General features: G+C 46.2%; 1 pseudogene; it reads left to right on the top strand.

The window, feature by feature from the left end:
• Nucleotides 1-11,735: 11,735 nt before the first annotated feature.
• Nucleotides 11,736-20,657, top strand: LOC140479536 (Ig kappa chain V region Mem5-like; annotated as a pseudogene).
• The last annotated feature ends 40,291 nt before the right edge of the window (nucleotides 20,658-60,948 follow it).

Here is a 60,948-nt window from a genome sequence, read left to right as displayed (position 1 = left end):
AAATGTGTCCTACTTGTCAAGTTATAGGTAAACCTCAACATAAAACCAGCATCCTTAATTCCTCTCCCAGCTTTTGAGGAACCATTCAGTCATGTACAGGTTTTCAAGTAGTGAGTATAATGAAGTAGGGGATCAGAAAAAGCTTGAGATCAAAAAAGAACTGGACAATTCCCAAAGTAAACTTCCTGTTATGAGATGAAGAAATTCAGAGGTATTAGAGAATTCAGACACTGTATTTTTCTATCTGGAAAAAGATCAACAGGTAGATTTAGTGAGGTTGCTCAGAAAATACAAAGATGTTTGTATGAGGAGTCATTGAGGACATTGGTTCTGTACTTGATGGAGTTTAGAAGGATGAGAGGGAATGCCATGGAAACTTACAGAATACAGAGAGGCCTGGATCGAGTGGACATGGAGAAGATGTTTCCAATAATAGGAGAGTTGAAGACCCAAGGGCACAGCCTCAGAGTGAAGAGACAATCGTTTGTTCTTGTCCATAATTGATTTATTAAAAGAATGTTGACAAGAACTCACTGATAACTTGAACTAAGCGAGTTTCTGTATTTATCACACCTAATGGATTTTCCCCAATGGCAAGTTTTGCGATTTGGATTTAGCAACTCTCCAGTCACATTTGAATGGTTATTGTGAAAGTGAACAAGGTCACACTCCCCCACATTACAGTCCAACTGCCCAATATTTTCCAAAGCCCAGCTGTATCTAATATTAAGCAGGATGGACCTTTACTGGGAAAGAGCCATCTCTGAGAATCACATTAATAACCTCTTTTATTGAAGCTTTCATAAGTTCTGTGTTGATTGACACAAAGCTCTGGTTTGGGCTTTGCTGTCTGTACAAACCATCTGTAATGTCTTTGCTGCAATGGTTCACATTTCCATCATCAAACTCACACTCCAAATATCCCATCATTATTATCCATGGGATTCACTGGAATTGGCTCAGATCAGACTCCCAGCAGCTCAAGTTGAGAGAGGGGTGGACTTCAGAGAGAGAGAGAGAGAGAGAGAGAGAGAGAGAGAGAGAGATGGAGTTAAAGGAGAGAGAGAGAAAGAGAGAGAGCCGGAGAACTGAGAGAGTGGGGGATAGAACTTGGAGAGAGAAAGAAGGGTGGAATTCAAAGTGAGATCTGTGCAGCTGAGGCGGAGGGGGGTTGGGTTGGGGCGGAGAGGGGAGAGAGAGTAAGACAGAGAGATGGAGGTCAAGGAGTTGTATATCAAAGATAAATTATACTCTGTTAAAAACTGTACTGGATGAATGCTGTATTACTCTCTGATTCTATTGACACTATCTACAATGCTGCCTAACTTTGTGTCATTAGAAAACTAGAGTATCTGACTTTCTATGTCATTATCTAATTCATTCATAAATATTTTAAATAACTGAGGCATAAACACGCATTCCTATTGGACACCACTGGTCACATCCTGCCAATTTCAGCACTTACCCATTATCCCTATTTTTGGTGACCTGTCACTCAACCAATTTCCAAGTGTGTCAGTATTTTAGCCTCAATTTTGTGGATTCCTACCTCAGTTGACAGTTTCTTACATGGGACATTATCAAATGCCTTCTGGAAGTCCCTGTAAACAACATCCATGGACATTACTGTGTCCAGGACTTTCGTATCCTCTTCAAAAAAGTTCAATGAGATTTTTTCAGCGTGACCAACTTGTCATGAATCCATGCTGACTCTCCCTGATTAACTGACCATTTTCAAGGTCTTCTGTTACCCCCAGACTTGATTATAGATCCCAACAATTTCCACACCACAAATATTGGCTTAGTGACCTGTAATTTCCTGGTTTTTCTCTCACATCCTTGTTAAATGTGAAGTGACATTTGTATTTTCCAATCCAGAGGTATGACTGCTATATCCAGGGAACTCTGAAAGATTATAGCTGAAAATGTGTTGCTGGAAAAGCGCAGTAGGTCGGGCAGCATCCAAGGAGCAGGAGTATCGACGTTTCGGGCATGAGCCCATCTTCAGGAATCATTGTGAAAGATTATAGTCAGGGTGTCTACACTGTGATCTGTTACTACCTTGATCACCCTCAGATGGAAACCCAGGTTCTGTGAATTTGTCACTCTTTAGTTCCATTAATTTCCTCATTACGGATATTTTACTGACAGGAAATTTTATTCAGTCCCTGTCCCTGATCCTCTGTTAATTCCTTTGGGACTTCAGGCAAATCCTTTTCCTTTTCTACTGCAAATCTTGAGGTAAAGTATTTATTTAACATGGCTGTCATTTCCCCATTGTCACTGACAAGATCCCTCACTTTCAGTCTTTAATGGCCAACATTGCTCCTGACCTCCCAGCTCCCCTTTTATGGAACTGTAACATTTCTCCTTATTGATCTTGATTTCCCTTACATGTTCCCTTTCAGAATCCCTTTTGGTGGATCTTAGAAGCTGCTTTGTGGCCCTTTGTATCTTTCCCATTCAGCAGAACCTGTTATTTTATTTGCTTTATTGTAATCCCTTGTTTTTAGTTTTATTCTTTTCCTTATCTCTTTAATTGTCCATTGTTGTTTGTTCTAAGAAGTGGAGCTTTTCCCTCTCAGGTATAAACTGGTTTTGTTTCTGGTTGAATATTTCTTTAAACATTCCCCACTGCTCTTCAGTTGTTTTACCCATGAGCAGATTTTCTGTCTCATCTCGTTAAAGTCGGCCCTTACCTTAATCTCAAACTCTAGCAGCTGATTCATGCTTTTCACTTTCAAATGTGACATTGAACTCGATCGTGTTATGATCACTATTTGATAAATGTTCATGCACAAATAGTTGCTAACTAAATCTGGTTCATTATTCATTACTAATTCCAATATTGCTTGTCCCCTTGTTGTATCCAGGACCTATTGCTGTTGGAAACTATTCTGGACAAACAGCAGCAATTCACTACCTTTCTGACAGAGTGCTTGTCTCTCTCCCAAGCTAAGTTAAAGTTAAAATTCCCCATTAATAATACACACTTTGCTACACACTTGTCTAATTTCTGTATATATACAATCCAGCACCTCAGAGCTGCTGCTGACGGTGGGTGTGTGTGTGGGGGGGGGGGGGGGGGGGGGGAAGGGGGGGGGGGTTGGCAGGGGGGTGGGGGGAGGGTGTATCCAATATCTATTATAGTTTTAGATCCTTTCCTGCTCCTGAGTTGCACTGAATGCTTTCCCCTCATTATAACCTCCCTCACCATTGAAGTCTTTGTGTTTCTAATCAATAAAGCTGCTCCACCTCTTCTGTCATTTCCCCATGTCCATCCTGTGAACCTTACAACTGGATATATTTAGTTCCCAATCCTAACGATTCTGCAAATATATCTCAGTAATTGATCCTATAGCAAAATCTTAAATTTGAATTTGTGCGTGCAGATTATACTTTCAAGCTGGTTCGAGATGCCCCTTATCTTGGCACCAGGCAGGCAACACACCATGCAGGACTCTCAATCCTGCTTATAAAAGATGCTATCAGTCCCCCTCATTATCAAATCCCCCTCTTTTCTTTGTGCTCCCCCAGCCTGAATGGCCTCCTGGCTCACAGTGCAGTGGTTTTCTTTCATTCATTCATCGGATATGGGCATCTCTGGCCAAGCCAGCATTTCCTGCCCATAGGGCAGTTAACAGACAACCACATGGAATCATAGAATCATAGGTTCCATACATTGTGTGAAACAGACCATTCAACCCCATGAGTCCACACCAACATTCTGAGGAGCATCCCACTCAGATCTATCCCCTAATCCCTGCATCTCCCATGGTTAATGCAGCTAATCTACACATCCCTGAACACTATAGGTAATGTAGCATGGCCAATCCATCTAGCTTGCACATCTTTGAATTGTGGGAGGAAACTCATGTAGACATCGAGTGAACGTGCAAACTCCACACAGACGGTCGCCCTCGAGTGAATCAAACTCGGGATCCTGGCACTTAGAGGCAGCAGTGCTAACCACTGAGTCACAATACCACCCATTGTTGTGTGTCTGGAGTCACATGTAAGGCCGGGTAAGGATGACAGATTTTCTCCTCTATTAGTGAACTGAATTCTTAGTGAACTGAATGAATTTTCTCCACAATCAACAATGGATTAACACTCACCATTAGACTCTTAATTTCAGAACCATTGTTGAATTCAAATTCCACTGTCTGCCATGACAGGATTTGACCCCACGTCCCCAGAACATTAGCTGAGTTTCTGGATTAATAGTCCAGCGATAATACCAATGACCATTGTCTCCCCCTGTGTTAGCCTAGCTAATGGTGTCAAAATTGGCCTTCCCCCTGTTTTGACACTTAATTTCTGCTCTATCATTATCTCTTTACTTAATATAAATAAAGGGTGGCACAGTGGCTCAGTGGTTAGCACTGCTTCCTCACAGTACCAGGGTCCCAGGTTCTATTCTGGCCTTGGGCAACTGTCTGTGTGGAGCTTCCATGTTCTCCCCGTGTCTGCGTGGGTTTCCTCTGGGTACTCTGGTCTCCTCCCACATTCCAAAGATGTGCAGGTCAGGTGAATAGTCCATGGTTGTTAGTGCATTAGTCAGACGAGGGTGGGTTACTCTTTGGAGCGTTGGTGTGGACTTGTTGGGCTGAAGGGCCTGTTTCCACACTGTAGGGAATCTAATCTAATCTTAATGACTTTGAACCTGATAGAGTTATGGTCACTATCGCCAAAAAGCTCCAAACCACGCTTGCCCATTCTGCAGTGTATCCGCAATAGTTTCCAAAAGCAATCCTTCTCCTCATTGACACAGGGAGCAAGTACCTCATTCCTGGTGGACAAGGAGCTGAGGCTCCTGCAATACTAAATCCAGGCTGCATCAACCTGCTCACTTATAGTTACACCCTCCTGTCCCAGACCACTGGCCATAATTTGAAGTATTTAACCTACAAGGTGTGACTGCCTCCTCAAACACAGTGTCCAGGTAACTCTCCCCCTATCTGATGTGTCACAGTGTTTGAAGCTCAGACTCCAGCTCATCAACTCTGAGCTGGAGTGCCTTGAGCAACCAACACTTGCTGCAGATGTGGTCACTCTGAGCTACAGTGGACTCCACCAGCTTCCCCAACGTGCAATTACTCCACATCACCTGGCCCTGTATGTGGAAATTGTTTGAGGCGGTTTTAATTTGTATTTTTAAATTTCCTGTTGGTCTTTATTTTTTAATCTTTAAAATATTTCCGTCAAGGAGACAGAGAAGGACCCAGCACAGGAGGAGGGTGTTGAGCCCATCGTGTCAGTGCGAGCTGTTTATTAACCTCATTCACAATGAACATCTCCATTGAATGTTTGTTGTCAAGAATTGATTGAATCTGTTTTTAGATACAGGATGACTAACAAATGACTAACTAACATGAACTATTCCGAGAGAGTCAGCATGGATTTACAAAGGTTCAGACATCTTTAACTAACCTGGTTACACTTTGTTAGGAGCTCACTAATGTGGGATATAAGGGAATGTCGATGGCTATTGTCCTTAGAGAATTCCACAAAACATTTAAAAAGAGACATGGAATCAGATGGAGTTTGAGAAATGCATTTACCTTGGGTCAGGAATGGGTCCGGAGCTAGGAGACAGAGAGGAGGGATAATGTGCATGTCTTTCAATCAGCAAGATGTGAATAGTGGTGTCCCCAGGGATCTGTGCTGGGACCTCAGCTTCACACAATATTTCTCAATGACTTGGATGAAGAAATAGAGAGCCATATATCCAAGATTGTTGATCACACTGAGTGAGGTGGTTTGGAGGGTGATATAGGGAGGGTGGAAGGACATGGAGAGGTCTGAGAACAAGGATGAGAACTTGCAAATCAAGATGTTGCGGGACTGGGAGCCAATGTAGGTCAGTGAGCACAGGGGGAGGGAATGGGGGAATGGGACTTGGTGTGAGTTTGGATACTGTCAGCAGAGTTTGCGATGAGCTGATGTTTACCGAAGATGGTGGCTGTGATGTGGGCCAGGACAACATTGGAATGGTCATGTTTAGAGTCCCCATCACATAGCTGAGATTTTCAGTGTCTGATCTTTGTGATGTGGAGGATGTGGGGCTCAGATCAACCTCAAAGATGAGTCTAAGGTCGTAAAGAGTCTGGTTCAGCAGCAGACAGTGCTCAGGGAGAGGGATGGAGTTTGTACTGGGAGCTGAAGAGGATGGCTTTGATCTTTTCAATGTGTTTCCCAGTGAGCCTGGCTCCTCAGTCCTGACTGCTCTTAGCTGCTGTGATTGTCACTGATTGGACACTTATTATTAGAGATTCTGACCACAGCAGAAAGCCCCAGTGTAAAAAATAACTGCAAAGGCTGTCAGAGCGCAAGGTTGAAACTTCAACAAAAGAGGAAGTGAAAGAAGGAGCTCGGAGCAGCTGGACCTTTGTTACTGAGACAGGAGAAATCTGTGAACCATCTGCACTCCCTGGAATCTGACAGCACAAGAGGCCATTCAGCCCATTGTGTCTGTGAGTGACCCAAGTAGTCCTACTGCTCCTCTCTCTCCCCATAATCCAGCAAATCTTTCCTTTTCAGCTCGATCTTAATTCTCTCTTGTAGACCTGGGTATACAGCACAAGACTGCCCCTAACCTGGGCTCCAAATTGGTATCTCATTCATTCATTAGGAGACAAACTGCCTGGGCTGGGAAATGGAGCTCAGGACCCTGAACATTCCCTCTCCCCTCCTGAGGGACACTTCATTCGGTTTTGCATATTCACTTGTGGGAAGTGGGCTTCACCGGCTGGCCCAGCATTTTTTACCCTGTCCCGAGTTACCCTGGAGAAGGTGGTGGGAAGCTGCCTTCTTGAATCGCTATAGTCCACAAGCTTTAAGTTGACCCACAATGCACTTCGGGAGGGAATGCCAGCATTTTAACCCAGCAAGGTTGAGGGAACAGCAATATTTTTCCAAGTCAGGATGCTAAGCTTTTCCGAGGGGAAATTGCAACTCATAGTGTTCCCATGTGTCTGCAGCTCTTGTTCTTCGAAATAGAAGTGGACGTGGGTTTGGAAGGAAACCAAAAGAAATGCAGATACTGTAAATCCGAGACAAAGGTTGAAATTGCTCGAAAAGCTCAGCAGGTCTGGCAGTATCTGTGAAGAGAGATTGGGTCAATTATGAAATGTTAACTCTGATTTCTCTCCCCAGATGCTGCCAGTCCTGCTGAGCTTTTCCTGCGATTTCTATTTTTGTCTATGGGTTTGGAAGGTGCTATCTGAGGACCTTTGGTGAGTTTCTACAGTGCATCTTATCGATAATACACACTGCTGCTACTGAGTATCGGGAACGGTGAGAGTGGATGCTTTGAGAATATGATGCCAATCAAGCAGGTTGCTTGGCTCTGGATGGTATCAAGTTTTTTGAGTGGATAAGAAAGACATAGACAGGAATGGATTAGAGGGATACGAGCCAAATGCAGGCAAATAAGACTCGTTCACTTCAGAAAACCTGGTCAGCATTTAGGAGTTTGGCTTCAGGGTTTGTTTCTATGCTGTATGACCCTGTGACACTATCAATCTATGAATGTTTTTGGAGCTGCACCCATCCAGGTAAGTGGGGAGTATTCGATCACACTCCTGACTTGGTTGACAGGCTTTGGGGGAATCAGGAGGTGAATTTCTCGATACAGTATTCCTAGTCTTTAACCTGCTCTTGTAACCACTGTGCTTCTGTGGTGAGTCCAGTTGTGTTTCTGGTCAATGGTACCTCAAGAATGTTGACAGTGGGCATTCAGTGATGGTAATAGTATTGACTGTCAAGGAGCAATGGTTAGATTGTCTCTTATTGGTGCCGGTCATTGGCTGGCATTTACATGACACCGATGGGAAATACTGCTTCTGAGATGAAACCTGGATATTGTCCAGATATTGTTGCATTTGAACATGGACTGCTTTAGTACCTGAGGAGTTGAGAATGGTGCTGAACATTGTGCAATCTTTGGCAATCATCCCCATTTATGAGCTTGCCTTTAGTTGCAAAATCTGTTCAAAGTCTGTCCTATTTAGCATGGTGATAGTACCACACAACACAATGGAGGGGATTCTCAATGTGAAGGTCAAACTTTGTTTCTACAACGACTACGTGATGCATCTTCAGCCACCAGATTGGTGAGGATGAGGTCAAGCATCTTTTTCCATCTTTTTGGTTCCTTCACCACCAGCTGCAGAGCCAGTCCCTCAGCTACGTCCATTAGGAACCAACCAGCTCGATCAGAAATGCTGCTGCCGAGCCACTCTCAGTGGTGGACATTGAAATCCCACACCCAGAGTACACACTCTCTGCTGTCACCACCCTCAGTGCTTCCTCCAAATGCTGTTCAACATGGAGGAAAGACTGATTCGTCAGCCGAGGGAGCAAGATATCTTGTAATCACCAGACGACTTCCTTGCCCATGTTTAACTTGGTGTCATGAGTCTTCACGGGGTCCAGAGCCAACTTCGAGATGTCCCAGGGTAACTCCCTCCTGGCTGTAGACCACTGTGTCATCAGCTCTGCTGGGTCTGCCTTTCTGGTGGGACAGGACACATGCGGGACAGTGATGATGGTGTCTGGGACATTGTCTGTATGATTCTGTGTGTATGACTGTGTCAGGCTGTTCCTTGACTAGTCTGTGAGACAGCTCTCCTGAATTTGGCACTAACCCCCTGATGTCAGTAAGGAGGATGGAGCAGGGTAGACAGGGCTATTTCTGTCATTTTCTTTTCAGTGTCGAGATCGATGCCTGTGGTCCATCCGGTCTCATTTCTTTGTTGAAACATTGTCATAATTGATACAACTGAGAGCCTTGCTTGGCCATTTCAGAGGGCAGTTAAGGGTCAACCACATTGCTGGGGGACTGTTCCATGGACCCTGCAGTACATTCTGTCCTCCCCAACTTCCCCATTCTGTATGTGGAAGGCTGGAGGTTGCCAGCAGGATATTCAACTGCAGGAGCTATCACAGCCCCCTGCATACTTCTGTCCCCACATTGAATCCACACAGATCTTGACTTCACATAGCACCTTCAATGTTCAAAACGGTCCAAGATGGTTCACAAAGTTGCAGTAAGAGGAATGGGGGAGGGGGTGGAGGAACATAAGAACTAGGAGCAGGAGCAGGCAATTCAGCCCCTCGAGCCCGCTCCACCATTTAATACAATCATGGCTGATCCCATCTCAGCCTCAACTCCACTTTCCTGCCCACTCTCCATCATCCTTTAACCCATGACCCATTAAAGGTCTGTCCATCTCCTCCTTGGTGTGAGACAGGGAAGGGACCACTCCATTTCAGAAAAGACTGACCGTGGAAGGGGAAGGAGAGGGGAAAAGATTGGAACATGTTGTGAATGGACAGGATGGGTCAGTGGGTCAGAACCTGTCCTGTCCCTCCAGCTCACACTGATGGCCTGAGGATCTCCTCTCTCTGCTGGGCCTTCATGGAATGAGGTTTGTGTCCAAACCAGTCCCCAGTGAGAATAGGCCAACAGCACAGAACTGTCCTTCATTTCACAAGAAATGGGTGGCACGGTGGCACAGTGGTTAGCACTGTTGCCTCACAGCGCCAGAGACCCGGGTTCAATTCCTGCCTCAGGCGATTCTCTGTGTGGAGTTTGCACATTCTCCCTGTGTCTGTGTGGGTTTCCTCCGGGTGCTCCGGTTTCCTCCCACATTCCAAAGATGTGCAGGTCAGGTGAATTGGCCATGCTAAATTGCCCGTAGTGTTAGGTAAGGGGTAAATGTAGGGGAATGGGTGGGTTGCGCTTCGGCGGGGCGGTGTGGACTTGTTGGGCTGAAGGGCCTGTTTCCACACTGTAAGTAATCTAATCTAATCTAATCAAAGAATCATCTGTCCTCCTGAGACAGACCAAACCCTGGTCAATGTGGGAAATGGGGCTTTACTCCAGGAGAAGACAGGGGTCAAGGGTTAACATCCATCAGTGGGGCAGAGCAGAGGGAGATTTATCCTGCGTTCAACTGTCACCACCTTGGACACTGTCAGAAAGAGAGAGAAGTGAGACAGAGAGAGATAGAACGAGAGTGTGTGTGTGTGTGTGTTTGTGTGTGTGAGACTCAGAGAAAGGGAGGAACATCTGAGAAAGTGTGATATATGTGAGGGAACCAAGAGAGAGGTAGAGGGAGGTAGAAATAGTGAAGTTGAGGGATAGAGAGAGAGAAACAAGATGTGAGACAGTTTGACTGAGAGGGATGGAGAGAGACATAGGGACAAGGAGAGAGAAAGGGACAGGATGGGTGTGAGACCAAGCATGAAGAGACAGAGAGGGTAGTGTTGAGTGTGAGACAGAGAGAGAGAGAGAGAGAGACATGAATATGGGTAGATACAGAATGACAGAGAGGGAGGGAGAGAGACTGTACTTTGGGATACAGAGAGGGAGGGAGGGAGGGAGACAGGGGGAGGAATATAGAGGGAAAGATAACAGTTGGAGGCTTTTCATTGAAGTGATAGAGGGAGCGAGTGACAGAGACAGAGAGATGGAGAAACAGAGATTATGAGATGGAGTGAGAAATCATCAGTGAGTTGGAGGGAGTGACTATGAAACAGAGTGTGAGAAAGAGAGAGAGAAAACATGAGAGATTAACAGTGGAGGAGAGAGAGGTAAAGAGAAAGATGTGGCAGATGTGAGACAGAAAGAGGGACAAGTCTTGTTCATCAAACTCTGGGAAGGATGTGACTGTACTTGAGAGGGTACAGGGGAGATTTCCCAGAATGCTGCCTGAATCTGAGCTTTGAGAAAAGATTGGAAAGGTTGGGGTTGTTTTCTTTGGAGCAGTGAAGGCTTAAAAGGGACCTGACAGAGAGGGATAAGATTATTTGGAGCAGTGATAGGGTCGGTAGGAAGGCACTTTTTACATGAGACAAGGACTCAATAACCTGGGACAGAGATTGAAGGTAACACAGACATGGCCACATAGAAACTGCTGCAGGAGTTGGCCATTCAGCCCTTTGAGCCTGCTCTGTCATTCAGTATGATCATGGCTGATCCTCTATCTCAAAGCCATATTCCTGCTTTCTCCCTATTCCCTTCATGCTGTTAAAATGCAAACAATTATCTCTCTCTTTTTCTTGAATATATTCAGTTCTTTATCCTCCACAGCCTTCAGTGAAGAGAATTCCACAGGTTGACCACCCTCTGAGTGAAGAAATGTTTCCTTATCTCAGTCCAAAATGGTCTACCCCGTATTCCTCTGAGAGTGTGTCCCCTGGTTCTAGACTCCCCAACCAGGCGAAACCTCCTCCCTGCCCAACCCTGTTAGAATTTTATACATCCATCTGAATTCGAGTGAGTCCAGGCCCAGTTGAGTTCGAGAGAGAGAGAGGAGAGCTGAGGAGAACTGTTTTCACTCAGAGGGTAGTGGGAGTCTGGAACTCACTGCCTGAAAGGCTGGTTGCATCACAAACTCTCATGACATTGGAGCAGTGTTTAGATATTCCCATGTGTTGCTGTAACCTCCAGGGTAATGGGCCAAGAGCTGTAGGATGGGATTAGTGTCATCAGATCTTTGTTTAACAGCACAGACACCATGGGCCAAATGGCCTCATTCACTGCCGTTCACATCAATGACTCTGAGACAGAGAGTGAGAGAAGAGGAAGTGAGAGGTACTGACGTGGCTCTCCCTGCCTGATGCCATTTACATACTGAGGAACACCCAGTCAGACTCTCACAGGCTGCAGCTTTATAAAGCAGAGCCCAGTGAAGGGAGAGTTTATCAGGAACCAGGCACAGGGACAGGAGCACACACCATGATTTCACACATCCAGCTGATCTGGCCCCTGGTATTCTGTGTCGCAGGTACAAATCTCTCTCCTTCCACCTTGAATCTTTCGCTGCTCTGCATTTCACTCCAATTCCACTGACTTGTGATTGAAGGGAAAATGCTGAAACCAGAGGAATGCTCAGTGTCTCCAACAATCTCTCATTTGACAGGCTCTTTCTGTGACAGTTCTGACTTCACTGTGTTTCTCTCTGACCCCTCAGGTATCAGTGGGGACATCATCATGACCCAGTCTCCCCCGGTGCTGTCAGTGGGACTGGGCCAGACCGCAACCATCACCTGTACGGCCAGTCAAAGCATTAGCAGCAACCTTGCTTGGTACCAGCAGAGAGAAGGACAGAAACCCTCTCTCCTGATCTATTATGCAACAGATCGATTCACAGGAGTCTCCGATCGATTCACCGGCAAGGGCTCAGGGACCAGTTTCACCCTGACAATCAGCAACGTTCAGAATGAGGATGTCACTGACTATTACTGTCAGCAGTATAACAGCTAGCCTTACGTTCGGTAAAGGAACCAAGCTCAGACCGAGTAAGTAAACCTCAATCCTCTGTTAATAACCCTTTCAATACTGAAATACACTTTCTAAAATACAGTTGCTGAATTGTTGAAGGTGTTAGTGGGGAGCTGCAGTGAATGAAATGGTTGATTGAGGAGCACTGTGTCTAACAGGGTGTCCAGCTGTATTTCTTCAGTTCCATTGCTCCCTTTAAGCAGCAAGATATAAGTCAGTCAGTTTTACTCACCGTGTGGAGGAGCTCTGTCCATTTGCAGCCTGTGGTCCCATTCCTGCAGCATGGAGTGAAATCACTGAGTAGCCTCCTGCCAGTCTCAGTGTGACAGACACGGGCAGAGTTTGATGTGAGCTCTGGCTCCCTGTCCCAGTCTCTGATCTCACTGACCTCAGCAGCAGCAGCAGCAGCAGCACAGTGAGACACCGAGCTCCCACCTCCCCCAGCTTTAACTCTGCTCAATCACACATTCACAGAATTGTTACAGTGTACATGGAGGCCATTCTGTCCATCCTGTCTGTAATGGCTCTCTGAATGAGCAATTGACTGAGTGTCATTCTCCTGCCTTCTCCCTGTCACCCTACACATTGTTCATTTTCAAATAACAGTCTCATTCCCTTCAGAATATTTCAATTGAATCTGCCTCCTCCACACTCTCAGGCAGTTCTTTCCGCACGTTAAACACTCACTGGCCGAAAATGTTCTTCCCCATCTCACTTTTGTTACTTTCCCCAATTACTTTCAACCTGCGGTCTCTCAGTCTCAATCCTTTCTCAATTGGGAACATTTTCTCCCTATTTACTCTGTCCAGGCCCCTCCTCGTTTTAATTCCTCGAACAAGTCTCCTCTCAGCCTTCTCCAAAGAAGACAGTCCCAAATTCTCCAGTAGATCTTCATAACTGATGTTCCTCATCCCTGGAATGATCTTTGGGAATTTTTTTTTCCATTTCTACAAAACGTCACCTTCTTCCTGAATTATTCACATTTTCTATGACTCTCATGATTTTATAAACCTCTACAAGGTCACTCCTCAGACTCTTACGCATCAGAGTAAAAAGTCTCAGCTTTTCCAGCCTCCCACAGTCATGGTGTCAGACAGCATGGAAACAGATCTTTCAGTTCAACTTGTCCATGCTAACCAGATATCCTAAACTGACCTCATCCCATTTTCCAGCATTTGGTTTACATCCCTCGAAAATCTTCCTATCCATGTACCCGTCCCAAATGCTGTAATTGTATCTGCCTCCAACACTTTCTCTGGCAACTCGATCCATCCACATTCCACCCTCTGTGTGACAAGTTACCCCTCAGGTTCCTTTTGAATCTTTTGCCTCTCACCTTAAACCTACGCCATCTTGTTTTGGACTCCCTTTCCCAAGGAAAAGACCTTGGATATGCATCCTGTCCATGCCCCTCATGGTTTTATACACATCTATAAGGCCATTCCTCAGCCTTGAATTGCTGCAGGAAAAATAGCCCCAGTCTCTTCAGCCTTTCCCTTTAGCTCAACCCCTCCAATTCCTGGCCATGTCCTTGTAAATCTTTTCTGCAGCTTTTTGAGTTTAACAACATCCTTCCTATCACAGAATGATCAGAATTGTTCACATTATTCCCAAAGTGGCCTCACCAATCTCCTATACAGCTGCTAAATAGGATGTTTCAACTTCTGTACTCAATGCAGTGACCAGTAAAGGCAAGTATACCCAACACCTTCTTCATCAACCTGTCTTTCAAGGAATAATGCACCTCCATCTTCACCCCTAGGTCTCTTTGTTCGGCAACACTCCACAGGGCCCTACCATTACATGTACAAGTCCTGCCCTAGTTTGCCTTACCAAAATGCAACATCTCACATATACCTAAATTTACTCCATTTGGTACACCTCTGCTCACTGCCCCATCTGATCAAGGTCCCGCTGTACCATGAGATGATTTTCTTCACTATCCACTGTCCTGCCAATTTTACTGAACTTACCAATTTTACAAACTTACTGAAACTCTTATATTCATATCCAAATCATTTCTTTAAATGACAAAAGCAGTGAACCCAACACCAATGCCTGTGGCACACAGCTATTCGCAGATCTCCAGTCTGAAAAGCAACCTTTTAAACATCACTCTCTGTCTCCTATCTTCAATCCAATTTTTTTAACCCCAATGGCTCACTCCCTCTCGATCCTATGTGGTCTAACCTTACTAACCAGTCTATCATGTGGAACCTTATCAAACACTTTACTGAAGTTTATATAGACAATGTTTACTGTTCTGCCGTCATCAATCTTCTTTGTCACCTCCTCAATCAAATTCAGGAGACATGAATTCCTATGCATAGAACCACATTGATTATCCAAAGAATGTAAATCCTATCCCACAGAATCCACTCCAATATGTTACCCAGCACTGACACCAGGCTCACTGGTCTATAGTTCCCTGGCTTTTCCTTACAGTCTTTCTTAAATAATGGCATAACATTAGCAAACCTCTCTGGTTCTCCAGCACCTTACCCATGGTTGTCAGTGATACACATATCTCAGCAAGGGGCCCAGCAATCTCTTCCCTAGTTTCCCACAATGTTCTGGGATACACATGATCAGGTCCTAGGGTTTATCTATCTTTATGTATTTTAAGATCTTTTGCGTCTCCTCATTTGTGTGTGATCTCTTTTCAAGTCATCACTATTTCTCTAAATTCCCCAGCATTCTCCACAATAAGTACTGACCTGAAATATTTGTTTGGATCTCACCCATATCTTGTGTCTTACCAAAATACAGCACTCACATTTATCTTAATTAAACTCCATCTGCCATTCCTCAGCCCACTGGCCCAGTTGGTAAAGATTCCATTGTATTCCTAGACAGCCTTCTTCACAGCCAATGATTAGATTAGATTCTCTACAGTATGGAAACAGGCCCTTCAGCCCAACAAGTCCACACCGATCCTCCGAAGAGTAACCCACCCAGACCCATTTCCCTCTCAGTAACGCATCTAACACTATGGACAATTTAGCATGGCCCATTCACTTGACCTGCACATCTTTGGACCATGGGAGGAAACCAGAGCACCCGGAGGAAACCCACGCAGACACAGGGAAAATGTGCAAACTCCACTCACCCAAGACTGGAATCGAACCTGTGACCCTGGTACTGTGAGGCTGCAGTGCTAACCATTAAGCCACCGTGCAGTCCCACCGGAGCCACCCTGAGCCACCGATGCTTCCTGAAAATTCACCTGAACACACTCTCGCAACTCTGGCCCCTCTCTGCCCATTACACTGCTGCTACTCCAAACTATATTCAGAAACTAAAGACCCCCGTTCTCATCATTCTCATCAGAATTCTAAACTGAATCCTGGTTGGAGAGTGGGATGCACTCAGGGGATTTCTGTACTAGCTGCCTAGTCCTTTTGGACTGTCCGCTGCTCCCCCATTCCCTCTCTCCCTGCATACTCCGAAGCTGCAGTGTGACCACATCTAGAAACGTGCTCTCCACGGAGCTCTCAGCCTCACGGACGCTCTGCACTGACACCAGCTGCTGCTTAAGCTCCGAAACCTGGAGCTTCAACTGCTGTACTCATGGTATTTTAGGAGCAGGGAAACATTCTGAAGTTCCCATATGGATGCACACTCTTTCTACTCTTGGATTATCTCTTTGCAGAGTTACGATGACAAAGAGCTACAGCAGGGCTCACAGTCCAGTGGGTTCAGTGTTCCAGGGTTTTGGGGAAACTCTCCAGAAGTCTTTAAGAAATAGGAGCAGAAATCAGCCATTCAGCCCATTGAATCTGCTCTTCCATTTGATCTTGGCAGATATGCTTCTCATCCCCATTCTCCTGCCTACTCCACAGGAACATTCGATCCCCTTAACAATCATGAACCTACCTATCCTTGTCTTAAATGCACTCAGTGACATGGCCTCCACTGCCCTCTGTAACAATGAGTTCCACAGATTCACCACCCTCTGGCTGAAGAAATTCCTCCTCATCTCAGCTCTAAAGAGTCGGCCCTTCATTCTGAGGCTGCGCCTTGGTTACCTAGTCTCTCTTGTATTTGGAAACATCTTTTCTGCACCCACTCTATCCAGGCCTATCAGTATTCTGTAAATTTCAATAAGATCCCTCCTCATCCTTCTAAACTCCATCAAGTACAGACCCAGAGTCCTCAACCACGCCTCATATGAAAAGCCCTTCATCCCCAGGATCATTCTTGTAAACCCCTTCAATACCAGCACATTGTTTCTTAGAACATGGGTCCCAAATCTGCTCATAATATTCCAAATTCAGTCTGACCAGAGCCTTACACAGCCCCAGCAATACATCTCTGCCCTTGTATTCTAGCCATATTGAAATGAATGCCAACATTTCATTTGCCTTCCCAAGCACAAACTGGACCTGCCTGTTAATCTGAAGAGAAACCTGAATGAGGTTTGTGCTTTAGATCTCTAAAGGCTTTCTTTATTTAGAAAATACCTCCACACCCTGACTCCATTGATTCCTGAAAGACGATCACCAATGTCCCCACAATCTCCTCAGTGATCTCCTTCAGAACACACTGGTGTAGTTCATCCAGTCTGGGTGAGTTATCCACATTCAGTCCTTTCAGCTTCCCCAGTGGCTCCTCCTTAGTGATGGCCACTACAATCACCTCTGCCCCCTGACAATCTTGAAGTACTAGGACATTGCTGGTGTTTTCCATTGTGCAGACTGATGTAATGTATGGATTCAATTCCTCGGCTTTTTCTTCATTTCCTATTATTCTTTTTCCAATGTCTATTTCTGCCTCCCTCTTCATTTTTATATATCTGATGAAACTCTTGTAATCTTCTTTTATATTACTGGTTCACTTTCCCCCACATTTCACCTTCTGTACCCTGAATGTTTTTCTTAGTTATCCTCTGCACGTTTTTAAAGACTTCCTAATCCTCTGGCTTCCCACTATTTTCCACCACATTGTATGCCTTTTCCTTTTGTTTTTATGCTGTCCTTGACCTCCCTCATCAACCATGGTTGCCTTGTCCTCCCCTTAGTCTGTTTCTTCTTTTTCAGGAGGAATTCCTACTCTGCTTCCTGAATTACCCCCAGAAACTCTGCTGTTTGCTGCCCCAGTATCTTTCCTGCTCGGCTCCCTTTCCAATCAACTCTGGTCAACTCCTTCGTCATGTCTTTGTACTTACCTTTACTCAATTGAAATACTGTTCCATCTGATTGCAGCTTCTCCCTCTCAAACTACAGTGGGATTTCTATCATATTATGGTCACTTATCCACAGGGTTCATTTCATCTTCAGCTCATTAATCAAATTGGCCTCATTACAAATCACTAAATCCAAAACTGCCTGTTGCAAATGACAAACCACAAGCTGTTTCAAAAACTATCTCGTAGACATTCCATGAAATCCTTTTGTTGAGATGCGCTACCCAGTCCACCTATACATTGATGTCTGCCATAACATTTTGTATATGGTTTTCTGTCTCCAGCTCCAAACTTCCAGCTCAGCACTGTCTCCATAACTTGTCCTACCTGCCTATCTTCTTTTCCACCTATCCACTCCATCCTCCCACCCCCTATTGTACTCACCTATTGAACTCTATGCTACTTTGTCCCCACCCCCACCCTCCTCTCACTTTTCTCTCCACCCTTCAGGCTTTCTGCCTTTATTCCTGATAAAGGGCTTTTGCCTGAAACGTTGATTTTACTGCTCGTCGGATGCTACCTGAACTGCTGTGCCAATCCAGCACCACTCTAATCTAGAATCTGGTTACTGCTTGGATACCTGAACATAACTTGCATCAGATTCTTTATTTCTTAGGATCTTCAACTCTAGCCCCACAGATTCTACACCTTCTGACTGTATCACTTCTTGCGATTGATTTAAAGTCATTTATTACGCACAAGGCAACTCTTGCCCCTCTCCTCATCTGCCTGTCCTTTTGATAGGACATGGATCCTTGGATATTTAGTTCCCAGCCCGGATCCCCTTACATCCATGTCTCTGTGATACCCACAACATCGTACCTGCCAGTTTCAATCTGCACTACAAGCTCATTGTGTACACTGTGTGCATTTAAGTCCAACACCCTCAGTCCTGCATTGACTGCCCTCCTTCCCATCATTGTCCCCTTACCTGCTGTGCTTTATGTTCGATACCTGATCCATTCCACACTCTCTGTCCTTTTACATCTTCTAGAATCTTGAATAATCTCTCCTGAGCCCTCCTCCACTTCAACTAGTTTAAATTCCTTGGAAACTCAATTTACCTTGATTTGTGACATCATTTTTCTACCTTACTCGGAATGCTTCGTACATTTACACACAAAGTCTTTAAGTTTGATCTATTATTGATTTTCCCTGCACTTTTATGGTTCCTTTGATATTCGAAAATTCTGTCCCTTCCGTTTATTTTCTGGTTACAATCAATCCCATCACTAACTAGTAATCCTATCTTCTCCTTTACTTTCCATCTTCTCATTTTCCATCCAACTGAACCAAATTACTTTCTCTTTGGGTTGAGTTCAGGACAATATTTATCCTTGAACCAAAATCATGAAGAATGCTTTTTGATCTCATTGCTTCCAGTGGGATCTTGCTGTGTAGAAATTGGCTGCCCCATTCCTGAAATTGCAAAATTAACTGGTTTTCAAACAAAATGTATATGTTTTGGGATAGCCTGAGGTGCTGAGGGCTTGATTGAAACACATGGAGATGTACAGCACAGAAACAGACTCTTCGATCTGACTCATCCACGCCAGCCACAGAAACATAGAGTCATGGAGTCAGAGAGATGTACAGCACAGAAACAGACCCTTCTGTCCAACTCATCCATGCCGAGCAGATAACCTAAATTAATCTAGTCCCATTTGTCAGCATTTGGCCCATATCCTTCCAAACCCTTTCCTATTTATATACCCATCCAAATACCTTTTAAATGTTATCATACCAGCCTCCACCACTTCCTCTGGCAGCTCATTCCAAAAATGTACCACCCGCGGCAGGAATACGTTATGCCTTAGTTCCCATTTAAATCATTCTCCTGATACTTTCCACCTATGCCCTCTAGTTCTGGGCTCCTTCACTCTGACCAAAATATCTTCTTGTTTCACTTGATCAATGCCCCTCATGATGTTAGAAACCTCGAGATGGTCATCCCTCAGCTTCCAGTGATCCAGGGAAAATGGCCTCAGCCGATTCAGCCTCTCCCGATCACCCCAACCCTCCAACTTGGCAACATCCTTTGAAATCTTTTCTGAATCATTTCAATGTTCCCAACATTTTTCCTACAGCAGGGAGGCCAGAATTCCACACAGTCTTCCAAAAGGGGCCAAACTAATGTCCTGTACAGGTGCAACAGCTCACAACTCCAATTCTCAATGCATTGCCCAATAAAGGAAAGCATGTCAAATGACTTCGTCACCCCCCACCCACCCCCCACCTACCTGCACCTCCACTTTCAAGGAACTAATCTTTTTTGGGATGAACTGGGAGTCTTTCAGTTGTCCTTTTTCTAAACACCCTGTTCAGAAACAAACTTCTTGCTTTCACTCTCAACTAAAAATAAGATAAAGGAGGTGATGATTTAATGGCACGATCGCTGAGCTGTTCATCCAGAGATCCAGATTAATGTTCTGGGGGCCAGGGTTAGAATTCTGCCACAGCAGATGGTGGAATGTGAATTCAATTTTAAAAATCTGCAATTAAGTGTCTGATGATGACCATGAAACAATTGTTGATTGTCAGGAAAAAGCCATCTGATTCCCTGATGTCCTTGAGGGAAGGAAACTGCCATCCTTACCATGTGACTCCAGACCCACAACAATGTGGTTGACTCTAAACTGCCCTCTGGGTGATTAGGGATGGGCAATAAATCCTGATCGTATCAGTGACACTCACATCCCAAGAAGCAATTTGAACAATGCCTGTTTATTTATGGGGTTTGTTATGTATTGGCTACAAATTTTCAAACGGATTGTTTTGCCAGTGAATGTTCAGAGAGTTAAAATCCCTTCGAAGAGGAGGGGTTAAAATTGTTTCTCTTGTCTTTCAGGCCGTGAGAACTCTCAGCCCAAGCTGACCCTGCTGCCCCCCTCCCCAGAGCAGGTCAATGCCAAGGGCACTGCCACCCTGGTGTGCCTTGCCAATCACTTCTATCCCGATGAGCTGGAGGTGCAGTGGAAGAAGGACGGTGCAGTCATTTCGGACGGGGTTCAGACCAGCAACTACCTGCGAGCTTCGGACAGCACCTACAGTGTCAGCAGCCTGCTGACCCTCTCTGGGTCTGACTGGGAGTCCAACGCTCGCTTCTCCTGTGCCCTCACCCACGTGACCCTCCCCTCTCCCCTCAGCAAGAGCATCAGGAGATCAGAACGTGTGTAGAGTGTTGGAGACAGTCCACAGAGGAGACACAACTTTAAATAGAACAGGGCGGAGCTGGTAGGACAAAGGTTATTGTCAGCACTGAATTTCAACTCTCTTCATTCTCAGGACTGCTCAAAGCCATGTCTGAATTTCAGGGGTTAAGGCAGTTCATTGGGACAGTGTAGAGACAGCTTTATGCTGTGTCAAACCCCATGCTGTCCCTGTTCTGGGAGTGTTTGATGGGGACAGAGTTGACTTGTGATGCCAATTAAAATCTCTTCAAGTTGCTGAAGACTGTCAGCTGTACCAAAACAGTGTGAACCTCAGAAGTCTCTGCTTCAGTAAACCTGATCTCCTTCCTGCTCAGCCGCCAGTTCCAATTTAAGGTTTTATCACTGTTTGAAGGGACAGGATTCTCATGTTATTGAGAAAACCTCCACAAGTGTTTTCCTCAAGCTCCAATGTGGCTGTGAATTTGTGCAGCTTCCTCTGTCTGGGCTGTTCATTGCAGTCTGCTTTCTATCAATGTCAATCTGGAAAAGGGAATAAAGATGAAGAAGATTCAGTCTCTGTGTCTGTGTGTTTTGGGGATTGACCATTCCATTCAGCTGATTGGCTGCATTTCAGAATGGCATTGTCACAATTGGCTAATTGGCATGTCAATCAATGACACATCCGTTGTAGAGGATACTGACAGCCAATCATCAATCACTTTCAAATGATCCCTTTGATCTAGAATCATTGGAAGTTACAAGATTCCAAACAGATATCCATTAATGACCACCTGGATCATCTCTGACACCTCCCTCCCCTTCCTGGACCACTCCATCTCCATTAATGATGACGACCGACTTGACACTGACATTTTTTTACAAACCCACCGACACCGAGGATTCCACCTCTTCCCAACTTACCTCTTGCAAAAATGCCATCCCATATTCCCAATTCCTCTGCCTCCACCATATTTGCTCCCAGGAGGACCTGTTCCACCACAGAACACAACAGATGGCCTCCTTCTTTAGAGACCGCAATTTCCCTTCCCACGTGGTCAAAAATGTGCTCCAACGCATCTCGTCCACATCCCACCCCTCTGCCCTCAATCCCCACCTCTCCAACCGTAACGAGGACAGAACCCCCCTGCTGCTCACCTTCCACCCTACCAACCTTTGCATAAACCACAACATCCGACGACATTTCAGCCACATCCAAATGGACCCCACCACCAGGGATATATTGCCCTCCCCACCCATTCCTGCTTTCCGCAAAGACCGTTCCCTCCGTGACAACCTAGTCAGGTCCACGCCCCACAATAACCCACCCTCACAACCTGGCACCCTCCCCTGCCACCGCAGGAATTGCAAAATCTTTGCCCACACCTCCTCCCTCACCTCCATCTAAGGCCCCAAAAGAGCCTTCCACATCCATCAATTTTTTACCAGCACATCAACCAATATCATTTATTGTATCAGTTGCTCCCGATGCGGTCTCCTCTCCATGCAGAGAGCTTTAGGGAACATCTCCGGGATACCCGCACCAATCCACCCCCCTGCCCTCTGGCCCAACATTTCAACTCCCCCTCCCACTCTGCCGAGGACATGGAGGTCCTGGGCCTCCTCCACCGCCGCACCCTCACCACCCGACGCCTGGAGGAAGAACGCCTCATCTTCCGCCTCAGAACACTTCAATCCCAGGGCATCAATGTGGATTTCACCAGCTTCCTCATTTCTCCTTCTCCCACCTCACCCCAGCTCCAACCTTCCAGCTCAGCACCATCCTCATGACCTGTCCTACCTGCTTATCTTCCTTTCCACCTATCCACTCCACCCTCCTCTCTGACCTATCACCTCCATCCCCACCTACATTCACCTATTGTACTCTTTGCTACTTTCCCCCACCCTCCTCTCTGACCTATCACCTCCATCCCTACCCCCATTCACCTATTGTACTCAGTGCTACTTTCTCCTCAACCCCCTCTCATTTATCTCTCCACTCTTCAGGCACCCTGCCTCTATTCCTGATGAAGAGCTTTTGCCCGAAACGTTGATTTTCCTGCTCCTCGGATGCTGCCTGACCTGCTGTTCTTTTCCAGTACCACTCTGATCTAGCCTCTGGTTTCCAGCATCTGCAGTCCTTGTTTTTACCTAGAAACAGAAAGCTGTTAGGGCTCAATAATTACAATCTTAGGCATTCCCTCTTCACTCTGTGGTCCAGGCTCAGGTGCTGGGATTGCACTCTGCACTCTTTGCTGCATGCTTTGTTGTACCTGAAGTGATCTTAGGCCAATCACTGACACTGCAGTCTGTGTGTCCCTCTGAGCACAGGTGTATTATATAATGCTGCCTGTAGGTGTCACTCTGAGTGTGGGTGTGTTATTCAGAGAGACACCAACAGGCAGCATGGAGTGTGAGCATGTTACTCAATGCTGCCTGACTGTCTGAGTGTGTGTGTTACTCAGTGTTGCCTGTAGGTGTCTGTGTGTGTGTGTGTGTGTGTTATTCTGCACTGACTGGAGGCAGTGCAATGATTTGGAGATGCCGGTGTTGGACTGGGGTGTACAAAGTTAAAAATCACACAACACCAGATTATAGTCCAACAGGTTTAATTGGCAGCATACTCGCTTTCAGAGCACCCCTCCTTCATCAAGGGAATGCCCTCCACAACCACATGATGATGGAGTGGCACTCCGAAAGCTAGTGTGCTTCCAATTAAACCTGTTGGATAACCAGGAGTTGTGTGATTTTTAACTTTGTATCTCAATGAGTGAGAGTGTGTTACTCTGTGCTGCCTGTTGGTGTCTCTGAGGTATTTGTCTCTGAGTGATGGGTAGAGAATTGGCTTTGTGATGGGGATTGAAGATTTGGCTTTAATGTTGTAAAATCTCGGAAGAAAAACACTTCAGTCTGAGATGGCAGCTCATTGAGGTGGCCAAAGTTAAAAATCGCATAACAGCAGGTTATAGTCCAACAGGTTTCTTTGGGAGTACAAGCTTTCAGACCACTGCTCCTTCATCAGGCAGCTCGTGGGGCAGGATCATAGTTCACAGAATTTACAGTAAAATTGAGATGGCATTTGAAGAAGGTGAATACTGAGAGTGTATTCTCAGTAAGGGAGGGATTTCAGAGGCAGTGGGCACTGTGGTCTCTAATGTGCTCCCCAATTACAAGGGGACTTTCTGGAGCTGGGATCATTGCAGTAGTGGCTGTCTGCTCAGCCAATGATGACTAGCCATAGTTGTTTTTCAATGGTCAATTAGTTCTAAACTAGATACAGCAATATTACCTTACAGGGAGGAGAGCAGTGAGTGAGGTTGAATTCTTGCAGCCCCAAGAGGGATAGCAGTGGATTAATGAAGGGTGATATCACCATGAAGGTGCCACCTTCACTCCCCCTGCCTCAGCTGTGGTGACCCTCGGGTTAAACACACCACCAGTCATCTCTGTCTGTAATGAGCGAGTGGGACTATGCTCCTCTGGGATGATATCCACTTTCCTGGGTGCTGGAGTGAAGGAGAAAGTGAAGACTGCAGATGGTGGAGATCAGAGTCAAGAGTGTGTTGCTGGGAAACCACAGCAGGTCAGGCAGCATCCGAGGAGCAGGATAATCAATGGTTTGGGAATAAGTTCTTCATCAGGAATAGAGGGAAGGTTAACCTCTCTAGAAGGCAGCACAGGCTGGATCGAAGTGGCATCAAGAGTAAGCATGGGGAGATTGAGGGTGACAGAAGGAGGAGGTTGGTTGGCAGGTTGTTATTCAGAGTCAGGTCCCAGAGTATCAGTCTTTCTGACACTCCCTTTTTTTTTATGGTGTGTGTGTGTGTGCAGATGTGAGACACAGTGAAAGACACAAAGTGCACAAATCTTTATTCAATTTCCACCACCAGGAAGATATGAAAAACACCTGAGTGGCCAGTGACAAGCACTGCCCTTCAAACCACAGGGCAATGCTGTGTGAGCAAAACAGTGAAGGGGAGGGTAGGGACTAAATCAAAATAGAGTTGGAGGGAGAAATGATGCACTCCACTCCCTGCGGCGCCCATCTCTCCCTGAACGACTCCAGGGTGTCGGTGGACACCGCGTGCTCCTTCTCCAAGGACACCCGGGCCCTAACGTAACCCCGGAAGAGGGGCAGGCAGTCGGCCCTAACGACCCCCTCCACGGCCCGCTGCCTGGACCTGTTGATGGCCAGTTTGGCCAGGCCCAGGAGCAGACTCACGAGGAGGTCCTCGGACCTGCCCTCCCTCCTCCGTACCGGGTGCCCGAAGATCAGGAGCGTGGGACTGAAGTGCAGCCAAAAGCAGAGGAGAAGGTTCTTAAGAAAATCAAAAAGGGAGTGCAAACGCCCACACCCAATATATACATGGTCCACGGACTCCACAGCGCCACAGAACAAGCACTTGGGCTGGGAGTCCGTGAACCACCGCAATCTGCGGTTGCAGGGGACTGCTGCGTGCAGCACCCTCCACCCCAGATCCCCGAGAGAAAGGGGGAGGACTCCCGCGTAGAGAGCCCTCCACTGGGGATCTCCACACTCCCTTTTTTATCTGTCAGCCAGGGCTCCCTGATTGGACAAGGTTAACAGCCCATCAAGGAACTCATATTTTATTAGGAAAAAAAAATCTTATTGAACAAGGAACACAAGAGCTAAACGAGACAAGACAAAATGAATAGTTTCATTACGAACATCACAAATGAGTTTTGGGAAATAAGATTTTCATTCTGGAAGATGGGAATCTGGAATGGACTGTCACAGAATCCACAGACTATCACAGTGTGGAAACAGGCCATTTGGCCCAACAAGCCAACACCAACCCTCTGAAGACAGACTCCCCGAGACCCATTCCCCTACCCTTTTACTCAACATCTCCCCTGACTGACAGCTTCTTAATCACGGTGGCAATTTTAGAATGGTCAATTCACCTAACCTGCACATCTTTGGACTGTGGGAGGAAACTGGAGCACACAGAGGAAACCCATACAGACACAGGGGGAGCGTGCAAACTCCACAAAGACAGTCACCTGGGCATGGAATCGAACCCAGGTCCCTGGTGCTGTGAGGCAGTAGTGCTAAACACTGAGCCACCATAGCGCACATTAAAGAAAAGGGCAAATAGTTGAGCTTTTGTTAAACTCCATGAGCCTGGCGTGATATGAATGATAAACACACAACCCTCTGTCAGGGAAGGTAATGGAGGCTGGAAACCTTACAACATTTAAATATCATAACATGCAAGGATTTGGGATAAGTGTAGGAAATTGGGATTACAGTGCCTTTAACGGTAGTTATGTCAGTGCAGACTCAATGGGCCAAAGGGCCTTTTCTGTGCTGTATCAATCTATGCTCCATGCTGAGAGGGCAGTGCAGGTTAATGGTGACCAGGTTAGACAGTTCCAAGATGGCAAACACATCATCAAGGGTCAGAGGAAATGGCTCAAGCTTCAGTGAAGGCCCAAGTAAGTGCTTGGGAGGAGGGTCAAGGCTAATGGAGGCAAGGTCAATGGAGACTGAGCGAGGGCACAGAGTGCTGACTGGCATCTCCAGGGGTTGTAGTGAGGCATGTAGGGACAAGAGGGGAGCGTGTAGGGAGGGAGTGCATTTCCAGTTGAAATGCAACCTTTACCAGCAGCAGCATGACCTTCAGCACCAGGGGGTGTCCCTGACTGTGTCAGGCTCACTGACTGCTCTCTGTGTGATTCCACACAGCCACCCATGTGGTCACCACAAGGTCTTGCTCATGTCTAAACGACCGTTTACAACACCATCTACTCCCACCATCTGGACCCTCGGTCTGCACCACCGTCTGTACCCACTGTCTGCACCCAGTATCCACAGCCACTGTCGAGTCCCTCTGTTTGCACCCACCATCTACACCCAATGTCTACACTGCTGTCTGCACCCTCCATCTACACCTCCCATCTTTCTGCTGTTGTAAGATTGTATCCAATGATTCCATTGAGATTACTGCACCCGAAGCCTGAATTTTAGAACCGGCAATGATTGTCTTCTAACTCTGACCTACAAAGTCTGTCTTCCATGTAATAAAAAATTAACAAAATTAACATTTACTCTGAGATCTGAAAGACAATGCTTTACTAAAGTTAAAACTTTCTGACACTTTGCTGAAGTCTGCTGTCAAGAGACAGCCTGTCTCTGAGGAACCTTGTAAACATTCAACAAGAGAAAAATATAAGGACAGTATGTCTATAACAAGGGAGTGAAAAGAATAACAACTCAAATCTTCACAGTCTTTGTCCTTGAGAGTGTGATAAGAAACAGTATAAGACAAATATCTGAATTATACTCAGGGCCCTTGCACAATACATTTTTGTCAAGTGCATGTGGTCCCTCTGCAATGCAGAGGTTAAAAAATTTAATAAAGCTCTTTTTGGTTGTTCATGCTAATAGTTGAGTCGAGTCAATTTAATTTCCACAATATTCCACAATGGGCTGATTAATATTAATTACTGAATGCCATTTGACTTCTGTGATGGCAGGACTGACGTATAAGGAGAGGTTGAGTTGGTGAGGATTGTGTTCACTGGAGTTTAAAACAGTTAAGGAAGGGAATCTTGGTGAAAGCTATAAAATTGGAACAGCATGAGACAAGTCAAATGGAGTAAGGATGTTCCCAATGGTGGGGAAGTCCAGAACCAGGGCTCATAGGTTAAGGTTAAGAGGTAAACTCTATAGGACAGAGATGAGGAAAACGTCTTCACCCAGAGAATGGTGAGCCTGTGGAATTCTCTGTCACAGAAAGCAGTTGAGGCCAAAATATTAGTTTTCAAGAAGGAGGTAGAGATAGTTCTTGTGGCTAAAGAATCAAGGCACATGGGTTAGGGAGGGATTAAAGTATAGTGCTCGATGATCAGCCACAATCATATTGAATGGCAGAGCAGGCTGGAGGGGCCGAATGGCCTACTCCTGCTTCTATCCTCTATGTTTCTACATTGCGTAAAATAGATTGCCAAGTGGAGGGCACTCTGTCAGATGGGTAAGTATCCATTCACAGATTCCCCCCACACCACTCCCCTTCCATTTTAATTGGGTCCACTCCCTCTTTTCCTATGTCATTGTTATCTGACCAGTGACCACACCTCCCCTCCACCACCCCAGCAGGGAGCTGTGCTTATCACCCATCGTTTGTTTTAAATTGCTAACTGAGTGACACGATGGTGGTGTTTTCAAAAAACAGGAGGAGCTGAATTCTTATCGCCCCTTGTGCTGATTTTGTTGTGTGCCCTCTCTCAATATGGGCGACACAGCACTGCTGCCTCACAGATCTAGGGACCCAGATTCAAGAGTCATACAGCACAGAAATACACCCTTCGGCCCACCATGTCAATGCCAACCACCACACACTAAACTATACTAATCCCATTTACCCGCAGTTTTCTGGAGCCAACTGTGTCCTGGAATTAAAAGTGCTCACCCCAATGTTTTTTAAAGGTTGTGAGATTTTCAGCCTGCACCACCCTCTCAGGTAGCATGTTCCATATACTACCACATGCTGGGTCAAAAAATACTTTCACCTTAATCTTATGACCCCTGGTCTTAAACAGGTCTGGATGAGGAGCGGGGGCTGCAGAACAGTGTGAGAGGTCAGAAGTGGAGAGAGGGAGAACAGTGTGAGGGTGAGGAATGGAGGCTGGAGCAAGAAGACGCTTGTGTTCTGGGAAAGCAGCACAAATAGGGAAGAGATCCAAGAGCTGGTGGGAATAGTCTCCATGCTTCCTAACAGTAGCTTTATGGTGTGAAAGAGAATAAATCAGGAGATAATGAGGGCTTGGAACAAAGGCTGCTCATTAATTACAAAGGATTAATTACAATTAATCCTCATGTTGATTATTTATAGTCAGATTTTTCTTTTTAATTCTTTCATGGGATGAGGACATCCTTGACTAGGACAGCATTTATTACCCACCTCTAATTGCCCCAGAGGGCAGTTAACAGTCAGCCACATTGCTGTAGGATTGGATTCCCATGTAGTCCAGACCAGGGAAGGATGGCAGTTCCCTTCCCTAAAGGAAGTTAATGAACCGGATGGGTTTTCTGGTCATCATTCGACTCTTAATTGCAGATTTTTTTAATTGAATTCAAATTCCATAATCTGCCACAGTGGGATTTGAACCTGGGACCCCCGCACCACATCTGGCTCTCTGTGCATTAATCACAGAAGGTTAGTATATAGGTTCAGCAAGTCATCAGGTAAGCTTATAGAACGTCATGGTGTATTGTGAGGGGAAACTGAATGTAAGACTTCATTGAAACATGCAAGATCATGAGGGGCCTTGACTGGGTGGATGTGGAAAGGATGTTTCCTCTTGTGGGAGAATCCACAACCAGGGATCACAGTTTAAAGTTAATGGAGAGTCCATTCAAAACAGAGATTCAGAAACATGTTTTTACTCTCAGAGTTGCCAGTCTTTGGAATTCCCTTCCTTCAAGGGCAGTGGATGCAGAATCTTTAGATATTTTTAAGGGAGAGGTGGATAGATTCTTGATGACTGAAGGGATGGAACATTATTGGAGAATGGAGAGTTGAGGTTAAAATCAGATCAACCATAATCTTATTGAATGGGGGAGTACGTTCAAAGGGCCGAGTGGCCTACTTTTGTTCGTTGCCCATATGTTGCCTCATACACCTTTACACAATCGAAGGATGTCGCTCGTATTTTCTCTCTGCAGATTAAGCTGCTTGTACAATAGGCCTCATCTGCACAGTGTTTTCTCCAGCCTTTCACCGTGACATGTTAAATATACTGGTCCCATGATCAATCCATTAATTCTGAGTTGGTTTATTTAAAACAATAAAACACATTACAAGTCATGAAGCAGACATTACAGCAAGCAATAATGGGCTGCATGGAGGGTCAGTGGTTGGCAGTGTTGCCTCACAGCGCCAGTACCTGCCGCAGGTCTGTGTGGAGTCTGCAAATTCTCCCTGTGTCTGAGTGGGCTTCCCCCGGGTGCTCTGGTTTCCTCCCAGAGTCCAAAGATCAGCAGGCTGGTAAATTAACTGTGCTAAATTGCCCAGAGTGTACAGGGATGTGCAGGCTCTGTGGAGTAGCCAATGGAAAATACACAGATAGGACAGGGCTCTAGGTAGAATGACCTTCGGAGGGGTGGTGTGGAGTCAATGGGCTGAGTGGCCTACTTCAACACTATCCAGATTCTGTGATACAAATGTAAGTTTCTTCTTTCCATTCTAGCCCTGAAGCATGTGGTTCTGTCTCATATCCACTCAAGGGATGGCAAGCCTTTGAAAACAGGAGCAGCCTCTATTCTTTTGGAAAGTACTTCTTCCACTCTGTGTTCTTCACAGCCTTGTAGACAGCAACAATGAGATCGGCAGTTAACCCAAAGCTATAATCTTCTGGATTCTTCATTAAACTGTGGAACCTGAAAAATACAATTAATGTCCAAGTCAATGAAGATATTTCTCAGCAATCCCTAAATGCTGAGTTTTAGTACTCAACAGGCCCCAGGAGTCAAAATAACTGAGTAGATCATTGCTCTGAATTACTCATAATTGTCACCTTCACATTTCAGGAGGTTTTGATCAAAAGCGCTAGTTATAGGGGACTCTCTAGTTAGAGGGACGGACAGGCGGTTCTGTGGACATGGGCGAGACTCTCGGATGGTTTGATGCCTCCCAGGTGCTAGGGTCCGAGACGTCTCGGACCGTGTCTTCAGAATCCTTAAAGGGGAGGGTGTGCAGCCAGAAGTCGTGGTTCACATTGGCACCAACGACATAGGTAGGAAGAGGGGTGGGGAGGTCATTCAAGAGCTCAAGGAGTTAGGCTGGAAGCTAAAAGCTAGGACAGACAGAGTCGTCATCTCTGGGTTGTTGCCGGTGCCACGTGACAGACAGGCAAAGAATAGGGAGAGAGTGCAGTTGAACACGTGGCTGCAAGGATGGTGTAGGAGGGAGGGCTTCAGATATTTGGACAATTGGACTGCATTCTGGGGAAGGTGGGACCTGTATAAACAGGACGGGTTGCACCTGAACCAGAAGGGCACCAATATCCTGGGGGGTAGGTTTGCTAGCACTCTTCAAGGGGGTTTAAACTAATTTGGCAGGGGGATGGGATCCGGACTTGTAGTCCAGCAAGTAAGCTAGCTGTGTGTCAGGATGTCCAAGACTGTAGGGAGGCTGTGGAGAAGGTAGCACTGACAGGGACTACTTGCGGACACAGAGATGGGCTCAAGTGCGTATACTTCAATGCAAGGAGTATCAGAAATAAGGTGGGTGAACTTAAGGCGTGGATCGGTACCTGGGACTACGATGTTGTGGCCATCATGGAAACATGGATAGATGAGGGACAGGAATGGCTGTTGGAGGTTCCTGGTTACATATGTTTCAGTAAGATTAGGGAGGGTGGTAAAAAAGGAGGGGGGGGTGGCATTGCTAATGAGAAATGGTATAACGGCTGCAGAAAGGAAGTTTGAGGGGGATCTGCCTCTGGAGGTAGTATGGGCTGAAGTCAGAAATAGGAAAGGTGCAGTCACCTTGTTGGGTGTTTATTATAGGCCCCCCAATAGCAGCAGAGATGTGGAGAAACAGATTGGGAAACAGATTTTGGAAAGGTGCAGAAGCCACAGGGTCGTAGTCATGGGCGACTTCAACTCCCCAAATATTGATTGGAAGCTCTTTAGATCAAGTAGATTGGATGGGGTGGTGTTTGTGCAGTGTGTCCAGGAAGCTTTTCTAACGCAGTATGTAGATCGTCCAACCAGAGGGGAGGCCATATTGGATTTGGTACTCGGTAATGAACCGGGACAAGTGGTGGGCTTGTTAGTGGGTGAACATTTTGGTGATGGCGACCACAATTCTGTGACTTTCACCTTGGTTATGGAGAGAGATAGGTGCGCACAACAAGGAAGTTTTTACAATTGGGGGAAGGGAAATTACGATGCTGTAAGACAGGATTTGAGGAGCATACGTTGGGAGCATAGGCTGTCAGGGAAGGATGTGGTGGAAATGTGGAACTTTTTCAAGGAGCAGATACGACGTGTCCTTGATATGTATGTACCGATCAGGCAGGAAAAAAATGGTCGTGTGAGGGAGCCTTGGTTGACAAGGGAGGTTGAATGTCTAGTAAAGAGGAAGAAGGAGGCTTACATAAGGTTGAGGAAACAAGGTTCAGACAGAGCAGTGGAGGGATACAGGATAGCCAGAAGGGACCTGAAGAAAGGGATTAGGAGAGCTAAGAGAGGGCATGAAAAATCCCTGGCGGATAGGATCAAGGATAACCCCAAGGCATTCTATGCGTATGTGAGAAACCTGAGAACGACGAGAACGAGGGTAGGTCCGATCAAGGACAGTGGTGGGAGACTGTGTATTGAGTCGGAAGAGATAGGAGAGGTCTTGAACAAGTGCTTCTCTTCAGTATTTACGAACGAGAGGGACCGTATTGTTGAAGAGGAGAGTGTGAAACGGACTAATAAGCTAGAAGAGATACCTGTTCGGAAGGAAGATGTGTTGGACATTTTGAACAACTTGAGGATAGACAAGTCCCCCGGGCCTGACGGGATATATCCTAGGATTATGTGGGAAGCAAGAGAGGAAATTGCAGTACCGTTGGCAATGATCTTCTCGTCTTCACTGGCAACTGGGGTGGTACCAGGGGACTGGAGAGTAGCGAATGTTGTGCCCCTGTTCAAAAAAGGGAATAGGGATAACCCCGGGAATTACAGGCCAGTTAGTCTTACTTCTGTGGTAGGCAAAGTAATGGAAAGGGTACTGAGGGATAGGATTTACGAGTATCTGGAAAGACACTGCTTGATTAGGGACAGCCAGCACGGATTTGTGAAGGGTAGGTCTTGCCTTACAAGTCTTATTGAATTCTTCGAGGAGGTGACCAAGCATGTGGATGAGGGTAGAGCAGTGGATGTAGTGTACATGGATTTTAGTAAGGCATTTGATAAGGTTCCCCATGGTAGGCTTATGCGGAAAGTCAGGAGGCATGGGATAGAGGGAAACTTGGCCAATTGGATAGAAAACTGGCTAACCGGTCGAAGTCAGAGAGTGGTGGTAGATGGTAAATATTCAGCATGGAGTCCAGTTACAAGTGGAGTTCCGCAGGGATCAGTTCTGGGTCCTCTGCTGTTTGTAATTTTTATTAATGACTTAGATGAGGGAGTCGAAGGGTGGGTCAGTAAATTTGCAGATGATACAAAGATAGGTGGAGTTGTGGACAGTGAGGAGGGCTGTTGTCGGCTGCAGAGGAACTTAGATATGATGCAAAGCTGGGCTGAGGAGTGGCAGATGGAGTTCAACCCTGCCAAGTGTGAGGTTGTCCATTTTGGAAGAACAAATAAGAATGCGGAATACAGGGTTAATGGTAGGGTTCTTGGTCAGGTGGAGGAACAGAGGGATCTTGGGGTCTATGTACATAGATCTTTGAAGGTTGCCACTCAGGTGGATAGAGTTTGTAAGAAGGCCTATGGAGTATTATTGTTCATTAGCAGAGGGATTGAATTCAAGAGTCGTGAGGTGATGTTGCAGCTGTACAGGACTTTGGTTAGGCCACATTTGGAGTACTGTGTGCAGTTCTGGTCGCCTCACTTTAGGAAAGATGTGGAAGCTTTGGAGAGGGTGCAGAGAAGATTTACCAGGATGTTGCCTGGAATGGAGAGTAGGTCGTACGAGGATAGGTTGAGAGTTCTCGGCCTTTTCTCGTTGGAACGGCGAAGGATGAGGGGTGACTTGATAGAGGTTTATAAGATGATCAGAGTAATAGATAGAGTAGACAGTCAGAAACTTTTTCCCCGGGTACAACAGAGTGTTACAAGGGGACATAAATTTAAGGTGAAGGGTGGAAGATATAGGGGAGATGTCAGGGGTGGGTTCTTTACCCAGAGAGTGGTGGGGGCATGGAATGCGCTGCCCGTGGGAGTGGTAGAGTCAGATTCATTGGCGACGTTTAAGCGGCATTTGGATAGGTACATGGATGGGTGCTTAATCTAGGATAGACGTTCGGCACAACATCGTGGGCCGAAGGGCCTGTTCTGTGCTGTATTGTTCTATGTTCTATGTTCTAAAAGGTTGTTTACCCCTCTCCAATATACAGCTTAAAATCAACTCAAACTCCCAACCATCCAGCTGAGAGCGGAGCCCTGTACAGACTAGAACCTGGTCAGTGGGAGCACTGTCACCTCTGTCTCAGATGTTTTGGGGAGTCTATTTTGATCATAGAGTCCTTCAGCACTGGAGGCTGTTCAGAGGATGTTCCCCAGACTGATCCGAGGGGTGAAAGGGCTGTCCCACGAGGAAAAGTTAAATATCTTGGGCTTGGACTCGCTGGAGTTCAAAAGAATGAGGAGAGATCTGATTGAGGGATAGAAAATGGGAAAGGGGATTGAGAAGGTGGATGTTGAATAGATTCTCCCCCTTGCGGGACAGTCTGGAACAAGAGGTCATCGAAATAGAGTGAGAGGAGGTCGGTTCAAAACTGAGCTGAGGAGAAACTACATCTCCCAGAGGGTTATGAATCTGTGAAACTCAATGCCCCAGAGTGCAGTGGAGGCAGAATTAATCCACAGGTTCAAGAAAGATGTGTTTCTGATTAAAAGTAAGATAAAGAGCCATGGGGAGCAGGCAGGAGAGTGGAGTTGAGTACAGGATAAGATCATCCACGGTCATGTTAAATGGCAGAGCAGGCTTGAAGGGCTGAATTGCCTCCTCCCACTCCTAATTCCAATGCTGAACACACAGTCAAGGCTGACTCTGTAAAACTGAGGGAGCTGTTGTCTTTCAGGTGAGATACAAAACAGAGATCCTGTCACAATATATCGAACTGTACTATCTCCCCCAGTGACAAGTGCTGGAATTTGAATTCAAATCACAAAGCAAGCCTCATTAATGGTGACCACAATAATGATCCCTGATTGCTGTCCAGCCTCAGCCTTACCCAGTCTGAACTTATGTGACTCCAGCCCCACAGCAAGGCCAGCAGTTCAAGGCCAATTAGTCTTGGGTAACAAATACTGATCTATGCCAGTGACACCCACCTCCTAGAAAACAGAATGCAACAGAGATTGGTGTCAGCCAAAATTGTCAGATCAGACTCTCAATGAGATGGGGAGATGGTTAAAGATGTATTCAGCTCAGTACGGAACAGGTCCCCACTTGTTAGCACATTGTCACTGACAAAATAAGTGAGAGAAAACAGGAAACGAAAGATGAGAACACTCGAATGTGGGAATATCAGTGAAAATTCAGGCAACTGAAGGAAGACATGAAGAACTGCAAAAGAAGACAAAAAGGAAGCAAGATTTACAAAAAAGCGATTGAGAGAGAGACCTACAAGGGGTCACAAGAATAACACAAATGTTTTACACGAAAATTAGAAAATCAAGGGGCTCCAGTGCAATGTGAGCCCTTTAAAAACAAACTGGGAATTCCATGAATGAGACGAAGGGAATGGCCGATATGTACAATAATTAGTTGTGTCAGTCTTCACAGTCAAGGAACGGGATAATGCAGCTTCCATTCCAGGGAGGTTAGTAATTAATTGAAGACTGGAATTTGTGAAACTTGATACTTGCCAGAAAACAGCATTGGAAAGCGAGCAGCTCTAAAGGCTGACAGATCTCCAGGACCTCAGGGGTTTAAAGGGAGTGGGAGGGGGGAGAAGTTTCAGAAGCTTTTCCCAACAGGTTCCAAAGCAGAAACCATTCCTTTAGTTTGGAAAATGGCTTGCTGTAACTCCACGGGTTCAAGAAAGATGAGAGAGGGAACCGAGGAAATTATATACTGGTCAATCTAACATCTCTTTTGGGGGTTTCATTGGAATCTATCGTTAGCAGCAGAGAGAATGAACATGTGGAGAATTGGAAATAGCCCACATAGATTTGTGACGGGTAGGTTCTGACTAACGAACCAAATCCATAAACTAAAATAGTCGATAGAGCATAAAGTCTCATCAACATTCAGAAGTACTTGATAATTTCCCCCAATACAGTCTGCTGATCAAAGTTAAAACCCATGGGATTGAAGATGAATATTTGACTTGTTTCAGAGTCTCGTTTAGTGACAGACGACAGAGAAAGAAAGTGAGGAGTGGTGTTCCATAAGGATTCTGTGGTGAGGCCTTAACTACTTACTGTATGTATTAATGAGAATCATAGTTCCACATTGACACAAAGACTGATGGAATAGTAAGCAGTGCAGATAGTCTTTTTGTTTAAAACTCACTCCGAGGACATGGGTATTGCTGTCTGGGCCAGCATTTATTACACGTTCTGTGTTGCCCTTGTGAATCATGCAATCATCATACAGTATAGAAGCAGGCCATTCAACCCATCAAATCTACACCAACCCACTGAACAGCATCCCATCTGGACTGACCCCATTCCTGTACTGCAGCATTTCCTCTGGTCAACCCACCCAGCCAACACATCCCTCGACACTATGTGTAATTTGGCATGGCTAATCCACCTAATCAACACATCTATGGACTGTGTGGGAGAAACCACACAGACATGGTGAAAATGTGCAACCTCCACACAGACAGTTGTCCCAGGGTGAAATTGAACTCAGGTCCCTGGTGCTGTGAGGTAGCAGCACTGACCAGTGAGCCACGATCCTGCCCTTTGCAAGGTGATGGTGAGCTGCCTTCTTGAACCACTGCAGTCCATGTGCTGCAGATAAACCCACAATGCCCTTAGGGAGGGAATTTAGGATCTTCGTCCAGTGACACTGGAGGAACAGTAATATATTTTCAAATCAAGATTCTATGTGGATTGGAGGGGAACTTGTTTTTGGTAGTGTTCTGTGTCCTTCTACATGGAAATGATCATGGATTTGGAAGGTGCTGTCTCAAGAGACTTGGTGTGAATTCCTGCAGTGTATCTTGTAGATGGTGTACACGGCTGTTACTGAACATCAGTGGTGGAGGGAGTGTATGTTTATTGATGTGGTGCCAATCAGGCAGGCTGCTTTGTACGAGATGATATCAAGCTTCTTGATTGCTTTTGGAGCTGCACACATCCAGGCAAGTGGGGAGTAACCCATCATAGTCCTATCCAAAACTTGACTGATCTTTTCTTAATTCATTTACTGGATTGGGCATCACTTGCTATGTCAGCATTTATTGCCCAGAATCAAGTGAGGTGGCACAGCACTGGGACAAAGGTTTAATTTCACCTTTGGGCAACTGACTGTGTGGAGTTTGCACGTTCTCCCTGTGCCTGCCTGGGTTCCCTCCAGGTGATCTGGTTTCCTTCCATAGTCCACAAACGAGCGGGTTAGGTGGAATGGCCATGGGAAATGCAAGGTTATAGGGTAGTGGGTCTGGGTGAGATGCTCTTTGGAGAGGCAGTTTGGGCTGAATGGCCTGTTTCCACATTGTAGGGATTCTATGAATTTCTTCACTCAGAGGGTTTTGAACCTTTGGGATACTCATCGATACTTCATCGTTTGAATAAATGCAAGATAGAGCGAATCCACATGTGGGGAGGCAATGAGTTAATGGTGTCATCACTGGATTCTTAATCCAAAGAGCCAAGTAATGTTCTGGGGGACCTGGGATCACTGTAGGGCAGCACGGTGGTACAGTGGTTAGCACTGCAGTCTCATAGCACCAGAATCCCAGGTTCGATTTTAGCCTCGGGTGACTGCCTTTTATGGAGTTTGCACATTCTCCCTGTGTCTGCATGGGTTTCCTCCGGGTGCTCTGGTCTCCTTCCACAATCCAAAGATGTGCAGGTCAGGTGAATTGGTCATGCTAAATTGCCCATTGTCAGGGGTGAATATGGGGAATGAGTCTGGGTGAGTTTCTCTTCGGAGGGTCGGTTGGGCCAAAGGGCCTGTTTCCATACTGTAGGGAATCTAATCTAAATCCTGGCAATGCATGGAGTGGAATTTTAAATTCAAAAAGACTATGGAGTTAAGAGTCTAATGACAACCATTGTTGGGTTAGAACCCTGTCAGGCCCACTAATTTCCATCAGATTGCTGCCCTTGCCCATAATGACTGACATATGCCTCCCGGCCCACAGCAACATAGAATCATAAAATCCCTACTGTGTGAAAGAAGGCCATTCAGCCCATCAAGTACAAGCAGCATCTCACCCAGAACCAGCCCCCTCTCCTAACTCTACACTTCCATGGCCAATCCAGCTAACCTGAACATCTCTGGACTGAGAGAGGAAACTGAGGCACCCAGAGGAAACCCATTCAGACACAGGGAGAACATACAAATCCAACACAGACAGTTGCCTGAAGGTGGAATCAAACCCAGGTCCCTGGCACTGTAAGAAAGTGGTGCCAGCCACTGTGCCACCCATTCCTCATCTCTGATGAAAATGTCTAACCCCTTATTCCTAGACTGGGACTCTGCTTTAGAATCCCCAGGTAGGGGTACATCCTTCCAAAATCTACCCTGTCGGGGCCCTGGAGAATTTGAAATGTTTCAGTGAAATCTCATCCCAGTCTTCTGAATTCTAGGGAATCCTGACCCAGTCCCCTCTCTCAATCATTAGACAATCCCTCAGCCCGTCACATGAACTGTGGCTGGGTTTGATCATCTCAGTAAGAGTTTCAAGGAGGGAAGGAGAAAGAAAGACTTTCTGCTTTGAATCGATGCTAAAAACTGAAAAAGCAGGAACATATTGTCACTAAGTATTGTTCAAATACTCTTACTTTTCATCAAAGTGCCGGGTGAGGTTTCTTATGAATTTCAGGAGGTCACTGGTGAGATGTCCTTATATTCTTTATTCTTGCCTTGTCTTTTGTTCATGTCATTGAGGAGAACGGAGTCAACCGAGAAGGAAATGAACAGCAGAGTTTGTTTTCTCTGTTGATTAAATTCACCTTGCTTGCTCCTCTGAGCATCTGAAGGAAGGGCGAGGCTCTGAAAGATTATGTTTTGTAATAAACCTGTTGGACTCTAATCTGGTGTCGTATGATTTTTGACCTTGTCCTCTGATCACATTCAGGTTATTCCTACGGGCACTGCATGTTCTTACTTCTCCAAGGCCAGGAGGTGGCGATCTTGACAATGGATTTCACAATGGTCTCCATCAGAGAGGACCCACAAATCAGGGACAGCGATTCAGAGATTACAGGCTCCTCAGTCCCAGACCCGAGCACAACGGGCTCCCTGGCATCCCAGGTACCGCTTGTTGCGTCCCGGACACTGTACAAAATGTAAATGGTGCAACTTATCTTTCTGATTTTTCCCAACCTCACCAGGTCTCCACAATAATTGAGATTCGTTAAATGCAGCCTTTGCCAATTAAGGACCCTGATTGATGGGACACAGACTGAAATGGGTAAATAATACAGTATTGGGGAGTTACAGACACAGATTGCCAAGTGGAAATCTGATGCTGTGGCTCTAACAGAGATCAGGCGGGACTGGGGATTCCTGTACACAAGGTGTTCAGTAAAGATAGGAAAGAGGGAAAACTGCGAGAAGTGGTGGGATTGTTCTGGGCCCAGACAGTACTGACCAACCTTAGGCCCTGAGATATGATGGAGATGAAGGGTGAACTGTGCCGGGCTTTAACTCACTGTTACCAGAGTAAAACAGGGATTATCCATTTCACAAGAGAGTAAATAGAACTAACAACAAGGTGCATGTGAAACACCCACCCAGTCCCTGAGAGAGGGAGACAAGAACAGGGACATTCCCAGACAGAAAGGATGCTAAAAATGGTATCACCCCGAGAGTGAAAGGTGGGGTGGAGACAGTGACTGCGACACCCCCCAGAGAGTGGGGAAAGTAACACTGACACATTTAAAACTGTATTATCACAAGCGAGAATTCAAACAGAGACCCACTCCGTCAGGTGGTGTTGAAGATGCACTTTCCTCATCAAAACACATTTGCAAACCTCTTCATAACACGTCAGGGGAGAGAAACATTGAAAACTGTATTATCACGAGTTAAGGTCCATTGAAATCTTGGACTATAATGTGAAATGTTCTGAGCCGGAAACAATACTAGTGTATTTACGTCATTATTCTGGATTAGTGGTCCTGGAAGAGCACAGCAGTTCAGGCAGCATCCGAGGAGCAGTAAAATCGATGTTTCGGGCAAAAGCCCTTCATCAGGAATAAAGGCAGAGAGCCTGAAGTGTGGAAAGATAAGCTCGAGGAGGGTGGGGGTGGGAGAAAGTAGCATAGAGTACAATGGGTGAGTGGGGGAGGGGATGAAGGTGAGAGGTCGGGGGCGGGGGGAGGGTGGAGTGGATAGGTGGAAAAGAAGATAGGCAGGTAGGACAAGTCTGGACAAGTCATGGGGACAGTGCTGAGCTGCAAGTTTGGAACTGGGGTGAGGTGGGGGAAGGGGAAATGAGGAAACTGTTGAAGTCCACATTGATGCCCTGGGGTTGAAGTGTTCCTTGGTGGAAGATGAGGCGTTCTTCCTCCAGGCGTCTGGTGGTGAGGGATCGGCAGTGAAGGAGGCCTAGGACCTCCATGTCCTTAGCTGAGTGGGAGGGGGAGTTGAAATGTTGGGCCACAGGGCAGTGGAGTTGATTGGTGCGGGTGTCCCAGAAATGTTCCCTAAAGAGCTCTGCTAGGATGCGTCCAGTCTCCCCAATGTAGAGGAGACCGCATCGGGAGCAACGGATACAATAAATGATATTAGTGGATGTGCAGGTAAACTTTTGATGGATGTGGAAGGCTCCTTTAGGGCCTTGGATGGAGGTGAGGGAGGAGGTGTGGGCCCAGGTTTTACAGTTTCTGTCGTGCCAGGATGGGAGGGTAGGTTGAAGGGGGGCGTGGACCTGACCAGGTACTCACAGAGGGAATGGTCCTTGAGGAAGGTGGAAAGGGATGGGGAGGGAAATATATCCCTTGTGGTGGGGTCTTTTTGGAAGTGGCGGAAATGTCGGTGGATGATTTGATTTATACGAAGGTTGAAGGGGTGGAAGAGGAGCACCAGGGGTGTTCTGTCATTGTTACGGTTGGAGGGGTGGGGTCTGAGGGCGGAGGTGCGGGATGTGGACGAGATGTGTTGGAGGGCATCTTTAACCACATATTGACGTCATTATCTTATTAAATAATATTAAAATCTCGGTCAAACTTTTTCCTGCGGACAGTGTATTTAAAATATCAAGTGGCTTTCTGCATTGTTGGTTTGATCAGTGGCGTAGCAAGGAAGCAGCAGCTGCCCCATGAACTCCAACAAAAGAATGAGAACAGGCTCTTCATACGGAACTGGCTCCTGAGAATCCAATTCAACAGCAGGGATCAAAGAACAAGGAACAATACAGCACAGGAACAGGCCCTTCGGCCCTCCCAGCCTGTGCTGACACATTTTGCCCTTGCATACTGAAACTGTCTTCACCTACAGGATTCATATCCCTCTATTCCCTCCCTATTCATGCATTAGAGCAGGTATTTCTTGAATACTTCTATTGTGTCTGCTTCCATCCCCTCCTCTGGCAGTGTGTTCCAGGCACTCAATTCCCTTTGTGTGAAATACTTGCCTCGCACATCTCTTTTAAAATCCCCCGCCCCTTGAACCTCTGTTCCCCAATAATTGACCCCTCCACGCTGGGGAAAAAAGCCTCATATTCTCCACTCTACATATCCCAATCACAACTTTTATAAAGTTCTATCAGGACACGCCTCATTTTTCCGCATTCCAGTGAAAACAAACCCAGTCTATCCAACCTTTCTTCAGGACGACTATCCGCTATACCAGACAATATCTTGATAAACATTTTCTGCACCATCTTCAAAACATCCACATCCTTCTGATTGTGTGATGACCAAAACTGTGTACAATATTCCAAGTGTAGCCTAACTAATGTTCGATAAAGCTGCAGCATAACTTGTCTATCCTTATACTCAATGCCCCTTCCAATGAAGGCAAGCAGGCCATAAACCTTTTTTACAGCCTTACCTTCCCGTGCTGCCATCTTCAGTGATCTGTGAACATACACACCCAGATCCCTATGCATATCAATACTCCAAAGCCTTCTGCCATTCACTGTATAATTCTCACCTGTACATCACCTTTCAAAGTGCATCACCTCACATTTGGCTGGCTTAAACTACATTTGCCATTTTTCTGTCCATGCATCCAACTGATATAATATCCTGCTGTATCCTCCGACAATCCTTCTCATTATCTGCAACTCTACCAATCTTTGTATCAACCGTAAACTTACTCATTGGACCAGCTACACTTTGCCCCAAATCATTTATGGAGATCATGAACAGCAGAGATCCCACCACTGATCTCCGTGGAACATCACTGGTCACAGCCTTCCATTCTGAAAATTGTTCTTCCATCACTACCATTTGTCTCCTGTGACTAACCTAGTTCTGTGCCCAACGCTGGGAACATTTTAGACAAGACACCTTGTTGCCAGCTCGTTACTGCAACTTGATCCAGTCCATTCAGAAAGAGAAAAAGCACAATGTGCAGATTGTTGAACAGGCCCCTACACCTGGGCCTGAGGCAGGAGCCCAAGCTCCAACACACTGGCCTCACTTCACACCAACCTTCACACAGTGCGGGGTCATGAACTCCGGCCATCAATTCCTCTCGGATTGGGACGGAGTGAGGGAACAGGGACAATGTCAAAGAGTCAGTAAGGAGTAAAGCAAGATGGAGAGAGTGTGTTGGAAAGTGTTTAATGGAGGAAACATACTTTGTGATACCCAATACTGACAATGTCTACGTGTATCACAGAATGAAAAAAAAACACAATCTGAAGACAATCTAAAGTCACATCAATGTATCTCTTTTTAATATATCATAGCATGCAGGGCATTTTCATTGTGGTGTCCTGATTCGAAAGCTGTACTCTCTCAGATTGATCCAGTTGGGTCCTCGCAGAGCCCCAGTTTATTTGTACTGTTCAATAATGTGGGGGATACCGATGGTGGACTGGGGTACACCTGATGAAGGAGCAGTGCTTCAAAAACTTGTGATTTCAAATGAACCTGTTGAGCTAGAGCCTGGTGGTGTGTGCTTTCTGACTTTGTATTTTGCGGGCACAGTGAAACAGCTGCCTTCCGGTAACTATAGAGTACTTGCACAGCAGCTGAGGATTATGGGTAACGTCTCCTTCCATTAGCCATGAACAAACCCGCAGTCATTCCAGTGGATTCCAGTGGGAATGAACGGTCAGTTGCTTCCCAGATATTACATGGTTCACCATCGCCATCTCCAGGACAATTCAGGAAGAGCAACAAATAACCGGCACGTCAACGTCCGCCCATCCCAGGAGAAATCAAAATAACTGGCATCCAATTCAAATGAACAAACTGGTGAGGCTTGAATTCATCTCTTTGAAAGACTGGAGCGTTGCCCAGAAACAGAGCCTTGAAATGGGTGAACCTGGTTTGTCTGACTGAAGGGTGGAGTATCCTTCGGATTAGCAGTGGGATCAGCAAAAGAAATTATACACAAAGATCTAACAAACAGCCATCAAAGCGTGCCACCAAAGCGCAAAGATCAGTATTTGAAGCTCCACGTCTCCATCTCCATCCTTGTTTGTTGCTCTTCCAACGTGACTCCTTCCTGATGTGCGTTGATTCAAGTCTGCTCCAATGTTCTCTGATAAAGTAGTTCTGATCTGTGAGTGATCGGGGTTTTGTTAAAGAGATATTGAGACGAAGGACCGATGTCCTTTCGGGAAGGAAATCTGCCATCCTTACCTTGTCTGGCCTACACATGACTTCAGACCCACAGCAATGAGGTTAACTGTTAACCACCCTCTGTAATAGCCGAGCAAGGCCCTCCATTCTAACAATCGCTGGGAAGTCTCAGAAACAGAATGAAACTTGATGGACAACCTGGCATCGACCTTGGCACCGGAAACAACATCAAACACAGCCCTGTCGACCCTGTTGCATCCTCCATACTCACATCTGCGGGCTAGTGTCAAATTCAGGAGAGCTGTCTCACAGACGAGACTGACAAGCAACAGCCTGACACAGTCATACTCACATAATTATACCGAACAGTGTCCCAGGCACCACCATCGCCAGCCCTGCATAGGCCCTGTCCCACCAGCAGGGAAGATCCAGCAGAGGTGATTGCACAGTGATATAGAGCCAGGAGGGAGTGACACTGGAAATCCTCAACATTGACTCCAGACATGACGAAGTCACATGGCATCAGGCCAGACATGGACAAGGAAACCAGTGGGTGTCTCATCAGCGGTAGGGATACAATTGGAGAAAATTCTGAAGGTCGAATGAATCTCTATATTGGGGTTGTCAGCACGGCTTTGTCAGAGGGAGGCCATGCCCAACAAATCTTTTGGAATTTTGTCGAGAAGGGGACCAGGTGTGTAGATGCAGGGAGGTGCATTTGATGTTGTTTATATGAATTTCAGGAAGGCCTTTGACAAGGTTGTACTTGGGAGACTGATAAAGAAGATATACAAGGCTATGGGATGCAGGGTAACTTGGCAAGTTGGATCCAAACTTGGCTTTGTGACAGGTGACAGAAGGTGATGCTAGAAGGCTGTTTGTGTGACTGGGTCCAGGGTGCAGTCGGACATCACAGGGATCAGTGTTGGGTCCCTCATTGCTCGTGATATACAGGAACAATGCCGAAGGGAATGTGGAGCTGGATGATAACTGGGTTTGTGGATGATGTGAAGATTGGTCGGATGGTTGACAGTGAAGAAGAAGGTTTTCGGTTACAGCAGGGTATAACCGGATTGGTCAAATGGGCAGATCAGAGGCAGATGGAATTTAAACCAGATATATGTAAGGTGATGTACTTTTTAAGATGTAACATGTTAACAGGGCAGTTATGAAGGCAGTTGGCGTACTTGCCTTAATCATTTTAGGTGGAGATTAAAAGAGCATGGAGGATATGTTCGAATTATACAGAACAGTAGTTCGACCATACCTGGAGCACTGTGTGCAGTTGTAGTCACCGCACTGTGGGAGGGATGTGATTACACTGGAGGGAATGCAGAGGAGATTCACCAGGATGTTCCCAGGGATGGAACATTTCAAATGTGAAGAGGATGAATAAGCTCCTGTTGTTTTGTTTGGAGAAGAGAAGGTTCGGGGAATGGGGGTGGGGGGGAATCCTGATAGAGGGGGAGAAGGTTATGAGGGGAATAGACAGAGTGATAGTAAATAGCTGTGCCCCTGACTGGGAGGGTCAAGAACAAGTTGGCTCACATTCAATATAAAAGGCAGCAGCTTTAGAGGGGATTTGAGGAAAAGCTTTTTCACCCGGGGTGGGGGGGTCGGGGGGCGGGTGGAATCGGGAATGTCTGGGAGGGGAGTTGAGGTGAGAAACCTCACAACCTCCACAAAGTACATGGATGAGGACCTGAAATGACCGAACTATCAGGGTTATGGGCCCACTTCTGGAATGTGGGTGGAGTGTTGATTTCGTGTTGCGTTGGTGGCATAGACCTGATGGGGCGAAGGGCCTCTTCTATTCTGTATGATTCTATGAATTCTCCCACTGCTTACCATGTACTGTTCTCCTTGGGCTGATGAATCAGTCTCTCAGCCACGTTGAACACAGAATGTACGCTGGGTGGGGGACTTCAAACTGCACCAGCAAAAAGGAATTTTAATAAACGGCCATTCTTTTGTTAGGTTTGTTCTGCATTGGATACAAATGTCCAAACTGATAGTTCTGCGAGTTAATGTTTGGAGAGTTGAACTCCTTCCGAATGGCAGGGATTAAAATTGGTTCTTTTGTCTTTCAGGCCATGAGAACTCTCAGCCCAAGCTGACCCTGCTGCCCCCCTCCCCGGAGCAGGTCAATGCCAAGGGCACTGCCACCCTGGTCTGCCTTGCCAATCACTTCTATCCCGATGAGCTGGAGGTGCAGTGGAAGAAGGACGGTGCAGTCATTCCAGACGGGGTTCAGACCAGGAACTACCTGCGAGCTTCGGACAGCACCTACAGTGTCAGCAGCCTGCTGACCCTCTCTGGGTCTGACTGGGAGTCCAACGCTCGCTTCTCCTGAACCCTCACCCACGTGACCCTCTCCTCTCCCCTCAGCAAGAGCATCAGGAAATCAGAATGTTTGTAAAGTGTTTGAGACAATCCACAGAGGAGACACAACTTTAAATAGAACAGGGCTGAGCTGGCAGGACAAAGGTCATTGTCAGCACTGAATTTCAACTCTCCTCCTTCTCAGGACTGGTCTCGGCGACACTTTTGAGGTTCAGGGGTTAAGACAGATTACTGGGACACTATAGAGAGAGCTTCACTCTGTACCCAATCTAGTGCTGTCCCTGTCCTGGGAGTGTTTGAACAGACAGTGTGAAGATAGCTTTATTATTGTTGTTATCCTGTCCCTATCCGAGGAGTAAGTGAGGACTGCAGATGCTGGAGACCAGAGTTGAAAAATGTGGTGCTGGAAAAACACAGCAGGCCAGGCAGCATCCGAGGAGCAGGAGAATCGACGTTTTGAGCATAAGCCCTTCTTCAGGAATGAGGCTGGTGTGCCAAGCGGACTGAGACAAAGGGTAGGGGGGAGGGAATTTGGGGGAGGGGCGCTGGGAATAGTATAGGTGGAAGGAGGTGAGGGTGAGGGTGATAGGTCGGAGAGGGGGTGGGGGCGGAGAGTTTGAGAAGAAGATTGCAGGTAAAGAGGGTGGCGCTGAATCCAGGGGTTGGGACTGAGATAAGGTGGGGGAGGGGAAATGAGGAAGCTGGAGAAATCTACATTCATCTCGTGTGGTTGGAGGGTTCCTACACGGAAGATGAGGCGCTCTTCCTCCAGGCGTCGTGTAACCAGGGTCTGGCGATGGAGGAGGCCAAGGACCTGCATGTGATTGGAGGAGTGGGAGGGGGAGTTAAAGTGTTCAGCCACGAGGCGGTTGGGTTGGTTGGTAAGGGTGTCCCAGAGGTGTTCCCTGAAACGTTCCGCAAGTAGGCGACCTGTCTCCCCAATGTAGAGGAGACGACATTGGGTGGAACGGATACAGTAAATGATGTGTGTGGAGGTGCAGGTGAATTTGCGACGGATATGGAAGGATCCATTGGGGCCTTGGAGGGAAGTGAGGGGGGAGGTGTGGGCGCACGTTTTGCACTTCTTGTGGTTGCAGGGGAAGGTGCCGGGAGTGGAGGTTTGGTTGGTGGGGGGTGTGGACCTGACGAGGGAGTCGCAGAGGGAGTTGTCTCTCCGGAACGCTGATAGGGGTGGGGAGGGAAATATATCCTCGGTGATGGGGTCTGTTTGGATGTGGCGGAAATGACGGTGGATGATATGATATAAACGGAGGTTGATGGGGTGGAAGGTGAGGACCAGTGAGGTTCTGTCCTGGTGATGATTGGAGGGGCGGGCTTCAAGGGCAGAGGTGGGGGAAGTAGAGGAGATGTGATGGAGAGCATTGTTGACCACGTCGTAGGGGAAATTGTTGTCTTTGAAGAAGGAGGCCATCTGGGTTGTTCGGTAGTAGAATTGGTCCTCCTGGGAGCAGATGCAGTCGAGGCAAAGGAATTGGGAATATGGGATGGCGTTTTTACAAGGGGCAGGGTGGAAGGAGGTATAATCTAGGTAGCTGTGGGAGTCAGCTGGTTTGTAGTAAATGTCTGTGTTGAGTCGGTCGCCCGAGATAGAAATGGAGAGGTCTAGGAAGGGGAGGGAGGAGTCTGAGACGGTCCAGGTAAATTTGAGGTCAGGGTGGAAGGTTTTAGTAAAGTGGATGAACTGTTCAACCTCCTCATGGGAGCACGAGGTAGCGCCAATACAATCATCGATGTAGCGGAGGAAAAAGTGGGGCGTGTTGCCAGTGTCATTGTGGAAGATGGATTGTCCCACATATTCGATGAAGAGGCAGGTATAGCTGGGGCCTATGCGGGTGTGCATGACTACGCCTTTGGTTTGGAGGAAGTGGGAGGATTGGAAGGAGAAGTTGTTAAGAGTGAGGACCAGTTCAGTCAGTTGAAGGAGGGTAGTTGAAAAATGTGGTGCTGGAAAAACACAGCGGGCCAGGCAGCATCCGAGGAGCAGAAGAATCGATGTTTCGGGCTTAAGCCCTTCTTCAGGAACGAGGCTGGTGTGCCAAGCAGGCTGAGATCCTAGGAATGTTTGATGAGGACAGCGTGGGTATAGTTTCATTCTGGATCTGATTGTGTCCTGTCCCTGTCCTTGGTGTTTTTGAGGGGAACAGTACGGAAAGAGTTTTACTCAGTATCTAACCATATTCTGTCCCTGTCCAGGGAGACTGTTTGATAGGGTTGGTGCTGACTTGTAAGACTAAGCATAATCTTTCAAAGATGCTGAAGAGTGTCAGCTGTACAAAACAATGTGAACCTCAGAAGTCTCTGCTTCAGTAAACCAGATCTCCTTCCTGCTCAGCCACCATTTCCAGTTTCAGGTTTTGTCACTGTTTAAAGGGACAGGGTTCTCAGGTTATTGAGAAAATCTCCACAAATATTTTCCTCAAGCTCCGTTGTGACTGTGAATTTGTGCAGCTTCCTCTGTCTGGGCTGTTAATTGCAGTCTGTTTTCTGTCAATGTCAATCTGGAAAATGTAATAAAGATGAAGAAGGTTCAGTCTCTGTCTCTTGAGTGATTTGGAAATGGCCAGAGCTGAAGCCTCAGGGAAAGGGTGTGTGAAGTGTTCATGTCCACCCTCAAGGCACGGAACACAAGGAGGAGAATAGAGTGGGCAATGGGGTCCTGGAAGCAAGGTGGCGGGTGGGGGGGGGGGGGGGGCAATGCTACAGTTAGGGTCAGAATGGGCACTTTCATTATTAATGCAGGGCGCTAAAGAAGTCTAACCCAATAAATGGGGGAAAGAAGGTATGTTGGAGTTCAGAAAGATCAAAGAATGTTGCCGAGAGTGAGCTGAACTCAAAGTGTGAATGGGAAAGGTCCAACCTCGAGTGGAAAGGGTACCTTTCACTCCATAACCCCTCATCAACTTGATGATGTTCTGAAGGGGCAGTCCCCATCCAGAATACCTGTGTCCGATGGAGTACAGTGAATGGGGAAGAGCATGTATCAATATGTGTGAGGGTGTGGAACAGTGAACATATCGAATAGATGCCATTATATCTCACACTGATCCATTCACCAAAATCACTGGGACCAGCTGTCTCTGGAGAATGAACTGAAGGAGTTCACGGGGGGACTCTGTGATGGGAGGGGTATCAAAACCCTGGAGTGGAAGGGTGGGTTCTCTGGGCACTCAATGTCAGTGTATCTGAACACAATGGAGTGAGCGCACTCAGGGAGTGTTCAGAGCTGATTGGCTCATTGCTGTCGGACTGGCAGTGGGTCTTTAGACAGTTGGTCATTTCGAACATGTTCTGGTCTATATCGGGACAGGGAGGGCTGAGGACCAGGACAAGTTCACCTTTATGTTTAAAGACCAACAATATTGATGGAGGAACTGTCTGCCCCAAGGGCTCCCCAATAGTCCCACCATCTTCCAGCAGAGCATGGCACAAGGGCTGTGAGAGTTCAGGTCAGTTCCCCCAAACAGTTTGGACACTGTGCATGTCTGACTTGCTGCTGTTTGTGGGAACTGAGGAGGTCAACTTGTCCCTTCAGAATGACAGAATTCCCAGGAGTTGCATGGAGGGATCCAGATGTTGATCCCTTCCCTGGAATATCCCATGAAAATCTGCTGCATTGCTTGGGCTCCTTGATGCCACACTCCATCAAAGAGGCCTTGATGTCAAGTGCTGTCACTCTGCCTTCACCTCACTCACATGGTCAGGTAGAGCTCGGTCCACTGACTCACATTTATCTGAATGAATTCCACTTGTTACTGATCAGCCCATCTGACCCTCCCAGTCCATCTATATCCTCAGATCATCTTGTACTGATTCGGGACACCCCCATTTGGGAAGGTCAATAAATGGAAAGCACGAAAACTTTAAATAAGATCCTGAAGACAATTACTGGTTTATCAGAGGAGTGGGCATCGTTTACTTGTAAATGGGATTAACATTTCTTTATTGAGTTAAAGTGATTCGGGTTAAATACATCTGAAATGAATGTATAAATCGACAACAACTCCCACACTGGGTGTTTGGATTGGAGGCTGAGTTGGAAATATCGGTGACACATCAGGGAGGTGCAGAGATACCTGGAGACTTTGTTCCAGAAGGATGTTATAAGTCTCAGGATCCGGCAGTCCAATTCCATGTGTGGGAAGGAGCAGGGTCGTATGACATGAGGAGGGCAGGTAAGGGTTTGGAGAATATTGTCGGACAGGAAATCCCCTCACTCCTGCTGTAGTTGTGGGTATATTCACCAAGCTGGGAGGTTGATTTGCAGATGTTTTGACCCCTGTCAAGCTAAACAGAAGATGACCAGAGAATTTCCAGGGGCATGACACTCATTCTTGTGCTCCATCAATCAACACGTTGACCTCGATCCAATTTACTGACCACTGCAATGAACATCCAGAACCAGCAAGCAGAAGCAGCACGAAGAGAACCAAATAAATTCCAGAAGACACAGCACATCAGTGCTTCCCAGGAGGCTCCAAAGCTCTGAAGGTATCACCTAAACAGGGGATGAAACATCTGCGAATCAACTTCCTAGCTCGGCAAACACAGCCACAACCATGGCAACCAGCACCCGAGCTACAAATCTGTGCACAAACCTTGAACCCCTCTCTCTTCTCTACTTCAGTGAGGACAGGGCCAGCCTTTCCAATCTTTCATCATCACACAAATCACCCATTCCAGGGATCAATTGAGTAAAACTCCTCTGAACTACCTCCAATGCATTTATATTCTCCCTTCAATAAGGGGACCAGAACTGAATACAGTGTTTGAGATGTGGTCTCACCAAGTTCTAGTAATTTCTCATACATCACATCTTCACTTTGTGTGTAACTCCTCTGTCATTCTCCATTGTAATAATATGCAATGTTTTGATTCTTTCTGTCAAAGTGAACAACTTCACATTTTCCCAAATTATACACCATCTGCTTGAATTCTGTCTCCTCAGTGAACCGAACTCTATCGGTCTGCCCCTCGTCATGTCACAACATGCTTTCCTCCTTTTCTTTGAATCCTCTGTAAGTATTGCCCAGATGCTGTCAATTCTCTCACTGAAGCTAGTGAGAGAAATTGATGGCGGAGGGCTCAGCATGGAGTGCTATGGGATACAGTCGGGCACATGCAGCCAACCTGAAAGGGCTTCTCTCAGGATACTGTTTCCTGCTGGCTTGCCAGTCTTCTGAAGGATATTTCCTTCTGGAAATACTGTTTCAAAAGATCAACAACTTGAATATTTTAAAGGTGGAGATAGCAGACTTTCATTATAAAAATTGTCAAGATTTATGCAAGATGGATGGGAATGTGGAATTGCAAGCACAACACATCAGGTCCTATTGTATGAGAGCGAAGTCTTGACGGATTGAATAGCCTAATTCAGCCTCTAACTTATAAGTTTTTACCAATTGAATGGTCTTTTCTCTGTACCCACTCATGCACACTGATTGTGTGAAAACAAAATTCTTCAACTCTTCGTCCTTCCTGTTTTGTGTCTTAATCCTGAGCTCTCAGTGTTGCTGGGAAATTTGAAAAGCATATTTATTCACTTGCTCATCCACTCCCTCCTCAGCCTCTCTTTATCACCTGAAACTCCACTCAACACCAACCAGCTGGGTCAGGAGCAAGGTTCTCAGCTCAATGGATCAAGGAATCTTTTCCAGCACCAAGCTGGTGAGGGTCAGCTGGAGAACAATGTTTCACTGTTCATGCCTTCTTCAAAAACCAAGGTCTCCAGCCATTCTGAACATCCACGTTCACTCCTGGAGGGACCAGGCAGAGAGGAAGAGTCAGTGCAGCCATTGTGCAGCAGCCAGTGTCAAGTTGCCCCATTTCCAAACCCATTACAATGTCATTGTCTGTCCCTGACACCAAGCAGATGCTCCCATCACAAGCGGCTCCATGGACCTGAGGTCTGTGAGAGTGAGCCCTGTCCATTCACCTCGATCATCAAGCTCCAGCCTTCCTGAGGTGGTGGAAGCCAGGAGAATCCTGACCATGGGAGATTCCACACACACTCCCTCCCTCCCTGCAGGGAAAGATGATTCCATGGCCCTGCTTTCTCTCCAAACTGATCCGAATTTGAGTGTTGCTGAAAAAAAAGAGACAGTTTGTTGAAGCTTTTGTCTTGCACACATCTGGACAACTTGCAAGAAATAGCACAGCAAAGGCGAATACCATGTAGACTGGAGATCCCAGCGGGTCAGGCAGCATCCATGGAGAGAAAGCAAGGCAAAATGAAATGATTTCACAAGAAGGCTTTTGCCTCACTCAAGTTCTATATGCTCAAATGACTATTTGATCCTGATTTCCTCTTTTGCTTCAGACCTGTTGAAATTCTAAAATGCAATTCTGTCTTTTTTTGAATGGAGCACTCATTTTATCATCATTCATCATTAAATTCCAATAACTGCATCAAAACCTTTTTTTGAATTCTTTTCTGTACCTGGTATATGACTTGAGAATATGTCATTTTGCCTTTCAGTTTGTCTGCTCTGATGGTAAATCTACATTTACTGCATTTCTTTGTTTAAGAACTTTTGAACATCAGAATACCCTCCCTCCACTGTCGAGATCCTGTTCTGGCCTTCATAGAATCATAGAATCGAGGAATTCCTACAGGGTGGAAGCAGGCCACACAGTGCAGCAAGCTCATACCGACTCTTTGAAGGCCATCCCACCCCAACCCACACCTCCCTTACCCTATCCCTGTAACCCTGCATTTTCCATGGCATTTCCCATTTGCTAGCCTGCACATCTCTTGGACATAATGAGTAATTTAGCACGGCCAATCCCCCAACCGACGCATCTTCTCTCAGTTTTGCAAATGAAACATCAGTTTTGATTTTTACACTTTGGACAATACAGTTGGAAACATGACTCTAGGCATACTTAATCACTCAAGTGACCCATTTCAATGCCCCCAATGGCAGCAAAATTTCTCCCAATGAATATCAGAACAGAAGTAGTGAACTGGAATTCCCAGCCACCATCAGATGATATCAACTAGACTGAGGAGCCAATTGACCCCTAAATTCCTGAATCTATCCTGATTTAATGGCAACTCAGGGATTAATTCAGCTTAGCTTTCCCACAATGTGTCCAATCAAGGGACCTTGCTTCAGATGATGTCCTCATGTTAAACTGCCACCTCTCCCATGACCCATACCTGCCTTTAGTTGCATTTGGTCTGGGATTCCATAGTACGCCAAGGTCTCCAGTGAGAGCTCTGTCTCCAACAAGCATTGCTCTGCTCGTTTCCAACTGGGGACCTCCCCATGAACCAGAAGGAGCTCCCCAGCAGTTCTGTCACTGATGGGTGAGATCGTTGTTGACCCACCTTAGAGTGCACTGAACCCAAACCTTTCTGACTCTATGAAAGGAGTTCTACCAACTTAGCCAAGGCTGATACTTTAAAAAATTATAAAATATGTCAATAATTGGCACTGCTTTTGTGCAAGGTCAGAGTTTTGAGGTTTAAACATGTTGTTTTGGAATGTAATGAAGTGTTACCATGGAGAATGTTGCTGCTGAGCAAGAACAGCCAACTCTGCCCAAAACATCACCCCAATAATTAATCCGTCACCATCCAATCAAATGCTTTCTAGCATTACTTTCCCTTTATAATTGCTCTTTTTCAGGTTATTAAATCCCTTTTAAAATAGTGCACACATGGGAATACCGCCACCTGCAGGATTTTCCCTGACTTAGAAATACATCCCTGTTCCTTCGCTGTCACAAGATTAAAATCAGGGAATTCTCTCCCTCAGGGCACACTGGGTCTACCTACAGCACATGGCTGCAGCGGGTGAAGGAAGGAAGCTCCTCACCATGTTCAAAGAAAATGGGGGACAGGCAGGAAATGCTGGCCAGCCAGCAGTGTCCATGTTCCACCAGAGAATAAAACATGGATAGGTTTTGTTTTAACAGCCTGTGGCAGAAAATTGCAAATTCTTACCACCTTCTGTGTAAAGAAATCCACATCCCGAAATAAAACCTTGTGACCGAGATCCCCTGTCCCTGTCTCATTCTGTATTGTCCCTCAAAGCAGCCCCTAACTGTGCACCATATTCTAGCCATGACCTAACCATTCTTCAGGACAGCTGCCATGGTCACTCTCCCCTCCATATACTCACTCTCAATATTCAATCCAAAATCACATTGACCATTGTTTCTGATATTGTTCCCAAGTTAAAGGAGATATGTCACTTGACATCTTTTCTTGTGCACTGCAGTGTTGTTTATAATATAAACGACCCTTCAACCTATTCTCGTTCTCAAAGGCGTTATAACTGAGAAAATCCCTTCCAGTTCTCAATGGAGAAATTCAGTTATTCCCGTTTCCCTGCTTCCCTTTATGTGTGACTTGTGCTTCTGGTGTGTTCAACAACATGACACTTGCCCGCCTAATGCTTTTACAACCACTGATGCCAATTGAGTTCTTCCAGATAAATTGCTGCTCTTTGCAGTTTGGTGACCTGCTTTGATAGCCGTTTGTTTGGTCGTTGAGTGTAATTCATTTTGTGCCTGATCCCAGTGTCAATCCGAAGGACACTCCACCTTTCAGTCTGGCAAACCAGGTTCACCCTTGTCATGGCTCTATTTCTAGCCTAGCCTCCAGTTTTTTCAAAGAGATGAATTCAAGCCTCATCAGTTTGATCATTCGAAGTGTATCTCATTTATTTTGACTTCTCCTGGGATGGGCGGGCACAAAAGTTACTGCTATTTGTTGCACTTCCCAAATTGTCCTGGAGAGGGCGGTGGTGAGCCATGTAATATCTGGGAAGGAAGGCGCTGGGATCTGAACAAAAAACCCCATGAAACTCAATGTCATGTTCATGAATGTAGTTTGGACAAGGGAACCCAGTCATCACCCGGTCTGTGAATCCAGTCCCACACAGTGACGCGATTCATTCTTAATGGCCCCATGATCTGGCTCAGAATTCAGTCCGAGCAACTGCAGATGGGCAATAAATTTGAGGCTTGATTTAAAGTAGTTTATAAAATAGTTCATTCTAAAAATTATTTAAAATATTTAATTCTGAGTGCACAAGGCATAATTTCCAAATTTGCTGATGGTTTGAAACATGGATCCATTACGACTCATGACAAAGACAGTGTCGAACTTCAAAAAGGGTATAGGTAATGGAATGAACAAATGGATGCAGATAGAATTTAATAGAAAGAAATGTCACTGATTCATTTTGGAAGGAAAACGTGAAGAGACAAAACAAACTAAAGGTTACAAGTATGGATGGGTGTAGGGGCAGTAGGTTCTGGGTATTTATGTGCATCAGCCATTGAAGGTGGCAGGATAGACAACTGTTCTCATGAGAAAGCAGCTGATTAAAGCAGATGCCATATCAGCATGAACATAGAATACAGCGTGGATGTGAAAAGAGTGCTTCCTTTTCAGGGAGAATATAAAACTAAACTAAGTTCCCTCAGTTAAGACCGAGAAAAACAGGGTTTTGATTTCTTGCAGAAGGTCATCGGTCTTTGGAACTCTTCTTCAAACATTGAAATGAAACCTCTGAATGCTTGTAGTGAAGAAGTAGACAGTCATTCCTTATCAAAAATCTGTCAGAGTAAGGTAAGAAGGTGAAGAATCAGTTCAGCCATGGGGAGCAGGCTCAAGAGGATGAATCGCCTTCATTTGTCCCTAATTTGTATGACCGTGCATCCAGTTCCACCGTTGAAAGAACAGCACCTTGAAAGCTTGTGGTTTTCAATAAACCAGCTGAAGTGGCTGCTGGTTTGTGTGGGCGTGAATGGGAGGGGACTTTACCCATAATCCTCAGCAGCCGTGCAAGCACTCTCTCGCCACTAGAGGGCAGCTGTGTCACTGACCCTGATCAGGAAAAAATAAACTGGGGCCCTGCTTGGAGCAAACAGGCTCAATCTGGAGAGACCCATAGAGAGAGTTTACAGCTTCAAAAGCAGAGTACTTATCACACCACAATGAAAATATCCCCTGTGATAAGAAAAGTACTTTGGTGTGACTTTTGTTTGTCTTCACAGGTGCTGTTTTGTTCATTCTATTATACACGTAGACCATGTCTGTACTGAGTGGCACAAAGTATATTTCCTCCTCTAACCCCTTTCCAAACACCCTCTTCATCTTGCTTTACTCTCTATTGACTCTTCTACAATTGTCCCTGTTCCCTCACTCCATCCTGGTCCCAGAGGAATTGATGGCCAGAGTTCATGACCCCGCACTGTGTGAAGGTTGGTGTGAAGTGAGGCCAGTGTGTTGGAACTTGGGCTCCTGCCTCAGGCCGAGGTGTAGGGGCCTGTTCAACAATCTGCACATTGTCTTTTTTCTCTTTCTGACCCTACTGGAAATTTCATGCTGCAGTAACTTGCTGGCAACAAAGTGTCTTGTCTAAAATGCTCCCAGCACTGGACATATCTCAGCTGTTGATTTTATTTCTCTCAGGAGCTAGTTCTGTATTCAGTGCCTGTTATCATTAGGTTGTTGGAGTTCACATGTCAGCTGCTGCTTCCTTGCTATGATACTGGAAAATAGTCATCAATGCCTCTTGAGATTTAAATACTTCGTCTTCATGAAAGTGATTGGCAGACGTTTTAACATCATTTAACAAGCTAATGATGTGAATGCATCAGTGTTGTTTCTGGCTGGGAGCATTTAACATCATGATACTAGTTTTTAATGGATCCTCATTCATGGTAATATAGTTTGCAATGTTTCTCTCTCTTTCCGTGTTTTAAGAGGCTTGCAAGTGTGTTATGATGAGAACACCATGTGATGGAGTGGGTGGTTGTTTGAATTCTCATCTTATTATCGTCCAGCTTTCAAAGAAAATGATGTAGTCTTTGTCATGAGATTGTACTCAGTTTTTACACATATTGTGTTTGGAATTTATTTTTGGAATGCCAATTTTCATATAAAGTCCTGTTCAGTTTTGCAGCTCAGTAGTTGTGTTTGTTCCCTGAGATACTGAGCGTTTACACAACACTCCATTTGCCTGTGACCCAGATTTTGGCTGAAGCCTCTGGTTGTTCGGTGAGTCTAAGCCATTGTGTTGTTCTCTGCAGTTATACCATCAACTTGGTTTCTCAGTGTGAGCCAGGAGACCACTGCGTGGTGACTTCCTTTCCACTGTCGGGGTAAAGTGGGAACTGTCGAGGTTAATCCCATCATGAACATCAGAACTTTATATTCAGCTGGAATTACATCCACTGACTAATTTCTTTGGCCGCAATTACAGTGTAAACAAATGTCTCCCTTTGCCAGCACAAAGAAAAAGCGTCTGTCAGATTCCCTCATGTGTGATGGATTAGCCCAATAGGAGCAGCACTGTAGACCATGCTGCATCAGCCTGGACAGAAACCTGGGCAACCTCCAAATAAAAGCATGGCCTTCAGTAGATCTGCTGCCACACAAAATATGGAATTGGAATCATTGTTACCAAATCACCTCATCAAACCTAAATACAATTGAGAAAATATAAACCAAACCCATTTCCCAAGGACATATGTCACAACAAGAAAGTGGGGAGCAGACAGATACTGTTTGCCTGTCTCTGGGGAGTGTCATGCATCCTGTCCTCTCTTTATCATTTTTACCATCCTTTCTGTCTGAGAATATTATTGTTCCTGTCCCCACTCTTGGAGACAGAGGGGGGAGGGGGGTGTCACGCCCACCCAGTTTGTTAGTTCCATTTACTCTCGCAAAATGGGGAATCCCTGCTTCACTATGTGAATGAGCCATGTGTGAAAGCGCTGCACAGCTAACCCTTTATCTCAATCAGATCACAGGGTCTGAGGTTGGTCAGTACTGTCCCTACCCAGAACAATAACACTGACTGACTCAGACCAACTCAGATCAAGTCATAAGTAGATTGCTATTGACCTTCATCCACAAAGCCCACTGAGGAGGTGATCATTAATCCCAGTGTTGTCATAGATTAAGTTCTCCCAGAGATTCATGATTCATTCCGGACTTGACACAAGTGTTGTTAGGTAATAGATGGGAAGGCATAGAGATAAAATATAAAAAGGGAGAGAATTATATTTCTGTTATACCGTCCTTGAACTTAGGATGTTTGAAAATGTTTTACAGCCAATGGAATACTTCTGAAGTCCAGACATTGTTGTAATGTGGGAACTGTGACAGCCTGGCCAAGGCAGATCATTTGGCAGCACCACCTAGAGACTGGAGGCTGCTACTGCAGGCAGGCTCCAACCAGCTCTTCTGTGAGGGAAGGACACTGGAGCACACAAGGACATGGGAAATAGGAGCAGGAGGGAGCCTCCAATGTCTGTCCATCCTTTCTTAAATACAGGGACCAAAATTGCACACAATACTCCAAATGCAGGCTCACTAACACCCTGTACAATTTGAACAGGCTTTCTCTACTTTAAACTTTCAACCCCCAGCAATAAAGGCGAAAGTTCCATTCACCTTCTCAATTACTTGCTGTACCTGCACTAACTTTTAGTGTCCCATGCATAAGGACACCCAGATCAGCTATTACAAGGGGGCATAGCTTTAAATTAAGGGGGGGGGGGTAGATATAGGACTGATGTTAGGGGTAGGTTCTTCACTCAGCGAGTCGTAAGTTCATGGAATGCCCTGCCAGTAGCAGTAGTGGACTCTCCCTCTTTATGAGTATTTAAGCGGGCATTGGATAGGTATATGGAGGATAGTGGGTTAGTGTAGGTTAGGTGGGCTTTGATCGGCGCAACATCGAGGGCCGAAGGGCCTGTACTGCGCTGTATTCTTCTATGTTCTATGTTCTATCACTCTGTACTGCACTGTGTTGGAATCTCTCAGTATTTAAATAATAGTCGGCCTTTAGATTATTCTGACCAAAGTGCATGGTCTCACACTTTCTGACATTAAATTCCATCCAATGGATCTGAATGTTTCATTTCCAGTTTGGTCTTCTCTTTGAGAATGACCACCTCAATGCATCTATCTGTTGCATGTCCCATTTGTTTATGGCCCTGATACTTGATTGTCCAGCCCTTTCCTGCAGTTTCCATTCAATGTAGATAGGGAGGAGGCTGGAGGAACACAGCAAGTCAGACAGCGGAGTAGATTAGATTAGACTCCCAACAGAATGGAAACAGGCCATTCAGCCCAACCAGTCCACACCGACCCCCAAAGAGTAATCCATCCATACCCATTTCCCCTCTAATGCACCTAACAAGATGGGCAATTTATCATGGCCAATTCATCTGACCTGCACATCTTTGGAGTGTGGGAGGAAACCAGAGCATCCGGAGAAAACCCACGCAGATACGGGGAAAATGTGCAAACTCCACGCAGACAGTCGTCCTAGTCTGGAATCGAACCTGGGACCCTACCGCTGTGAGGCAGCAGTGCTGCACAATTCTCTACAGTGTGGAAACAGGCCCTTCAGCCCAACAAGTCCACACCGCCTCTCTGAAGAGTAACGCACTCAAACCCATTCCTCTACCCCATATTTACCCCTGACTAACACACCTAACACTGTGGGCAGTTTAGCATAGCCAATTCACCTGACCTGCACATTTTTGGAATATGGGAGGAAACTGGAGCACCCGGAGGAAACCCATGCAGACACAGGGAGAATGTGCAAAGAGACAGGCAGGAATTGAACCCAGGTCCCTGGTGTTGTGAGGTAGCAGTGCTAACCACTAAGCCACCGTTCCATCCTAGTTGACATTTTGGTGTGGAACTCTTTTTCAGGAATGGCGGGGTGGGTGTAGGGGGAGCTAAGATAAAGGGAGTGGCAGGGACAGGATGATGAAGTGGTGATTGATGATGACAGGTAGAGGTTATGACCTGTTTGGTCAATGGGAGGAGTGAATCCGGTAGGTGGCAGGAAGGAGTGGAAGGGAGGGAGAGAGATTGGGAAGAGAGACAGGGGAGTGGGAAGGGTGGTTATATGAAATTGGAGAACTCAATGTTGAGTCCTCTGGGCTGTTGGCTGCCCAGGCGTAATATGGGGTGTTGTTCCTCCAATGTGCAGTTTGGTTTGTTGTCTCAATGGAAGAGACCAAGGATGGTCATTTCAGAAAGGGAGTGGGAAGGGGAATTAAAATAGGCAGTGACTGGGAGGTCCAGTCAGCCCCTCCGGGCCCAGCTAAGATGCTCAGTGAACCATTCCCTAAGTTTATGTTTGGTCTTCCCAAAATAGAGAAGACCACACTGGGAGCACCTGATGCAGTGAATTAGGTGGGAGGAGAGAGAGGTGAACCTCTGTCTAACCTGGAAGGACTGTTTGGGGCCCTGTATGGAGGTGAGAGATTGGTGTACCAGCAGGCTTTGCATCGTTTTGGGTTGCAGGGAAAGGACCTGGGGCTCGGGGTGGGAGGTTGGGGGGGGGGAGCGGAAGTGGGGTAGGTGGGAGAGTGACGCAAACCAAGAATTGTCAAAGGGAATGGTCCTTGTGGAAGGCATCCAGCGGTGGGGAGTGGAAGATATATTTAGTGGTGTGGTCTAGTTAGAGTTAGCAGAAGTGTTCAAGGCTGATACTTTGGATACGGAGGTTGGTGGGCTGATAGGTGAGGATAATGGGGACTCTGTCTTCATTGTGTTTGGAGGGGGCTGGGTTTAGAGCAGTGGAACGGGAAATAGAGGGGATGCGTTGGATGACAGAAGGAGGAAAAGCACTTTGTTTATAATAGACATCTGTGATCAGTGGAAGGTCTCCTCCTCTGAGCAGATGGGGCGGAGGCAGAGGAATTGGGAGAATGGGATGGAGTTCTTGGAGGATACTGGATGGGAGGAGGTGTGGTCCAGTTAGATATGGGAGTCTGTGGCTTTGTAGTAAATGCCTGTCTGAAGATTGTCACCAGAATTGGAAATGGAGAGATCAAGAAAGGGGAGGGAGGTGTCCGAGATGGACCAAGGGAATTTGAAGATGGTGTGGAAGTTGTGGGTGAAGTGAATGAACTGTTCCAGTTCAGCCTGGGTGCAGGCTGCTGCACCAACACAGTCATTGATGTAATGGCAGAAGAGTTGGGGAATGAAGCTTGTGTAGGTACTGAAGAGAGATTGTTCGACATAGGCGATAAAGAGGCAGGCGTAGCTGGTGCTCATCCGGGTGCCCAAGGCCATATACTGGATTTGGAGGAAATGGGAGGAGTTAAAGTAAAAGTTATTGAGGGTGAGGACCAGTTTGGCGAGGCGGAGGTGGGTATTGGTGGAGGGGGACTGTATGGGTCTGTCAGAGAGGTAGAAGTGGAGGCCATCCTTATCGGGTATGGACATATATAAGGACTGCATGTCCATAATGGAGATAAAGCGCTCAGGTCTGGGGAACTGAAGTTTACTGAAAAGATGGAGGGCATGGTTGGTGTAGCAGATGTAGTTGGGAAGTGCCTGAACGAAGGAGAAGAGGATGGAGTCGAGGTAGGACGAGAGGAGTTCAGT

Source organism: Chiloscyllium punctatum, chromosome 7 (assembly GCF_047496795.1).
Source record: "Chiloscyllium punctatum isolate Juve2018m chromosome 7, sChiPun1.3, whole genome shotgun sequence".
In the NCBI taxonomy this organism is placed as follows: domain Eukaryota; kingdom Metazoa; phylum Chordata; class Chondrichthyes; order Orectolobiformes; family Hemiscylliidae; genus Chiloscyllium; species Chiloscyllium punctatum.
Note: the sequence above shows the minus strand (reverse complement) of the source record. Positions and strands in the feature narration are given on the sequence as shown.